Source organism: Eulemur rufifrons, chromosome 20, assembly GCF_041146395.1.
Source record: "Eulemur rufifrons isolate Redbay chromosome 20, OSU_ERuf_1, whole genome shotgun sequence".
In the NCBI taxonomy this organism is placed as follows: domain Eukaryota; kingdom Metazoa; phylum Chordata; class Mammalia; order Primates; family Lemuridae; genus Eulemur; species Eulemur rufifrons.
This window is the reverse complement of record NC_091002.1, coordinates 27,462,530-27,527,931: the sequence shown is the minus strand read 5'-3', so window position 1 is coordinate 27,527,931 and position 65,402 is coordinate 27,462,530. Positions and strand designations below refer to the sequence as shown.

Genomic DNA, 65,402 nt, shown 5'->3' with positions numbered 1-65,402 from the left:
GACCTCAGTAACTAAGTCTCAGCTCCCTCCTTTGTAAAATGTGAATAGTATTAATATCATTACTTTCCTCAAAGAATTGTTAGGATTAAATGAATTCCTATAAAAGGATTAGAATGTGACTAGCAGATTGTATACTCTCAATGAATGTTAGATATTACAGTTTTTTTTTAGTCATTCCAATCAGTCACTTCACCCATTCATTCATCCTCAATCTCATTCACTTCTTCAGCTATTTTATGAATATCTATGGATGCTTAATCTACACCAGACACTATGTTAGTGTGGAGAATGTAGTGCTAAAGAAAACGTGGTTTGTGCCCATGACAAGTACATAGTCTAGGAGGGGGGAGGGTAGACACACGCCAGATGACTTTAAGCCAAAGTGGTCTAAAAAGACGTGCACAGTGAAGGGAAGCATAGAGAAAAAAGGGACCATGTGTGCTTGGGTGCAGCAAGGTGGGAGGGATGTAGGGAAAGTTTCCCAGAAGAGGGTACATTTATTTGAGCTGGGTGCTGGAGTGAATAAATGTTTTCATGGAGATGGACGATAATAATAAATAATATTTTTTGCTGCATAACAAACCTGAGAACAGTGACAAAACAACAGCTGGTTCTGTGGCTGGCAATTTGGGTTAGGCTCAGCTGGATGGTTTTCTACTGGTCTCCACTCCAAATTCAATTTCTTCCATAAATATAGGGATATTCTGAATATCTATCTCTTCCTGAATGAGTTTTGGTAGTTTGTGTTTTTGAAGTAATTTGTCCTTTTCATCTAAGTTGTAAAATTTATTTTCTCATAATAAGTTTGTTCATAATATTCTTTTGTTATTCTTCAAATAGCTATAGGGTCTCTTATTCCCAATTTTAGTAATTTGTGTCTTTTTTATTTTTTTCTGGTCAGTGTGGCTAGAGATTTATCAATGTTCTTCATCTTCTCAAAGAATCCAGTTTAGTTTCATTGATTTACTATTTTTTTCTGTTTTATTGATTTATGCTCTTTGCTATTTCCTTTCCTCTTATTTTAGATTGAATTTCTTTTTCTTTTTTCAGTTTTCTAAGGTGGAAGCTGAGTTGACTGATTTCTTTCTTTGTTTCTAACTTAGGGATTTTAATGCTGTAAAGTTCCCTCTAACTACTGCTTTAGCTGTATCCTACACATTTTGGTATGCTGTGTTTTTAGTTTAAAATGCTTTATAACGCCTTTTAAAATTTCTTCTTTGATCCATGGGTTATTAAGAAGGCTTGTCTTTAGTTTACAAATATTTGGGGACTTTCCAGACATATTTGTGTTACTGTCTTCTAATTTAATTTCATTGTGGCCAAAGAACATTGAGACCGTTTATAATTTTTATTTTTATTGATGAATTGATCCTTTTATCGTTATAAAATATTCCTCTTTTTCTCTAGTAACAAGTTTTGTGTATTTTGTTTGATATTTATGTAGCTGCTCCAGCTTTTTTTGGTTACTATTTGTGTAGCATATCATTTTCCATCCTTTTAGATTTAACCCATTTTACCTCTATACTTGAAGTTAATTTTTTGTGGCAGCATATAGCTGGGTCTTGCTTTTTCCAAACTGGCAATAGTTGCCTTTTAATTGGGTATTTAGGCCATATGCATTTAATGTAATTACTAATATGGTTGAGTTTAAATCTACTAGATTGCTACTTATTTTTTCTCTGTCTCATCTTTTCTTTATCCCATTTTCCCTCTGTTTTTGCCTTTTTTCTATTAATTGAGTATTCTTTACTGTTACATTGTATTTACCTTGTTGGTTTATTAATCATAACTCTGGGTTTTTTGGTTTTGTTTTGTTTTAATGGTTGCTTTAGGTTTATAGGATATATCTTTAACTTACAGTCTTTCTTCAAATAATATTTCATCATTTCTATGTTATATAAGAAATTTACATCAATATATTTTAATTTTCTCCTTCCTGGCCACTGTGCTATTATTTTCATACATTTTACTTCTACAGTGTTGTTATTATTTTTGATTTAAATGTAGAGGATGCTACCATTAAATTTCTTAGTAATGTTGATGTCTCTTTCACCAGCTCATTCCTGATGGCCTTGATGAGTGGTGAGTGTGTCCTCGGTGCCCTCTGTTGGAACATAAGCCTTTGGGCAGCTTGTCTCCTGACCCCACGTACCATGACAATTCATCCGTTTCAACTATACTCAGCATAAGCCATGACTTTTTCCAGACATTTGGAACCACTATGCCATAAGTTTGCACCAGCTCCCAGGGTGCTTGCCAGGGTATTAAATCCCATAAAAGAATGGCCCCAAGTCAATAAATTCTTTCTTGTTCAGACTAAAGTTCTAGTTTTCTTGATTAAATGCCCTCAAATCCACTCTCAGAATACTTCCCTGATCCTACCATCACATGATGGCTATTATTTTTCAGCTCCTTTGGACTACAGTCCCCTTACTCCCTTATCAGATATGACACATCCCAGCTGAGTTATGCTACAAGTTAACATTGTTTATCAGCCTGGAGGCCAAGAGAAGAGGCAGAAACAGATTTTGAGTAGGGCTCCTGTGGCCTTGCAGGGGAAGAGGCTTCTTCGGTATCTTCCCACAAGGGCAGGGAGTAGTTACCAGATCTCAACAGGAAGGGAGTCAGCCACCTCTGTAAGCTCTGAGGGTCCAGAGGAGTCTGGGATCCAGAATCTTTGTGGGCATCCACCTGAAGTACCCATTCCATGTCACCTGGGATGATATGGGATGAAGATGGGGTTCTCACTGGCAGCTGGGTGGTGAGTGATTCAATCCCAAAGCCCTAAATTACTGGCTGCTTTCTTACGCCACTGCTGGTACCGACTGTCATGTTGAATCTTCCAGGAAATAGACACCGAGATGTAGTTAGGAGTTTAAGAGGTTTATTGGGGGATAATGCCTTTGAAAGATAAAAAGGGGGAGAAAGCAAGTTTGGGCTAAGGAGAGCGTCAGACTGCAATGCAGATCTGACAAAGTCTCAGCTAACCCAACAGGGAGCTCAAGAGCAAAATTTGCCCACTAGAGGAACCCAATGTTGGACAGAAATCACCAGGCCCTGGTTCCCCTGCTGGCTCAGTAATTGCCTGGGGCTGCCCAGGAAGAGCATGGCCTAGCCTCAGAGCTAAGATGGAGCCTGAAGCTGCTAACAGCTGGAAGCCATCAGCTAATTGAAGCTGAACAAGTTCTTTCACGAGGTGACAAATGAGTGACAGAATAGACCAGGCTTCTTCACTTAGCAATATGGGGGCAGTGCTCCAGGAGGGTGAGAACAGAAGCACATAAGGCCTCTTGAGGCTTAGTCCTTGGAATTCACACAACCTCTCTTGTACCATGTTCTATTGACCAAAGCAGGTCAAGGGGCCAGCTCTGATCTGAGAAGTAGGAAACAGATTCTACCTCTCAATGGTAAGGAATGGTAGTTTCAATAAAAGGGCCATGCTTACAGGGATGGGAGAAATTATTGTGGCCATCTTTGCAAACACTCTGCCACCAGTGATATTTATTGTGCCTCTACTATACACCAGGTGTATTAAATCTTTATGAGATAGGTTCTGTTATTACTCTCATTTTACAAAACAGAAAAACCAAGGAAAGAGAGGTTAAATAGTACGACCAAGCTCATACACCTAGGAAGTGACGGAGCCAGGCTTTGAGTGGAGGCAGCTGGAACAGGAGTTCAGTAACGGGCCTGCTCCTTCTCTGAACGTAGCGCTCCCTGGCCAGGGGGCTGGGACTCCTTCATCTCTGTACGCCCCAGTAACGGCAATACAGCTAAATCAGAGAGCTGTAAGTACAATATGCCCAGCCAAAAGTGACTTAAACAATACGAATATGTATTTTCTCACTTAATAGCGGGTCTGGAATTTGGTGGTTTTAGGGTTGGCTAATTCAATGTCTCATCAATGTCAGAGCTCTGAGTCATTTTTTTCTATTCTTTTTGTCTTCTTCTTATGCTCACAGAATGATTGCCACAGCTCCAGACATCCTCCTTTTAGGATTCTATTTAAAATAAAAATGGGCAGGGCTTAGTTTATTTTTTATTTTTTTTGAGACAGGGTCTTGCTCTGTTGCCTGGGCTAGAGTGCAGTGGCGTCATCATAGCTCACTACAGCTTTAAACTCCTGGGCTTGAGTGATCCTCTTGCCTCAGCCTCCTGTAGCTGGGACTACAGGCGTGTGCCACCACGCCCAGCTAATTTTTTATTTTTTGTAGAGATGATTGTCTCACTATTGCCCAAGCTGGACCAAGTTTCTGTTTTTTATTTGGAGGGGAAATCTTTCCCCAAGGCCTAGCATAAAACTTCCCTTATGTCCCATTGGCCAGATGAGGTCACATGTCCACCTCCAAAGCAATCACTGCAAAAGGGAAAAGGATTGTCATGATGGGATGAGACCAATTAGAATTTATCTTCTGAGGCTGGTCACATTGATTTTGGACCCCATACAAAAAAACAGGGTCCAATTAGTAAGAAAGAAGGAGAAATGACTGTGGGCCACCAAAAGTGTCCAACACATTAGCATAGTGGCTTTGGCTCTGAAGGTAGATAGAGGGTTTGACCCCCAATTTCTCCACTTCATGGCTCTGTGATCTTGAACAAATAACTCAACGTCTCTGAGCCTTAGTTTCCTCCATGGTAACATGGGGGATAGTAGCATCTGTCCCATAGGAGTGTTGGGAGGATTAAATGAGATACTACATATAAAGCACTTGGTGCAGAGCCTGGCACTTCATAAGCATTCTCCAGAGGCAGTGACTAATTTATACTGAGTGGCATTCTATCTTCAAATGTGTAAGGGTGGCACTTAAGAAGACTGACAACTAAAGCCCGCTGTTGGGTGGGGCAAGGTATGAACTTCCTGTGGCTAGTGGACCTCACGAAAGGGAACTGAGCCACCATGAAAGTGCCACTCCCTCCAGGCCAGCTAGAGGTAGCGGAGTGGACCTCCAGGGGCGGAAGCTGAGGGCCATGTTGCCTGTGTCAGGCAACACGCAGTACAGAAAGCTTGCATTTAAACGTCAGCGGCGCAGAGGGTGTTGTTGGCCACGTTACATCAGCATCAGGGAAACACACGATTGTCAGTTTCCTTCTAATTCTCTCTCTCCCTGCTCCGACTTTGAAGGATCGGGCAACGGGAAGGGAGGAAGCGAAGGTGGAGGAGAAACCGACAGTGCCTCCTTTGCAAGCACAGGCAAAGCCTGAGCTGAGCACAGGGGAGAAGCTTTGAGCTGGATGTGAGGTTAAGGTTTCTACCTGGCCTGGATGGGTCCCTTAAATTCAGAGAGTCATGCAGAATTGTCAAAATGGGATCAGACAACACAAGTGACTGGAAAGCTGATGGGATCTGCTTGGGGTTATTTTAAGGGACAAAGGCAGAAGAACCTTCAGAGTGTGTATGAAGGCAGAGAAGGTTCTGGTTGAGTTAACAGTGCTGTGGCCACCACTAGCAGCCTGCCCTGCCGGAGGGTTCCAGCAAAGACTCTAAAGTCACTTCTTACACTGAATCATGTAGAACAGCCCTAAAGAGATTGCCTGGCCACACAGAGAATGAAGCCTACCGGGACAAGGAGCTGTCTCCCAAGGTGGCCTCATCTATTTTTGGACGTCATACTAGAAAGTTTTCCTAAATTGACTTGAAATGTCTTCCTATTTTTGCACCTGGAGCCATGCAGAACAAGCCTACTCCCCTTAGACACTGGAACACAGGGAACAAGGCCCCCCAAGTTCATCCCATCTCTGGAAGGGGTGACCCCAGCTCCCCTCTCTCGTCACCGCCTTAGGGGAAACAGCAGTCTGGCAGAGTCGGTGCCACGTGGCTGCACTGTTTAATATTTATTTTGAGTGTAAGGGTGTGGATGCCGTGGCAGGTGACTAAGCACCCCCTGGAATGCCCCAACTGCAGGCTGGGGATCAGCAAACGGTCCACGCCAGCTTCTGCCCCGTATGCATCCAGAGAGTCCCTGAGTCTGGGGCTGGTCTGTCCTGCAGCGTGAAGGGCGCCAGGGATGAGCAGGGCCATGGGGCTCCCAGAGCAGGTCCTCGGGAGAAGCAGCCAGGGAACGTGCAAAAGTGACCAAGTCATGGGCCAGGGTAGACCCAGCCAACTTGGGGACAGGGGAGGGGGCATGTGCTGGAGACTGGAGGTCCACTTCCGGCAGTCTTGGGGGACAGAGTGGGTTTCCCAGGCTGGACAGCATGGGCAGGGGTCTCACTCCACAGATGAGCCCTCCCGGCTCTGTGTTACCCAAGTTTGTACGGGGGGCCCCTGGGGCCCTTCACTCGGCCACGTCGATGGACAGCATGGCCTTGATTGCAGGGAACTTGTTGCAGGAGAAGTCGGCGAGCAGCTGCTTGGTGCCACTCCGGGTGGGCAGGATCTCAAAACGGACCCGAGACCGCTCCTTGGGGCGCAGGGTCGGCACGCTGATGGGGAGGCCACGGGTCAGTGTTGATGCGAGATGCACACACCTTGGACTAGATCGGCCTCCGTGGCCTCCTGTCCTGCTCTGGTGGGGGCTGGGCTGCTTTAGCTCCCTCTAGCTGCCTCCCTGGGTCACCAGGCCCCTCTAGCCCTGGGACACTTCAGCAGGGGAATGGGGAGGGGGGTGTCCCATGATCTCCCAAATATTCTAAACCCTGAGGGCCAGCTCTTACCTCTGGTGACCTGGACTTCCCAGGAGTTCAAGTTTGGTAAACCAAATGCAAAGGCAGAGTCTCGAGTTCCAAGACCCCCAAAACAGTAGAGAACCCAAGGCCAAAGAGAGCTCTGTCTGCCTTGCCCGGGGGCCCCACAGGCCCCTGCCACCCCCTGCCACTGTCCCCACACAGCCACTCGGGCCTGGGACTCACTCGATCTTGAGGTTGCCCCGCAGTAGGCCGCTGCCCTCCACCATCAGCACGCAGTTCTTCACGGGCTCGTCCAGGGGGTTGGAGAAGAGCATCTGCACGTTCATGGGCTTCCGCACGTGAGCCTCGTCCAGCACCTGCCGAGAGAGGGGCGCCGAGTCAGGACCCCGCCGCTCAGCCCCTGCCTGCCACTCGGTGGGGCTGGGCAGGGGTGCCTGAAGGGGAGGCTGTCACTGAGGACCAAGGAAGGGAGGGCCACGTGTTTAGTCCTGTAGGGGCCAGGCACACTGTGTCAGCAGCCTCCTGGTGTCCACGCAGGGGGTTCCTAGGACATTGCCATCATCCATGCTGTGGACGGGGAACCCAGGCTCGGAGGGAGACAGGGCACAGTGCAGTGGCCGAGAGCACTATGACTTCCCTGCCCGACTCAGGCTTATCCAGGGCAGGGAGCCCTTGCGTCCCCGGACAGCCTGGTTCCACCGTGGGCTCTCTGAGGGCTAGGAACATTTTCGTGTTGAATTTAACAACATCACTTTCCCTAAACTTCCTGCTCACGGTCCTGTTTCTTCCCTTAAAGCCTCAAACCTCCCCCCAGGAAAGTCACCCCCCACCCCATCCCCGGCTCTCACACCATAGCCGCACTGTCCTTGATCAGGGGTCAGAGAAGGTGAAGCCTGGGTTTGGGGTCAAAAAAGCAACCAGGACTGTGTCCTCAGACACAAAGACGGAAGCTGCTGCACTTTGCCAAGAAGCAGCTGCGACTCTGGGCAGACAGTCACCTCTCTGGGCCTCAACGTCCTCATCTGATAAAGAAGAGCAGGCACCCTCCCTGCTAGAAGGGACCAAATGAGATCCCACAGGACAGGGAAGAATGCATATGGGAGATGGAAATTAAAATTTCTATTTGGCTAATGGATTTCTTTTCTTCGTGTGAGGATGGCTGGAGGCTGCTGTTTGGTGTTAGGTTGGTTTTTGTCTCTCTTGCCACTAATCCCAGAGCAGCCATTTTCCAGGGACAAAGCCGATGTTCAGACAGACTCAACAACTTGGAAACTTCGCACATTAGGAAACAGCAGGGCCCAGCTGGTTCCAAAGCTCTCGCTTTTTTTTTTTTTTTTGATAGGCTCTGCAACACCTACAAATAATTTGTGAATAATTGAAGCATTTTGGAGACCATGATCTGTGCTATAATTTTTCCCGTAGAACTCATTTAAGTGTGAGGCATAATTTGAAGAGTGAACATAATTTTCTGCTGTTGGGATCTAACAAAGCTACAGAAATGGGGCCATATTTTCCACATTGATATTTGAGGTTGCCTTAAATTTGTTTTTCTTTCTTCATTTCTGCTTAGCACCCTCTCCTATCTGTAAATGCACCCACAGGAGAGGACTGGGGGCCGTAAAAACCTGTGTTTGACAGCCACAGGTCACGGGTTAATTTGAAGGACATGACCCTTTGGAATAACGTTCACATTTTATGGTCTGAGTCTATGGTCTAAGGTCCTCAATGCTAACTGCCCATCAGTGCCAGATGACATAACGGGGTTTTGCCCAATATTATCTTTTCATGCAGATCACCTTCCCGAGTTTAAAACCCTGTGCCCTGCTTGGAGTGAGATATGCACAATCAGGACAAGAATGTCTTAATTCTGGGTGGGCTTAAGTAGAGGGGAGAAGGAAGAGTCTTTTTAAAAGATTAAATAAGAGAGCTCACGACGGCACATTTCTGGCCTGTATGTATTCTGATTTCCTTTCTAAACATATTATAGTGTCTTTACAGATAAATTAGACTTGCTATGGAAATCCAAAAGATGCCGAGCCAAAGTGCTGAATAAAAGATAACTCTGTAAGAACGTTTGAGGATATTGGAAAAGGGAATATAATGGGGAAAACACTAACTTCATTTAAACACTGATCATTTTCATGCAGAATGTTTCCATAACTGAACTGGCCGCTACCCAGCGTCATTTTCTGGCCTCGGGAGTTGGGATGGGCACTCGGCCGGCTGTTTACGTTAACAGAGATGGGGAGTGTTTCTTGCAAGTGCCTTGTGGAGCAGGAGAGGCTTTCCACGCAGGGGACGAGCGTGGACTGACAGCTCTCCTCTGGGCAGGGAAGATTGCAAGCCCAGAGGCAAGAAGCTCTGTTCCAATCTTGCCCCGAGGAGGGGGCTGTTTCTCTTTTACAAATATTGATTATCTACTGAGATACTGTGCCAAGGGGACGGTGATAAATCCAGAACAGAGGTAGAACCTGCGGTGGAGTTTATAGCTGGGTAGGGAACCACAACCATTTCATTGCATAAAGAAAGATATTCTTTCAGCTGGGACAGATGCTGTGAAGGAGGAGGACAGAAGGTTCTGAGGGTGTATAACTGGGACCAGGCCTTACGGTGGGGGACGGGGGGGGGATCAGGAAAGGTGTCCCTGAGGATGTGTGCAAGGGAAGTACTTTGCTGTCCCTATGACAGAGCTGGAGCAACTGAGACTCAGATTAAGGGACCTGCCCAGTGTCACTGCTGATACATGGAGGGGCTCAGGTACAACGCCAGGCCCATTTGGTTACACGGACCAAGGTCTGATCTCCTGCCTCTCTCTGCTGCCCCCAAACTGGCTCCCTAACCTCCACGGCGGGGACCAGCTCTCCCACTCTGAAGCACACTCCAGACTAACCAGGACAGTGACAGGTGAAATCGTAGGCAGCTGCATGGAGAACTGGACCCCACATCAGAGCTGACGCCCGGGGTCCCCCTGCTCTCTGTCTGAGGTCGGGAACCCCTGCAGCTAGGCTGCGGCTTAGGGGCAGGCGGGGCCAGGGCAGGGCAGCCATGACTTTTCTGGCTCCTCTAGTGATCGGGGGCTTGGGAAGCTGGTGGCATTGTGATTGGACAGGAAAAGCTGTCAAGACAGCTGGGGCAGACGGTGGATACAGCAGACAAGAGAGGAGCCCGATGCATGAGGTTGGAGCCCAGGGGAAGACCCATCTTCTCCACCCATCTGTCTGCCTGTCCTTGTCCGCCCTCTTAGCCCTCAGATCTGTGCTGCCCGGCTCAGTGCCATCCCCCCTGGGCTGGGGGCTTTGGGCCCAGGGGCTGCAAGGCGAGCACAGGTATTCCCGCTGGGTGCCGCGGAAGGGACAGAGTTGCACCAGGGGCCTCCCACAGGCCTGCAAGCCCCACACGCCTGCAAACAAAAGCAAGCCCTAAACTGGAAAAAGAGGAGTCCTTGTTCTCAAGCACTTTGGAGATGCTGTCGCTGGCTACTGAGGTCCCAGGATCCTTGGAAAGGGCATGGGCTGGGAGTCCCAGGCCCGAGGGCTAGCGTGAGCTCTGGCAGTAACTGGCTGTCCCCTTCTCTCTGGGCCTCAGTTTACTCATGTTGAAACAACAGGGTACAGGACATTGGACTAGCCTCCTAGGAGTCCACAATTCTGTCACCCTAGGGTGACAGAGATGCATGTGGGTCAGCCTGTCTCCGATCTGGCCTGTGAACAGGGGCTGTGCTATGGCCCTGGAAGGACACATGGGCTTGCCGTGGGCAGCGCCCACACCTGGGCCTCTCCGTGATTCCCGAGCCTGGCAGGGCCCAGCACACAGCAGACGCTCAGTAGCTGAGTGGGTGGTGAATGAGCTCCCTGCAGCCCCTCCTCGGCTGACATCCCCAGGGGGTCTGGAACTAGGACCAAAGAAGCTGCCAGGCAAATGTTTCCGTTTATCTCACCAGATAGGGGGCAAGAACCCTGGCCTGAGCGGGGGTTCTTGGCTGGTCCACTTGGCAGACGCTGGAGCCAAGCTGGGCCCAGCTCTCCGCTCCTCCCAGTAGGAAAGAACCTTCCTTTGTGGTTTGGGAAAGCGGAGGCTCAGGGGGGACTGGTAGGGCTTGCGGGGGCTGGGCTGGCTGGGGGAGGACCCTGTCCCACCCCGTTACCTCCAGGGTCAGGGTGGGGTTGTCCAGGATGACGTCCCTCTCCACCACCACCTCCGCCTCGCCAGGGACCTTGCACACGGCTGTGATCCGGATCATGTTGTCCGCCTTCAGGTAGTTCTCATACTGAGCGTATGAGATCTTCACAGGCTGCTGCGCTTCTGGAAGGGGGAGCGAGGCAGCAGAGTGAGAGGGAGTGGGGATGGCTTCGGAACCTTCTCCAGAACTGACACCAAGCCTGGGCGAGTGGGAGGGAGACCGGGACACTGGCTGGCTGGGCAGATTCCCAGGAGGATGGGTTGCTTCCTCCCAAGCCTGGGAAATGTCAGCAGGCAAATGTCCTTCTAAGGTGCAGGGCAAGAACACAAACGCTACCTGTGACAACAGCAATCCCGATGATAACACAAGAATAGGCAGGAAGGGAAGCCAGGGTATCGGCTAAATAAATGCTTCTGGTCCTCCCCGCCGTCTAATAACCTGCCCTTCTATTGCAACAGCATCCGGAATCACACCCCCCTCGGGTCTCTCCTGCTTCCAAACCATCCCCACGCCAGCCAGAGAAAGCTTTAGAAGACTGGGTTTGTTTTTTTCTAAATCATGTCACTTCAAAAATCATCCACGGCTCCTTGCTGCCTTAGGGATGACGTTCAGACCCCTCACCTGGCCCTGCACCATCTGAGCCCGCCCCACCTCTCCCCTAAGGGAACCCTCGGTGCCTCTTGCCATTCCTCAGGCAAAACATGGGCCTGGGTGCTGCCCTTCCTCAGGCTGTCATGCTGGGTGGCCCGGGGTGCCAACGGTGTCACATGCTCTTTTAGGCAAAACCGTGAGGAGGTTTTAGCACTGGAGGAATTGGCCACGACTGCCCCGAAGGTGGACAGGTCAGGCCCTTGCGTCAGCTGCCCAGAGCTTGGGCTCAAGGACCACTGAGGCTCAGAAAGGGAGGGAGATTTAGCCAGGGTCACCTAGCAAGTATGCACTGGCCACAGCATCCTAGGGCACTTCCCCTGCCTCTGTCCCCATCCCCTTCCGAGTCCACTCTGTTGTTTCTTGCAAAAGGATGTTTTTCCCTTTTTTAACCATTTCCCTCTCGTGAATTGTTTTGACCTTCAAAAATAGCTTTTTCTTTTTTTTTTTTTTTTTTGAGCTTCCAAGGTAAATCAGAGCAGGCAATTGTTTCTGACTTTGACAAGATTTCTGCTAAAATTCTGCCAGAAGACAGATTGCCATGGGGATGCTGTCTTCTGCCAGGTGTGACACCTCTCAGCTTCTTGCAGACAGAATTCTTTCAAGATGGGCTGTATAATTAATCAGTTTCTATTAGTTCCTTATGTGAAGCAAATAACCACCCCACCCTTGTTAATCTGCTTTGTAAGTCCAAACTTTTCATAACAGCTGGAAGGATTTTGTCAATGTAGGCACACCTGCCTCTTAATCCCTGCATGGCACCAACCTTTCTCTGCTCCACCTTGTTCCCGTCCCATCCCTGCTACCCAGGGGCAAGAAGTCACTGTCTCTCCCAAATGCTCAGACCTCTAACTCCACCCACCCCCAGCAGCTGTGGGGGACCCGGGGCAAGTGTTCAGGGCCCTGCGGTTATTGCCACTCACACTTCCAGGACCAGACCTGAGAAGTGACTTGTTGTGGGGTGGCAGCAATACGACATAGCACACGGGGTGGCGCTGGATTAGCATGAGGAGGCCTGGGACCAAGACCCGGCATTGCCACTTACTAGCAAGGATACTTAATCTCTTAAGCAAGTCATAAATCTGTCTAAGCCTCAGTTTTCTGCCTCTATAAAATGAATACTACCAGGCTGAGCAAGAGCAAGACCCCGTCTCTACTTAAAAACAGAAAGAAATGATCTGGACAGCTAAAAATATATATAGAAAAAAATTAGCCAGGCATGGTGGTGCATGTCTGTAGTCCCAGCTACTCAGGAGGCTGAGGCAGAAGGATCACTTGAGCCCAGGAGTTTGAGGTTGCTGTGAGCTGGGCTGACGTCATGGCACTCATTCTAGCCCAGGCAACAGAGCGAGACTCTGTCTCAAAAAAAAATAAATAAAATAAAATAAAATAAAATGGATACTAAAATCTATTCTTTTTTTAGAAGGCCAAATGAGGTAATATGTAAGGATGTGCTCTGCAAACCCTGCAAGGTGGTATACACCTGTAAGGGATATCATGCCATGACGATGACCTGCCAAAGCCTCCCTCCTTTCTCCCCCAGGGCGTAAAAGGATTTTAGTTGGCACCACCCTGGATTGCGCTGTTTGTAGAGACAGCAACTTCCAAAGCATCGGAGCCCAAGGCTTAACCCTGGGGCCTCTCATTGGCCCATCCTCAGCCGGCTGACTAACCGGAAGCCCGGCAGAAACCCTCCAGCCCCAACAGACTATCAGCTACCTTGGATTCGTGCATCCCCACCAAGCTACAGGATGAGTTACCTTCTTCGGGGCCCAGGGACATTGTGACCGAGTCCTTCCACACCTCGTGCACAAGCGTGCCGTTGTAGACTATGGTCCAGGCTGTCATGTTCACTGTCACCGTCTTCTCTTCGCTGGTCAGGTTTTTGAGCAGCAGGACTAGGCTGACTTCTTTGCCCACTGCCAGAATGCCAGCGACCTTGAACTTCCCAGAGATGCTGGGCTCCTGGTCCTCTGCTTCCAAACGCCCTGCAGATGTCGGGCCAAATGATGCATTGGGTTTAAGTTGCCCCAGAGCCTTTTCGAACACTTGTCTTTCCTGGTTGGAACCTGTGTGGTGGGAAAAGACAGAAGCAGCTCAGGGATGTGGTGGCCACCTGAGCACAGGAGAGCGTCCCGCGACCCAGGGTGCAAACCAGCTGGCCGCTGGTGCTTTTCCAATCAGTTCCAAACGCCTGAGAGTCCGTAGAGGAAGCTGCATCAGCACCTGCCCAAAATGACCACTTGGCTTGACTGTTTGCTTATGTTCATTAAGTTAGATTTCTTTCTTTGATCAAAGTTCTGATGAAACTTAAAGAACAAACATCATTTTTAAATAAATAACAAAAACTGAGCTGAAAAGGATTAGAATAAATTCATAAGCAAAAACAAAGGTTATGATTTAGAAATGTTTAAAACATTTCACCACATTGTTCCGCCTTGTTTCTAAAGGTGCTATAAGAGTCAAAGAGTGACACTTGGGTCTCTGCCGGTCGGCAAGGACATCCCACAGCTGGTGTGGTTCCAAGTTATGACTAGTTTAAATTGTCGAGACATTCCAGGTTTCCACAGTGCAGGGGCTGGATGAAAGAATGAGGTTTCTGACTGGCTCAGGCTACGGGTGCTGCTGAAGGTGATGGTGTAAGTGACCCGCAGAGGGTGAGGTGATGTCCCCTAAGATGGCACTTGGGGCACTACGTGCTGAGTAACCACCTGCGAGCCTCTGAGCCAGGCTGACTAAGCAGGTCGCACAGGACCTTCTGCCTCGGCCTGAAGATGGATCTGCTACAAAGGAGAAGGTATTGCCCCTCCAGGAACACAGACAGAGGTGCACAAAGAAGAATTGTCACATTTGTATCTGCAGAACAACCATATCTATGGTCCTCTACCTTCCCCAACCAACCTGTGAAATTTTTAAGGCACCAGATGACTTATAAGCACTTTGCAACTCAGCTAGCCCTTTCCTGTAAGTTACGTGTAACAACTGGCAGAGACTTCAGAGCTAAACTCATCCAAATCCATCGTGCTAGAGTTAAGGCCCTAAGAGGAGGAGCAACCGGCCCAAACCATTCTGAGGATTAGAGACAGAGACAGATAGGGGTGTCTGGATCCCTGGTCTAAGGTTCCTCCCATTTTGAACCCTACTAGAGAGGAGGCGGCCGCCAGATTACCTATGCCCATAGCTCCTGGTGGGCTGGGTTCCTTTTGGTGCCTTCCCATCCTCTGATGGAGTTGAAAGTCCACACCCAGAGCCGAAGGCTGTAGGGGACCTGAGCCTTCGTGCCTGGGACCTCGAAGCAGGTGTGTTTGCACAATGAGGCTCAGAGCCTCGATGCCTATATAGGTCACCTGCTGGGCTTACTCAAGACTAAGCTTCCTGCTGCTGTTTTCTCCCTTTGGTGTTGCTGTTGCGTCAATGCGTAGCAACCCATTTTATGAGCTTTTCCTCCCTGGGGCCCTCAAAGACAAGCTAGTATCATTGGGTAAGAAGAGCTGGGCAACACCAGGCAGGTGATCTGTCCTGCTGTCACGTAGGGGCTAGGGTGTTGCCACAAGTCCTGCAGGGATCCCCCCAACCTGGCCACACCTGGCTCCTCTCCATTGTTTAGGAGGGTTAGCTGGGACAGCCAGAGGCCCCAAGAAGCAGGATTAAGGTATGAGAGTAAGGTAAGGAACCCCACGGGATCATACCTCCATGTCAGCAGTGCCTGCAAAATAGTCACCTTGGGAGGTCACTGTTTCAGTGAGGCTGTCGATGTTCAAATTGATAAAGATTACCACTGCGATTTCTCACGTCCTTACTACACATCAGCATTGCACTTGGCACTCTGCGTGCATTAGCTCATTTAAGTCTCACTGGAGGCAGGCATTGCTGCTCTCATTTTACAGGTAAGGAAACCAGGGATCAGAGGTCCTAGGGAACACGCTTGAGGTCACAGTCATGAGTAGTAGGACTGGGGTTCACCTTCCGCCTTGGGATTTGCGTCCCTGGCCCCCTACGCCGGTTTCTACCTCATGACATGGTTGAAAATACTTGTCCTACATCTGCCCTCCCGACTTCACCCTCCTGGCCTCACCTGCGGTGTTCTCTGCTGCACCCCCAGGGCCCAGCATGCCCCAGGCTGTCAGGAGGGCCCAGACTGAGAACAGCCAGTTGACTGGGAGAAGGTGCATCTGACCTCGGCCTTGGAAATGGCCCACAGAGGCAGACTGCACCCATCTCATTACCCTAGGGTGGTGCCTCAAAACGTCCACAAACACCAGTCCCCGGAAGAGTCACCCATCTGGACTTGGAGTCAGACCCGTCTCCTGTGCTCAGCCTTCCTCTTTTGTAAATTCCAGCCAACACCAACAGCCAGTAGTTGCTCAGAGATTTGGGGCTCAGTTTAGAGGGTACTGTAGGTGCCTTCACGAGAGTACTTTTCTTGACCCCTCAAAGCAGACTGTGAGGATCAATGGAATCAACTATTTTGAAGCATTTTAGAAAGAGTGAAATGTTGAGCTCATTAAGGACTGACTGTGTCCTGCTAGAGAAAGCACTAAAAATGTATCTAAAAGTGAACTTCACACTCAAATGCAGAACTGTTGTCACCATTGAGAATCCTCAAAGAGATAAATGCTGCTGGTTCCAAAAGCAACTTCTAAGAAACAAACGCAATTTGAGTAAAGGCAGCCCCATACCAACTGGCCTTCCAAGGTGACTTTGGGGGACCCAGCACTTGGGTGGACACCTGTGATTTCGGGGACTAGGGTGTTCACTCTACCATGTAATCACACCTCATCTGGCTTCTTGGGAGGCTGCTGAGTGCACATAGCACAACCCCAGTCTCTGGGTCTCTTTGTCCATTTCTTTGTTCAGATGGTGTTTTCCGCCCGTTTCTCGGAGGCCAGGGGAGCAGAGTGATAGAGAAATCTCCCCCCAGGCCCTTGAGGGCCTTCCACAGGGCCCGTGTCTCTCCAGGTGATGTTCAGCCATGGTGCTGTCACCCCAGTTGTACAATTGAGAAAGGGACCCAGCTGGAGATGAACTGAGCTGTCAGCCACCTGTGCCCCGCAGCAAACTTCCACCTGCACTGCGGCCGGCCATGGCAGCTCAGTCCCCACTGGAAACAGTCCTGGGAGTGGGTGTTGGATTTGAGGGGGCAACCCTACCATTCAGGCGGGACTGGCTGGGAATGTGCGGGAGGATGAGGCCTTCTCTCCTCTCCACCCTCAAAGCTGTCCTCCCACCGTGGAGGACACACCGCGTCCTCACACCGCAGAGCACCGCCCCTTCAGTGCCCCTCCTACCTTCTGGGTACTTGTACTTCTCCGTGACGTCCATGCGGGAGTAGCTGCCCACGGCCTTGGTGCTGATGTACCTGCCGACCGAGCGAGTGTCCACAGAATTCTTCTTCGGTGTGCTGTTGGCGCTATCTTGGATCCAGTTGGTGCGGTCAGCATTAACCTCCGCGAAGACGAAGGGTGTGTCGAATTGCAGTTTCACGTCACCCTCTCGCACAGCGTGGACTGAAGCAGGGCCACACTGGAACACCCCTGGTGGCCAGCATGCAGAGGTTGGATGTACGCCAAGGCCAGGCCCACCCACAAGAGCCCACCCAGGGCCCGCTCCTCTGAGGGCCTTCCATAGCTCCCCACTCTACCCCATCCCACCTGCTGCCTCTCCCCTGCCAAGCTCCTTCAGCCCTGACTGGCTGCCCCGCTCATTTGGCATTCAGCAGAGACCCTCCCGTGCTATTGTTCTTTCTGCAATGTCACCCTGGTCAAACTCCCCGTCTCCATAATACTGGCTCAATCCTGCGTTCTGTGGGTACCTAATCTGTGCTGAACCACTGTCCTTGGTCTGTTTCCTAAAGTCTTGCTGTCTTGTGCTCAGGGTGGCTGCTTCTTTTTTACCTCTACAAATCATTCTGCCCTAGAAGGTTGTTGTCCTCCTGTTCCTGGAAGAATTCCCTGAACTCCCAGCCCACAGGGTCTCCTGCTCCTCTGAGCTCCCAAGCCTGACCATTACCTCCCTCCTCTCAGCACTCAGCATAGGTAGCTAAGGTAGATGAATAGATGGATAGATGGACAGATAGACAGATGGATGGATGGATGGATGGGTGGATAGATGGATGGATGGATGGATAGTTAGATGAAGAGATAGATGGATACATGAATAGATAGATGAATAGATGGACAGATAGATGGGTAGATGAATAGGTAGATAGACAAATGGATGGATGGATGGATAGATTATATAGATAGATAGATAGATAGACTGATTTATCAGAAACTTTCAATTTTTTTTTTTACCATGACCCCTAGAAAGAAATACATTTGATGTCTTGGCACATGTTTGATACTGAAACAAAAGTTTCACAGGACAATAGTCCTTAGTCTTGCTGTATCTAATGAGCCATGCTATTTTATTTTCCTTTTTTCTCCCATTCCATTTCATTTTCATTTCTTAAAATGATGGTCACAATCCACTAACTTGATTTTATTACCACCAAGGGATTGCAATGAAAAGTTTGAACAATCGTGGCCTTGAACATATCTGCAAGGTGACTCCCCAATCCCCAAATCTGGTAACACCCATCAATTCTGATGGAAGGGCTAGGGATTGGGGATGGGATAGGACAATTTTCATTGAAGTCCTTTTAGAACAGTTTGAATTTGTTTCAACTATGTGCACATATTACTTCATAAATGATTTTTTTTTTTTATGTTTGAAAGAAACGACTGGAAATGAAGGTAAACACACAAGGCATGCACTGGAGAGCAGAGAAGGGAAGAGGAAAAATTCCTGGAGAGTGTGGGATCCAACTCCTCATGGGAGGGAAGTGGGAGAGAGGCCAGAACAGGAGCACAGGCCTGGGACAGGGGCGTGGCAGAGGCAGCTGCTCTGGGCTGTGATCAAGGAGGCCCAGAGCTGGTGGGGAATGTGGACCGACCCCAAGGGCAATGGGGAACGGCAAGGTTCTGCACTGGGAGAGACAGGCTGCTAGAGGCGGTGCAGGGAAATCATTACTGGCAGAGGAAGGCTTCTTTCCCTTGTCACCTGGCCCGTGCCAGGGTCTCGGTGGCAGGAATAGCAGCCAGTGTAAGTACAGGGAAGGCACTCATTTAAATAGCAGCCCGAGCCAAACAAAATTAGAAGGGGAAATCTATTTTTAAAATGTTTTTGTTTTAATCCCATTGTGCGTTCCAGAGATGAGGAGGGCTTTGGGGTTGCTTCCCTGTGCTGCTGTCCACTGCTGTAAATAATTGAGAGGCTCATGACTTAGAGCCATGCCCAGAGAAGGGCTGGTGGGGGGTTACCTTGGCTCCTCTCCTGGGGGGTGGCGTCTAACACCTGCCATCCATTGAACGAGGGGCCCAGGTCAGGCCGGGTAAACCAAGCTTCATTCCAGACGTGGAAATTCCTGCAGACAGAACCAGGGACTGCAGAGCTTGCCTAAGGCCACACAGCAGGTGACTGGCAAAACATCACATCTTTGCCCTGATAGACATCAAGTGAGTTTACCCTGGGACAGCTATTGTGCTAAGCCTTGGTGAGCATTGTCTCATGGAAATCCTCCCAGCACTGTGAAATGGGTACTATTTTGATGCCCATTTCATAAAAGGGGAAATTGAAGCTCAAGGAAGTTAAGCAGCTAACAATGGCAAGGTCAAAGTTTGGACTTATGTATGCCTAACTCCAAAGCCAAAGCCTTGACCACCACGCTCCACTGCCCCTCTGAGGAGCAGAACACATCTAGGTTGGAGCCAGCCACCCAGCCAGCAAATCACACAGCTTTGTCTCTGTGCCCTGTTGGGGCACACGTCTGTATTTGGTGCGGCTGAAAACAAATGGTGCTGCCACTGGAGTGACAAGTCTGGCTGAGAGCCACGCCACCTCTTGGCTGGGGTCTACACTGGAGAAGGAAGTAGACCAGTCCTCAAATGCTCTCTGCCTGTGTCTCAGTCTGTATGTTTCGGTCACTGCTCACCCTGCACCAGACCCAGCCAGCTCGCCAAGGTCAGTCTTATTCATTTGGTCCCTGGCCTCTGCCCTCTTCTCCCCTCCTCTCCACTCCCACAGAAATTACAGTAACACTGGCCTTGACAGTTTTCAGTTCAACTTGGAGAAAATATAAGTCCAACATAAATCCAAGTTCCAGCCAACATGAAAGAAACACTTTTTAATACTCATAAGGTGGAAAAGATAGTTCTAAGCAGATCACCCATTTCAGAAGCCATAAAAGACTATCTAAAAATACATTTGACTATCTAAAAATATTCAAGTTGCATATAAACAAACAAAAGTTTTGTAGTTCTGTTTCTGGGGTGGGGGATATGCTCATAACAGATGAACCCTTTTGCATATAATGATGCACTCTGAAAAAAAAAAAAAACTAGAAAAGACAAATGTCTGAGAGTGAACCAAGGAGGAAGATTTTGAAAGGGAGTCAAAACTTGAAGGAAGCCACCAGCGTGGGGTGAGCTGTACTTTCTGTGGCTTTGTCCTAAGGACAGGGCACTGTTGGGGGTACAGCACAGGGCAGTGACAACTCTGCAGCTTCCTGACATGAGGAACCAGGAAACAGGGCCCAGGCCAACTTGGATTGCTGGAGAGTGAGGGGGGAGTTCTGGAAAGAGGGAGTCAAGGAAACTGCCCAAACCTCTGGGTGACCCCTGAACTTCACATGCACAAGGCAGATGACCAGCAGTTCAGCTAAAGATAAAAGAACTGAATGGATGTGGGAGCTGCTGCCCACGGCAGGCGAGACTGCTTGCAGTTGGAGTCTGTCCAAGGTGGGCTGCTAGAACAAAAGACAAAATGGCAGTATCCAGGGTCCAATCCAAACTTGCTCAACATACAAAGAACCAGGAAAATGTGATTTATCCTCACGGGAAAAAAATAATCAACAGAGATCAACTCTAAAATAAGCCAGATGTTGAAATTGTTGGGCAAAGTCTTTAAAGCAGCTACTGTAACTATGCTTGATGAAATAAAAGGGAATATGCTCATAATGAATGAAAAGAGAGGAATTCTTGGTAGAGAAATAGAAAATATAAAAAAAGAACCAATTGGCAATATCCAACTGGAAAAAGGACCAATATGTGAAATTAAATAATTCTATGGATGAACTTATTCACAGAATAGAGATGACAGAGAAAAGAGTCAATAAACTTGAAATAAATGAGTAGAAATTATCCACTCTGAAGATGAGAGAGAAAAATGATTGAGAAAAATCAATACAGAAAATATGTGCAACGTATACACTCGATAGAGATTTGCTATATTAATATTATAAAGTACTTATAAATCAATAAGAAAAAGACACAGAAGAAAAGCATACCAGTTCAGGGCAATGAGCAAGCAGTTGTGATAAGAAATGCAAATGATCACTGAACATAGGAAAATAGTTTTAACCTCACTACTATCAAAAGAAAATTAAAATGACAAAGAGATACCATTACAGAGATGCAGAGATTACACCTATTGACTGGCAGAGATTAAAGCATAGGATGATACTCACTGCTATACTCATTCCCAGGTGGGATAACAAGCACTGTCATACCCTGTCGGTGGGAGTTTAAATTGGTATGACCTTTGCGGGTAGCTATTTGGCAATGAATATAAAAAACCATTAAAAATCTACATACCCACTGAGCCAGTAAGTCCATGTCTAGGAATTTCTCCTATAGAAGAACTCACATGAGTGCACATATAAATATGTCCATTGCAGCATTGTTTGGAACAGCAAAAATGTTAGAGGAAAAGTTCTTCAATAAGGGAGTGGTCAGATAATTGTGGCACAGCCATGCAATGGAATATTAAACAGCTGTCAAAAAGAACAAGTAAACTCAATCTAGTACTTACATGGAGAGATGTCTCAAATATATCATGAAGTGAGAAAATCAAGTTATAGAATAGTGTATGTGTTATTGCTTATATATATGATAAATTCATTTGAATTAAAAAATTGGGGAAAGTTAGTCTCCAATAATTCTATTGTCTTAGATAACCACCATTAACAATTTGATGGATGTACTATGTGCATATGAACTAAGTTTTACATTGTTTCTGTAATGTTTTCATTTTCTCTAATGAGAATTACTCACTACTTATATAATTAGAAAATAAATGAATATTTTAAAATATGTGTATCATATAAATAATAGCCAAAACAGTGTTAACATAGAAAGTTAAGTGTTTTAACTTTCTTACATATATTAACTCATTTAATCCTCACAACATCTATAAAATTGAAATAATTATTATTCCCATTCAACAACTCTGGAAACTGAGGCACAGGGAAGTTAAGTGACTTGTCCAAGTTCTAACAACAAGTAAATGGGCAGAGTGGGCTTTGAATCCAGGCAAAACAGTTAAAAAAGGGAGATAGATGTCACAGTAACAATAGGGGGATAATAGCTCAACTATATAATGGAATATGATGCATTTTAAAAGATCTTATTTTTGAAGCCTATTTAATGACGTGGTGGAAATGCTCATAATGTTTAGTCAAAAACACATGATCGAAACTGTGATCAAGGTGTGGGAAAAAGTAGGACGTATCTATTATATGTTCTGTCTTGTACCCATGCCTTGTAAAATGTATAATCCCAGCTCCATAAATAACAACGAACACAGAGAAGATTAAATAGAACATTATCAAATGTTAGAAACATGTGAGCAATAAGATCATAGATGATTTTTACTTTTTTATATATTTTGACATTTCCTATAATCGTTCAGGAAAAAAAAAATGATCTCCTGGACCCACAAAATGTCTTTTTGAATGGTGCTTTAGGATTGGCTAGAATTCACCAAGGAGGAGGCAAGGGGAGAAGGACGGGAGGAGATTCCAGGTGGGTGAAAGGGGCAAGGGAGGGATGAAAAGCAGTGAGAACATGCGTTTCACATTCATTTTGTTCCTGGCAGACAACCCTAGGGGAAAGGTAGGTTGATTAAAAAAAGAAAAAAAAAAAAGTGGTAAATTGTTGTGTTTTAATACTTATTTGAAAAGCCGGAATTAAAGACAGAGCAGATAACAGACACATAAATACATCCTGGCTCCTCCTTCATGCGGACGCTGGAAGCCAGCTACTGCAGTTACACGTATTTGGGATAGGCACCTTTCAAATGCCCGTGGGCGCCATCGTGGAAATTCTGGTTTGAGTTTTTGGTTGTGTGCCACACTCGCTCTCACCCCCCAAACTTGGACTTTGTCCCTGTCCTGAGGGTCTCAGAGGCAGGAGCTCAGGATGAGGACAGGTTGCAGGCATCAGAACTACCTGAGGCATTTATTAAAATATGCAGGTTCCTGCCCCTCTAATCTCCCCCACCCAAATTAACCTGATGTAATCTTTGAAGTTTATAAACCACTGCTCTAGAGCCAGCAACTGAGCTACGCTTGCCTTTGAATTCACAGAGTTAGGAGACCCTGCCTAGAAAGTGGCCCCAACCCCCTACTCCTTCTGTAGGTAAACTCCTATTCGTCCTCCCAAATGCTGATCAGATACTGATACCGCCTGCGCCAAAAAATCTTTCCTGATATACTGAGAGTGGCAACCATATCTCTATGCTATCTCTGCATCTTGCACATGTTCAGTGATTTCACTTCTGCTCCATAATCGTCCATCTTTATACGTGGCTATAAACTCCTCTAGCACGGTGCCTGCATCTTACTCCGCTTGGAGCCCCGAGTCCAGTGCACACATGCACTGAATCACATTGTTCTCGAGCTAAGACCGCTTTCCTTGGTTTCCTCACTGCAGATCTGGGGGAGGCGCTCTGGGTACCCTGGGAGCTGGCTGAGTGCTGCTACAGGCAGGTGTTCAGAGGCAGAGGCCGTGGAAAGACTGCATAAGGAGCCGGGGACTCAGCCAGGTGTGGGTGCCCACAGCTCTTCTTGGGAAGCGCTGCCCGGCTGCACCTCCCCGACAGGGCCGGGGCGATCCCCACGTGCCTTGTACCTCCCAGCCCTACCAAGTCTACAAGAAAAGTCAGCTCTGCGACTCTAGAGACTGGCACATCAAGTCAAATGAATTTAAAAAACGCGCCAGAAATGTCAAGCTAACCTTAGTGAAACTGTTCCAACTCATTTGGCTGCTTGCTGCTCAGGGGCTGAGCAGGCTCCAGAGACTTCTTCAGAGTGGCCCAGAGGGGACCCATATCCAAGAAGCATCCTGAACTAAGCTCCCCACAAAAGTGTCCTGACTCTGAAGAAAGTGACTACTCCACAGCTTGTGCCAGCCAAACCGTGGGCATGTGCAGAATGGCTTAGAAAAAAATTACCCAGCTGGATGCTGTGAATGTGAGTAAAAGAAAGATCTGGAAGAAATCTCTGAGGTCCTTTGGCCCTTCATTTACAGGTGAGAAACTTCTGTAATGTTATACACTTAGAGTGCCTACGTGTCTCCAGCTGTTTTAGACACGTTACTTCTCTCTGGGCCTCTGTTTTCTCATGTACAAAATGAGCAGGTCCTTCTTTAAGTCCCTTGCAGTCCTAATGTTCTTGACTTGGTAGAGTCCTGTTCGAGGACGCCTGTGTTCCAGTCCCAGCTTGGACACCAATTCACAATGCGACTTTGGGCAAGTCATTTCTCTTTACCGAGCCCCTGAGACAACTTTTAATCTTACGAAGAAGTAACATTTGCTGCCGAAGCATGAACCAAAGGACCCAGCTTCTCCACCTGCGTGGGTGGGACAGCCCCCAACCTAACCAGAGCCCCCACGGGCGTCTAGCCAACCTCCTCTGGAAAAATCTCAAGGTAAGAGCTGTCAGATTTCTCAAACATCAGTCAGGAATAATAGTAACAACATTCTCTGGCATCTCTCTGACACTGTATGCTTTACGAAGCTGCCTGAGTTCAAATCCCATGTCCACCACCTTCTAAGGATGTCCCTTGGGTAAATTATGTAATCTCTCCATGCCTCAGTCTGCTCACCTACAAAATGGGCACAGGGCCTACCTCGTCATTTGTGAAGGATAAATGTAAGCATGTAGAAAAGTGCCCGGCACATGACGATTGCTCAACACATCATTAGCTGCTACTGTTAGGACTACTCAGCCCCTCTGATGCTTTGCCTCACTCGATCCTCACATTCTGTTACATTAGGCAAATCTGGACAAGGTTCCAGAGCTTCCAGCATTTATGACACACAAAGATTCAGACCAAAGGTTTTCTGTCTAAACCCAAGCTGTCCTTATAATAATAGCTTGGCAGTTTCACTCCAGGCAGAGGAGTGGTTTAGCTTTCCCCTGCACGGGATTCCATGGACAAGGGGCAGTATGGCTCTCCTGGGGACGGCTGGCTCTCCTAAAAAAAGTGAGATGGGCTGAAGCTGCAGAGTATAAAAAAATTCAAGCTGGGGAGAGACTTCAGTGATCTTCTAGTCCTAGGCCAATCCTTGTATTTCACTGATGAAGAAACTTGGGACCAGAAGGATGAGATGTCTTGCACAAGTCTCGAAGCAAGACGGTAGTAGGGTCGAAAGCAGTGCCTGGAACTCCCTGTCTTCATACCGTCTGGGACTGGTTCCTCACCCACGGCTGGTGGGGAATGGGGTAGGGAGGGACCACCGACTCTCTCTGTTTCTGAGAAGGTTCAAATGAGGGGAGGGAGAGGGATGGGGACAGGACCCTTAGGAACAATCAGAGCTTCTGGACCTGAGACCTCCCCCAGTGAGGCCACAGAAATGGCAGTGGAGCCACCCTGGGATGTCCCCCCCAGCCCATACTTGCCCTAAAGGTGACTGTATTCAGAATGAATTGATAAGCTGATGTGGAGTAGCAGTGTGAATCAGTAACTAAGACACCCGGGTTCCAATACCAAATTCAGCTGAAAAGCCGGTTTTCCTGCTTCTAGAAAGTCTTCTTTAAGGGTTCCCTCCCTGCATTCCCAGAATCTCTCACCTGCACATCACACACCGTGCTGTGTCACTAATTCACCTCTGCTCATGGCTTCCCCACACCCTGTGCCCTAACAGCACAATAAATCCTTTTAGTAGAGGAACTGAGTCTTAAGCTTTCCCTCTCCCTGCAGTTCCTAGGGTGCAGGATAATCACAGGAGGGTTATACCAAAGGGGACCCCAGATCAGTTATCCTGTTAGACCAATCATCTCCTTTTTGAGAGGAAACTAAGGCTAGGAATGGCATTACCCCGACAGTCGGAACTGGCTGTGGTAGGATTTCAGACACAATGACAGAAGAAAAAGCCAGCAAAAAGAAAAGACATTCATTTATGAGACACTAAAAAACAAAACCTTGCCATAAGTAGCAACGTCATTAGAGAGAAAGTTGTGTGCAGATCAAGAAAGAAAATTCTAAAATAAGCTTTCTCTCCCCTAAGAAAACCCGGGAATCTGTGTGACCCACGGTGAATTACATAAGCTTTGCTCTCCTGCAGAGAGAGGGATGCTTTTTATTTTTTTTTTAGACATGAGGTCTTGCTATGTTGCCCAGGCTGGTCTCGAACTTCTGGCCTCAAGGTATCCTCCTGCTTCATCCTCCCAAGTAGCTGGGACTACAAGCATGAGCCACCACAATCAGCTCAGAGAGGATGATTTCATTACTTAGTTTAGTTGTTTGCATTGAGTTATTTATTTGTTTTAGCAGCTTTTCCCATTAATTTCTTTTTTCCTTTCACTTTATCCATTAGTTACATTAAGCACATTTCAGATAAGTCGGGTCGACTTATTCTGGGAATAATAAGTAATAGAGATATTTTAAATAGACTATCTCAAATTTAAACATCTGAAAACAAGATGGCATCTGCTATAAGTTTATCTAGCCATTTATATGCATGTGAGCAATTATATGTGTGTATGTAGCCTTTGAAATGGATTAAAACATTAGATTAATGACAAATGTGTACGGTACTTTATATATAGAGACACACAGATATCTATGTGTATGTGCAGATATACACCTTATTTTCAATTGCTATCTGATAATAACTTGGCATGTGGTGTAATCTTAAATAACCATCAATATCTATTTTCATGTGAATAGATACTGTTCTAGGTAGTTATATGTCTATAAGTTTTATAGAACCTATTTCTATATTTAAATCTACTATTAAATCACACATATGTATACATACATAATATACTGATGATGTGCACATGGCATATTTATGGTTAGAAATATAAATGCCCAAATACAGATAAAACTTCTTATTTTCATCTGGAATCCAGAATAAACGTCTAATTTTTCATTCTGTCAACTAAGATACCTTAGTAGTATCTATATTTTAAGAAAAAAAATGTGTTGCTTTTCTTTCTCTCTTTAAGAAAGTCCATAAGTCATATGGTTTGCCTGAAATGAAATAAATTTATATTTCTTACTGAAAAATCAATAGTTTCAAGTTTTATCTTGTAAAGCAGTATAGGGTCCAAGGGATCCTGTAAATTCAGGGCGGTTTCACAAAGCTCAGGAGCTGTGTCTTTCAGGGGTCTCAGACCCTTCATCGAATGGCAGCAAGATAGAACAGACCGTCAGACTTTGCAGGGCACCGAGGAGAGGTGTCTTGGGTCCTGCTAGGTGTGTAATTAGCATCGTCAGCATTTCCATTCTAAACCATGTACTGACATGTTACTTGCCTGGCAACTCCGGTTTGGAGCTGGGTCCCAGGGCCATGGTGAGAGCAAGAAGCTGCTCAGATTGGTGCTCGAGGTTCAGGGACAAGGTCAGGTACTTACCATACGCTATCACTGCCCTTGTCCAGGGGGTTTCCCATGGGGTCGTAGTACACATCCACGCTGAGGTTTCGGTCTGTGTCATGGGCTGAGCTGAAGTTGGTGATCACCCGGGAGGGAATCCCCAAAGACCGCAGCACTGCAAGCCAAGGTGGGTGTGAGGACGCCGGTTGGGGCGGAGATGCTACCTTGGTGTCCCCCACTGCTGCCCACCGACCCAGTGAAGGCACATCACACCCCAGGTACCTGTGTTGAGGGTCCCAGCAAAGACCCAGCACTGGCCGTATCGGACAGGCCTGAAGCCAGATTTTTTCCACTCCTTGAGGATCTCCACGCTGCCGTTCCAGTTCCTCGGGTCCCGGCCACCCGTGTAATTGCCGCTCCAATTCCCAGCAAGCACACCATTGTCATCGTTGCTATTGACCTAGACAGAAAGCCCACACACACACACAGACACACACAGACACACACAGACACACACACAAATGAATCAGCACCATGCTTCTATGGGGAGTGACATGCAGAATTCAGAGGACAAGGTGGGGAGATGAGGAAGGCAGCCAGGGACCACGGAGTGAACTTTTCTTTGTCTTTCTAGGTGACTTGGGGATGATAATTGTCATAATTATTCCTTAGGGGCATTGAGTGGTTTATGAGTTTAGAGGTGCCTTGCCAAACAGGCCGTGTTGGATTGCCCTCGATCCCTACGTTAATCCTATGCTGCCAGCTGCCATGGGAAACAGACACGGCTTGTCCGCAGCAAGGCAGGCTCGGAGACCCAGCTTGCAGAGCACCGCTCATGAGAAAGAACTCACAGACCCCTCTCTGCTCGGGGTCCACGGTTTGAAACTCTTTTTTGGTCTACTGGTCTTCTAAAAAGATCACTTGGGAACTTAAGCAACTATCTTCTTCTTGGAAAGAATAAAGATGGAATATTGTTTTTCTTTCATTCCTTCAGCCCTTTGTCTGTTCATTCATTCAGTGTAAGGTCCGGTCTTCATGTAACATAACCATGATGCGGCCTGAAAGGAGCCCTGGACGAAGAATCAAGAGCCACGCGTTCCGTTGCCTTTGAGAGACATGCACTGAGACATTTCCAGGCGAAATGATATTAAATGCTGTGATGTCTTGGATTTATCAAATAATCAGCGGAGGGGGTCAGAGTCACTGCCGAAGCTGGTAATGGGTACCTAGGAGATCATCATACTTTTCTGCCTACTTTTGTGTAGGTCTGAACTTTCCCATAATAAAAAGTTAAAAGAGAAAGAGAGAAGGAGAAACTGAGGCTACAAGCCCCATCTCGCCACTTGACAGCTCGGTGATCGTGCAAGTCAAGTCACCTTTCTGGGCCTTCATTGTTTCACCTACCGACACAGGGAAAGTTAGAACAAAGGTGCTCTGAGGTGTCTTCCAGCAGCCAAGTTTCAGAGCCTGTGACAATTTGTCGTCCCTCCCAGCTGTGCAATGAGAGGCTGAACCGGGATCTCCCCGGGTGCCCCCAGCCTGTGAGTCCCACTCCCTCTCTTTGGAGCGTCTATAAATGGCAAGGCCTATGGGAATGGACAGTCTGGAAACACAAGGATCCTTGCCCTGGACAGGCCTAGCCCAGAGTTCTGCACTTCTTCCGGGAGGGCCTGGGTTGTCACCACAGATCCAGCAAGACAGGGCCTCCTCCAAGCTGGGAGGTTGTGCGGCCTCTCCTGTCTCCTGAGTCACTATGCTCCAGCCACCAAAGTGGTAATCAGCAGGTCATCTCTGGCTGAAAGCTGAGCAGTTCAAAGCCCTGCACAGGCCATAATTAGCTCGTGGCCCAGCCCAGCTGGGAGGTCTGGAGGGAGCATCGGGGAGGTGCAGCTAAAGAAATTGGCTCCAAGATAAAGTGATTGGGCCCCAGGTGGGAGTGAGTCAGCAGCTGCAGGAGCCGGCTGGCCTCACCCACTCCCTCTCCCGGCCAAGTAGGCTCACCTTGCTAAGTGGCCCTGACCTCTGGCTTCACTTGACCTCTGCCTTGGCTTTAATTCTACCTCTTCCAGGCCATTTGCTTTCAAGGTTCAGCTCCAAGCCCACAAGGTTCAGGACCAAAGCAGCCCAAGAAGGGGACCAAGAAGGTGTGGGGACTTCTTTGTCCCCTTCTTGGGCTGCTTTGGTCCTCATCCATCTCCTCAGGGCCCCAAGTTCTCTGGACCTACCCAACTCTTCTCCTCTGAGGCCCAGTTTAAGACTCAGCTCTTTGAAAAAGCCCTCCCTGATTAACCCCAGATATTTACCATGCAGCTGAAAGGTTGTCCAAATGTTTCACCAAGCAACTAGCTCACTATCGCGGATGTTATCCAGCTCAAAAGTAAAGAGACCAAGAAATGCCCAAACCATGAATAACAGCACAACAAAACCCCCAAAGGTTAATACATTTCTAGGTTAAAGTAGAAGAACTCGCTTTCACTGTTAGCTTTTTTAACTTGTAGCTTTTGAGCAGGCGGATCTTATATTTGGATGCTTTTGGATGGAGGTATTCTCTCCACAGAGTGCAGATATGCCTCCCCGGGGATCTAGCTTGCCTGTGTGTGTGTGTGTGTGTGTGTGTGCATGCATGTGTATTGTAAGGGGACAAGTCTTTCATGTGGCGGGATGGGGAGGGTGGAAGGAGCCCTTGGGCAGGCAGCCTGAGGCCTTGCTTGGGTAGGACCCACAGGCTGTGCACCTTGAGCAAGCTGCTCCTGAAGCCTGTTCCCCACCTACATCACCGGTAATCTGACATTCACACTCCGGGCTGTGGAGGAGAGGGATTAAAGCAAAGGAGGGTACCACTTCCGGCTCACTTAGGGGCCTTCCTTCCTTTCCCAGGAGGCCCCGCAATGGCTCAGAGGCCTAGCTTTGCATCCTCCCATCCCTGGTGTGCACCCAGAGGCCAAGGTCCCTTCTCTGAGAAAGGGCTTTGGAGCCAGCCAGACCTGGTCCAGTGCTGCCTCTGCCACACACTCCCCGTGTGTATCAGGGTTCCACTTAGAGGAACCTCCAGTTGGCAACATGCGGACGGTTCTAGCCACCAGCTGCATTTGAGGAGGCTTCAGTGAGATGACATACGTCAAGAGTGTGCATGCCAAACCCGTAGTTGGTGCTCAATCTATGGTAACAATCAGTCATTATTGCCTTCCTGTTACTCACCATGGCACTCAGCACCCGGCCAACATATTTGGGGTCATTTCTGTGGGCCATGTCAGTAGCAGGGTCACGGCGGAAATTCAGACTCTTATCCAAGATTGAGAGGCAAATGCTCAGAATGTCTTCTTCATACTGTTCAAAATGGGACCATATGTTACAATCAAAGAAATGACAAGTAGCATCTGCTGATAAAGGGTATGGGAATGGCCACTCTGGTGAGAACCACAGAACTATTAGGTCCTTTCACTCTGTGGCCTCCAGAGCTGAGAGTATTTAGGACACCTACCACACCCAGCCTTTAACCTTGCAAACCCATCTGGAGTTCTTGCTACCTGTCAGAGCCTGTACGACTCTCCTGAATTGAACCTGAGGGAGCCTGATCTAACCGACCCCCTCACTGCCACAGACCCAAAGGCAAGTCACTTAGCTTGTCTGGCCTTGATTTCTCCATCTGTATAATGGGGCATCAGGTCAAGCTCATCTCAAAGTTTCCTTCAAGCTCTGACTATGATGTTGGGCATATTATTTAGACTCCTGGGGAACTAGTTATAAAGATGAGCTATCTTGCTAAAAATATCTATCTGAAGCTATTTTCACAAAATAAGATTTAAGTCATTGCTTCTCAAACTGAAAGGGCCAAGCTCCTCTTGCGTTGGGGCTTTGCACTTGCTTTGCCTTCAGCCTAGAAAGCTCTTTCCCGAGACCTCTGCCTGGCTCCCTGGCCTCCTCCGATCCTTGATCAAAGGCTTCTTCCTAAGAGAGTCCTTCCCAGACTAAGCCATCAAAGACAGCCTCTCTTCCACTCCTAGGAGCCCTCTACGCCTGTACCTTTTTTTTTTTTTTAAAACTCCTTCCAATAAAATTTGACATAGAAACCCAACATATAAAAGCAACAGCAGATTTGCTCGGGTTGACTACAGAACCAGGGGTCCGTAATGCGCCCAGCATGCACCCTGCCCGAGGCACTCCATTCTGATGTCTCTGTCTGCTGGGTAGAAGAAACGGTGGAGGGCACCGTGCAGAGCTGAGCCCACTGGGGATCTCTGTGGATTCAGATGAGAATCTCAGTAATAAATGACCAAGAGGCTGCGGATTTGAAAGGCTGAGTGTTCACACCAAGGAAGTGTCATCACATTTTCACACGGGATGAAAAACAGAAGCTACATGACTGTCCCCCATGTCTCTAATGGGCCTTATGCTTATTCCTACATCATGGCACCATGATACTTAATACTTCATAGCATTGAGTTGTGTGTGCGTGTGTGTGTGTGTGTGTGTGTGTACATCTTACTGCCCAGGGCCTGGCACAATAAATGTCTTCTGAATGAATGAATGAATAGAAGGGCAGGTAGACAGAATTGGGAAATTTTGGGGCTTTTGGGGCAATAGGGCCATTACTTTCAGCCTCCTGGGGACCCTTTTACCTGTCCAAAGTTCCAGCCAATCATGTTAATTCGATTTGTGCTTCCCACATAGATGATGCCGGAGTCTTCCTGGACATACTCTTGTCTCTCAGCCTGGTTACTCAGAAAGACACTATCCACTGTTTGACACAAAAAGCAGACACCAGAGACTAGAATCCTACAGAGGATATAAAGGTCAGTCCTCCTCCCACTCCGAGACCGGCCTGGGGTTGGAGCAAGCGCCACCTTGAGCCCTTCCCTGACCCATGGGCTGGAATGCTTCCAGCTCTAATTGTGGGGACTGTGAGCTAGAAGGAGAAGCTGGGATGATCTGAGGGTCAGAAAATGAGACCCCAGGGCTGAGACACCTGCTCCTTCTTGGGGGAAGCTGTCTCCATGCTGCAGAAGTGTACGGTAGGCATTGTCCCTTAAAATTAAGTGTACTATGCAATTTGTAAAAGCTCCATGTGATCTCCACAATAGTTGCAGAGGAAACAGCAGGATGTCCATTGAGTGGAGAGGAATCTGAGGCTCAGAGGGACAGAGTGGCTGCCCGGGCTCAGACAGCTGATTAAGTGGCAGAGCTTCTGTGCTCTTTCCACAACCCACACACTTTCCCTAATCAAAGCCGGGCCTGGGAAGATCATCCACCCCCTCCTTTCCTGGGTCGTTGCTTGGGTCAGGGTTGGGAGTGTGGGTGGTTAGACACCTACCGTTCACCCAGGGATTAAAGAGCAGAATGAAGTCCCCCAGTTTCACAGAGGCGCTGCCGGCCTGGGAGGAGATCTGGACGCTCATTGCGTAGCGTCCGATGGGTGCGCTGGCAGGACTGGAGACGGCGATGGTCAGGTTATTGCTGCTGCTGTCCTTGAGCACTGCGCTCCAGCCGCCACTGCTCCCATTGGAGAGTGGAAACACGGCCTTCGTCATGGCCGACTGTGAGGGTTGCGGCCCTGGCAAGGAAGACAGAGGGTGAAGGTCACACTGTGCGGAGAGATCAGGTTCCAGCAACCCTCCCCCCACCCGGGGACATCATCCGAAGAAGCACCACATTGTAGCACTGGAAGTAACAGGAGTGACCATGAAGACTAAGTCTCGGGCTCAGAGACGGGCAGCAACTTGCCCAAGGTCACACGGAATCAATGACAGAGCCATGATTCCAGGATGGTCACCATCACCTCCGGAATGCACAGCCCCGAGGCCTGCTCAGGCATATGTGTGTGCTTGGGGGTCGGGGGTGTGGAGCAGGTACCTGTGGAGACCGTGAACTCCAGTCTGTCTCTAGAGCTCAGACTTCCGCTCATGGTCAGTAGGATCTCGAAGGTCTGACCTCTCCGCACGATGAGCTCCTGGCTGGAGAACTGGTCTGTGTGATGTGCCCGCCGGTTGGAGCTTAGCTGCCAGTTGATATTCTGGACTTGTAAACCTGTGAGACAGAAAGGAGAACCTCAAGTCCCGGGATGCAAGGAACGATGGGTGGGGAAGGGGCGTGGGTAAGGCGGGTCAGGGCAGAGACAAACTTCTAGGAGGAGTCGCATTAAAATCCAAAGACCCTGATCCCGCAGAGCAAGAACGTCACAACCTGTTCCCATTCAATGTTTCAGACTCAGATGCGCCAGCTCACACGATGTGAGATCACAGACAGCCGGACCCCTCCCCATGCTGTTCCCGCTGCCAAGAGTGTCCTTCCCCCTCCCCCTGGTGAATGTCACTCAGCCTTTAAGGAACAGGCCAAATGCTCAGTGAAGCTTCACCCAGCCAGCCAGGAGAACGGTGTCACCAGAGCACCTATGTTGTCCACATGTAGCATCTCTCATTGCCTTGCGGGTGGGGGCTCCAACCGAAGTCGGGGGGAGGAGGACACTTCTAACCCCACTGGCCTGGTTTGGCTTGTTTTCTTGTCCCCTTGGGTCTCCCCAGGCACTAAGAGCCTTTCAGCTTTCCAGCGTCCAGCGAACACTTAATTATGTGTCCTTTACCTCCTCTGTGTTTGCGGCACCTTGGCGTTGGCCTGGGCCACTGGTGCTGGGCAGGGTAGCTGTGACTCTGAGCTGCATTTCTAGGCCCAGAGATCAGGAAATCCCTGGCCCAGAGGGGACTTGCAAATCCTCACTGACAAGAGCTGTATATAGGAGCTGGTCGAAGGCCGTGGAATCACTGGATCAGACCGTAAGGACAACCGTCTCAAAATCCACCCTCCGCAACTGCTTCTCACATGATGGTGGAGGTGACGGAAGCTAAACTGGGAAGGGTTTATGAGAGATGCCATACTCCATGTATGAGGAGTGCCCATATCAACCTTTTGGGAAATCTTCCTCTGAGTTTTGTCTGAGAGTTTGCATTCCCCATTCCTCTGCAGACCAAACTGGTCTCAACCATGATGAGAGCGTGATGGAACATCCCAGTGCCAGACACGACTCTTTTTTATCCACGTCTGTCTCTCTTCATCAGAACTTGCCTTCTTGATCTTTCTATTCCAATGCCTAGCACACTGCACGAGTGGATTAGGATAGAGAAATGAAGGAAGGAAGAAATAAATGAACAAAGAAAGAAAGAAAGACGAATGTCAGGGGATGACCATAATGACTACAGCTCAAAGGTTAGTCCATCAGGCAAGGCGACTGAGGCGTTCATCCAGTACCCTTCTGCAGAGTACCTAGCATTGTGGGACACTGTGTGAAATGTACTTGTAACTCCCAAAGAGCTTCCGCACTGGGTAAGACGAGGATAAGTGGTCGTGAATGATGGAACGGGGCAAAGCCAGTCTCCCCCAAGGAAAAGTGCATGGCGGATGCAGGCAGGAAAAAAATCACGTTCGGTTGCAGAGATCAGAAAAAGCTTCATTGGCAACGCTGGGCCTTGAAAGGAGAGAGAATTTTGTCTGCAGTTTAGACAATGGGAAGAGAGAGGCCGGGGGCACAGGAGAGTGAGGTATGTTATTCAGCATGAGAAGAGAGAAAGGTGAGACAGGAGCGAGGCAGGGCAGGACTCGGTAGGGGGCTTCCAGCCAAGCAGCGCTGGAGACTGGGCAGAGGGTCCCTGGAAGTGCTCTCTTGGGTAAAATACAGGCCGTCTGGGTGGTGAGCCCAACCTGCGACTGGAGAGAGGGGCTCAGGAGGTGAGCTTGCCACCAGCTCAGGGTACCAAAAGTCCACTCATTCATACATTCACTCATTCATTCATTCAACAAATATTTATTGAAAGAGTAATTAACATGTTTTAGTACAAATTCAGGGAAACGAAAACATTCATGCAATCAACAAGAATCTGTTGAATGGAGGGAAGAGAAAAGGGAGGGATGGACAGAGGGAGAGGGGGACGGAAAGTGTTTCTGTGCATAAATATCCAGTGGAGACAGCCCGGATCTCAGACACTCTGGCAGTATTGAGCCCTGATAGCTGTGTACGGCTGGGTTGCTAGATGCCAGCTCACTCTATGGCCCCGGCTTTTGACCCCTGCCTCCTGCCAGCCTTGTCCACTACCTTCTGGGCATCCCAGCCAGTTGTGATTCAGTAGAGCTTTACTCTCTCATTGTAGGAAAAAAATAAGGGCTCCATGGAACACACGAGCCTCCCCAGAGATTCTCCACCCCTCTCACACACCCCCCGAAATCGGATGTGTGTCCTTCTCCAGGTGAGGCTCACTATTCTAGACCACGAGCTCTTTATGTGCAGAAAGCTTGCCCCCAGATGGCCCTTTGCCCAGCACAGGGGTAAGGAGAGATGTGGGATTCGGCATCTCTAGCTGGCACCTGCCTCCCCTCAACGGGCCCACACACTTCTGTGCTCCAGCACTGTGTATTGCGGCTGTGCCAATAGCGTCTCCCAGCCACCCCAGAGACCAACAGCTTGTCCTTAGGGAGAATGACAAAGGAAAGACTGAGCTCCATGGTGCCCAGGCTGTAGAGACACTGTCCCTCCCACTAGGGACACCTGCAGAAAGGAGAAGAGCACTTTCCATGCTCCCGGTCGGACGGTGGTGACGATCATATCAGTAGCTAAAGTCCACTGGCATCTGTGTGACAGTTGGCATGCAGTGTTTGCATGCTTTAGTCCGTTAACCCCGTGATGCTGGCACTGGGTCATGGTCACCACACTCCCAAGTGGAGGACTGCCGGCTCCAGAGCCCACACTCACCAGCTCTGCCTCTCCTGGCACCAAGCATGAACCTGGAGTGACAAGGAGCCCTGCTCCCCATTAAGGTGGCTGCGGGATACGCAAGGCTGCTGTGAGCTGGGGGGGAGGAAGAGTGGGACTCACATCTGGCATCAGCCTGCCTTATGTCAACTGCTATGGACAGTATACAGAACACTTTGTGTATGTCGTCAATGCATTCTTTCAACAGGAAACTGAGGCTCAGAGAGACAAAGTACCTTATCTGAGGTCATATACCCAGTAATTGGCAGAGCCGGGATTCCGAAGCCAGGTGTGACATAATAAACCATATATATTTTGTCTCTGCTTTTCACTGACAGGCAGCTCCTAAAGCCCTTGGAATCTTCAAGATGATGAGTGTCTTTCTGTATGCTAATGAGATGACTGGTACTGGAGGCTCCTGGATCACTTCTGGATGTGGTTGCCAGGGGAACCAACCACAGGATTAGGGGTTTGGAACTTTCAGACCCATCCCTCCTCCCCACCTCTGGACTTGGAGATTGACTTAACTACCAGTGACTGCTGATCGGTCAATCTCGCCTATGTTATGAGGCCTCCATAAAAACCCAAAAGGACGGGTTTGAAGAGCTGGGAGGATGGAGAACAAGGGGAGGGCATGGAGGCTCTGCGCCCCTCCCCCATGCCTTGTCACATGCTTCTCTTCCATCCGGCTGCTCCTGAATTGTATCCTTTTCTAACCAACGAGTAATCTGTTTTCCTGAGTTCTGTGAGCTGCTGTAGCAAATCTTCAAACCTGAGGAGGGGTGGTGGGAACGCCCGATGTATATTGGGTTGGTCAGAAGCACAGGTGACAACCCGGATGTGTGATTGCTGTCTGAAGTTGGGGGCAGTCTTGTGGGACTGGGGGGTGTGCTAACTCCGAACAGTTAGTGTCAGAATTGAGTTGAAACTTGTAGGACACTCAGTGAGTGTCCACCGAGAATTGCAGAATTGCAGAATTGCTTGGTGTGGGACAAATCCCACACCTTTGTGGCTACAGTATTGAGAGCGGACTGGAAGAAAAAACAGTGTCCTTTTCACCGGGCCTTGCTGATGCTACCCTGTCACCGCGGTCTTCAGTCTCCCCCCCTGGAAGGAGGTTCCATGCAGGGGGTATCCTAGGTGGTGAGGGGCCCTCCTGATGCAACCCTGCCCCCCGGCAGAGAGCAGAGAGTGAGCCCCTGGAGGGCAAAGAGGTGCCTCCCAAAGGGGAGATCTCAGGGGAGGTGGAAACATGGGGGCGGCCTGCCTTTGCACCCCCAAGTGCAGGGTGAGTGCATGCCCGTAAAGCTTCTGATGCGCTTTCAAAACCTTTCTCCTTCCACCTGCTGCCTCCCTCAATCACTGCTGCACCCCTAAAGCCTAGGCTTGGCTCTGCCAGCCCCCAAATCAAGGATCTGGTGATCCCGTCTGTGGATTAGCTGGTGCACTTTGCCCCCTCCGCCCCCTGCCCTTGGCATGGCCCTGGTCACAGCCCACTCGGTCAGGGTGTGCAGGGAGGGCGAGGGGAGAAGGCACCGTTTACAGCTTCCTGTATATTTATGAGCCTCGGGGCTGTTTTCTCACCAGCCCACGTGAAGGGAGGAGGTGAAGGGCGAGTGGCACGATTCCTACAGTTGACTCATCGATTTAGACACTTCGAAAACATCAGAGCGAGAAGAAACCTCCGAGACAAACCGCGTGCTCCTAACCCTCAGTCCAGATGTGCGCGGACGCAGCCCCGAGAGGCGATGCACCCACGGTGGGACGTCTCTGGACTCTCACTCCAGTGCTCATCTCACGAATCCCTGCCACCTCCCTGAGTCCCTGCTTAGCTTCAGTGTCAGGCCCGCGGCAATTTCTCAGATGTTTTTCCTGACAACGTCAGTGCCACCAGCGATCCCAGTGTGGCCGACTGCTACGTAAATGTCCATCCCCGTGTTCACACCCTTCTGTCCTGGTCACGACTTCCCCATATTAACACGCACCACTTTCCCAGGCTCCTGCAGCCAGATGGTCACATGAGGAAGTTCTGGCCAATGGCTTGTAGGCAGAAGTTATCTATTAATACGTATTAACTTTCAGGAAATTGCTCTCTTTTTTAAAATTAAGGTAATAGTCACACAACAGAAAACTCACCATTTTAACCATTTTAAACTGTACAATTCTGTGGCATTGAGTATACTCATGATGTTGTGCAACCATCACCAGTGTCTGGTCCCAGAACTTTCTCATCACCCCCAAAAGAATCCCCCAAACATTAGCAGTCCTTCCCCACGCCCTGGCAACCACTCTACTTGCTGTCTCTGTGGATTTGCCGATTCTAGACGTTTCGTGTGAATGGGATCACACGACATGTGGCCTTTGGGTCCGACGTCTACCGCTTAGCATAGTTTTCAAGGTTCATTCATGCTGGAGGATGTATCACAGTTCATTCTTTCTCATGGCTGAATACTATTCCATCATCTGGATACACCATGTTTTGTTATGTGTTCATCAGCTGATGGACGCTGGGGTTGTTTCCGTCTTTTGGCTATTGCGAATAGTGCTGCTATGAACACTTATATCCAAGTAAGTGTTTGAATACCTGTTTTCACTTCTTTTGAGGAAAATTCATTTTAAGAACAGCTGGCAAATGCCCTTTGCCTGTTTTCCTCCCTCTTCACCCATCCTGCTGTCTGGAGTGTGGGTACGACCTGGAGAAAGCTCTGCTGGGCACCTCAGACTGGCAGGGTCATGCCCCAGGGTGGCAGAGTGGGGGACTGGACAGAGCTGGACCCTGACAAATGCCTTCCTTGCCCACGACTGCCTCATCCAGACCTCTTGCATAAGGAAGAAATAAACTTCTGTCTTGTTTGTTTTTCTAAGCCATTGTTTTTGGGGGTTCATTGCCAATCACAGCCAAACCTAATCATGTACCCCTGTTAACCCCTGCCCACTTATTCTGTGGCCCCCCTTTGGCAGGGCTCGCATGAGAAGCACAGAGAAGACTCCAGACTATGAGAGGGAAGTTGCCAGTCGGCCGTCTCAGTCCTTGCTCTGGGATCGAAGCACCTGCAGCCCACAGGTGAGAATGACTCGGTTGTTGGGTGTGAGACTGCGGCTCTCACCTCCTAGTCCAGGGAGGACCACATCATAGAGGAGACGGCAGGTGGCTCAACATCGCACGGCTGGTACCCCAGTGGCTGGGACTCCCCCAAGCCCTGGCCCACACTCTACTCCCCACATCTCTTCTCTGGACAAAGATGCATTTTTATCTTACAGGCGTCTAGAGTTAATTAGGGCTGATAGAAATACTAAAAGTCATCTAGCTGAGTAGAGTTTGAGCTTTTTTGATGGAGACCACATTAAAAAATCCATTTTAACTGGCACAAAGTTTCATAAAGCCATACTGACGGCTACTATGTATAGTGTACTCTGATATTTTCTCTTCTGCTTCTTTTTGTTTTAATTGCTGATCACAATCCACTAAATCGATTTCACAACCTGCTAATGGGTGACAACTGGCAGCTTGGAAAACAGTGATGTAATCCCATATCCCCACATTACAGATCAGAAAACTGAGGCCCTGCAAGGGGAAGCCATCGGCAGAGATCACAGAGTCGTTTAGAAGCTGATCTTGGCCCAGAAGCCAGGTCTAAGATCCTAGTCACCGAAGGGCTGTGAGTCCTTTTCAATGCCACCCTCCAGCTCCTGCCCCTGGACACAGGGAACATCTGCAGTTCCCGGCTGGCCCCACCTCTGGCTCCAAGGACACAGGTGCTTTCCTGCTCAGCTCTCACCCCCCTTTCCTTTCTTTCTAGGCTGTGCCATCCCTTTTAGCTGCCCCCGCATATTCAGACATTGTCAACCCCTGTGCAGCACAGGTGGCCCAATTTCTTGGCACCCAGGCATGACAGGGGGGCAATGTCTCTGAATTATACTTTCATCGCCAGCAGAAAGGAGATAGTGAGACCTGAACATCCTCCCTCTTAGGTGTATTGTTGGGATCCAAGATACACTCATTGCCAGCACTGAGGCCCCCAGACATTGCCGGGAACAAATGCCTTGGGATCTCACATATAATGGCAAAACCAACACAAGAGTAGAGTTGAGCATTTTATAGGCTGCTATGGAGGACCTCTTATGGGCTAGACACTATGCTAGCATTTCACCTGCATTGTGTCTTTTAATAGTCACAAAAACCCTATGATGTTGCTATACCCATTTCACAGATGAGGGATTGGGAAGTCCAGTCATGTGAAGTCACTTGCCCAAAATCACACACTCAGGCAGAGTCCAGACTGGAAGCCAATTTTGCCTGACCAGATATGACTCCAAGCTGTCGCCCTGCAGCCAACCGAGCTGGTTGTGGGGCAACGACTTGGGCACAGTGCCCGGAAGCTGCCAGAGAGAAAGGACCACCCACAACCTCCTCCCACCTGGACATCCTGTGGTCAGGCAGAGAAGAGAGGAAGGAAGGCCTCCTCGGCCTGCTTCCCTTCCAAAAAGAGAGTTTAAAGTCTCTGAGACCGGCCGGGCGCGGTGGCTCACGCCTGTAATCCTAGCACTCTGGGAGGCCGAGGCGGGCGGATCGTTTGAGCTCAGGAGTTCGAGACCAGCCTGAGCAAGAGTGAGACCCCCGTCTCTACTAAAAATAGAAAGAAATTATATGGACAGCTAAAAATATATATAGAAAAAAAATTAGCCAGGCATGGAGGCACATGCCTGTAATCCCAGCTACTCGAGAGGCTGAGGCAGGAGGATCACTTGAGCCCAGGAGTTTGAGGTTGCTGTGAGCTAGGCTGATGCCAGGGCACTCTAGTCCGGGCAACAGAGTGAGACTCTGTCTCAAAAAAATAAAAAATAAATAAAAAATAAACTCTCTGAGACCAGAGGCTCTCAACCCTCCCTGCACAGAAGTGTCACCTGGGGAGTGGGCCTGAGCCCCATTCCAGACCGATTAAATGAGAATCTCTGGGTTGGGGACAGCGTTGGTAATTTTCTAAAGCTGTCCTGGTGATCTGAATGTGCAGCTGGGACTGAGACTCACTACCTTAGGCCCAGATATCATTTACACTTATCAAAGCTCTTCCGCATTAATTATCTCACCTGAGCCGCCCAGCAGCTCCGGGAAGGAGGCAGGGAGGAGTCTCTGTGCTCTTTTCACAAATGAGGGAAATAAGGCTTAGAGAGGGGACTCCTTCTGAACCCATCTCTCAGCTCCTACCAAAGACCCTGGGGCCTCGTTCCCTCCACGCCTAAGCGATAGGAAAGGAATTTCCTCACTCTGCACACACCCAGCCTGGCATGCGGGCCCTGGGGAGGAGGATGGCTGCCAGATCCGCAGAGCGCTGCGGCCCTGAAGGGTGGAGGCGGCGCAGGAAGTTATTTGAGGTGAACAAGAGCAGCACTGAGGCACAAGAACTGGGGACTTGGGGAATGTGCGAAGAGGGCTGAGGGTGGACTTGTGCCAGGGAGGCTCTTCATGGAGAGGTGCCCCTGGGAGCCTGACCCCAGTGATTAGCAAATGAATTCATCTCATGGGGTTTTGTTTGCTCTTTTGGAAGAGGACACTTGGGTGGACAGAAGACAGATAGGTGTGTGACAACGTCAAGGCAGTCTGCAGGAGGGGCCGCCTCGCCCTGCCATGAGGATGCTGGTGGCAGTTTGCACAGAGCTTTAAGTGTTGGGGCTCCGGAGTCAAGCGGACCCCTGCTCCAAACGTGCCTGTTATTGTCTTTAGGACATTTAAAAAGAACAGGTAACATCTGTTGCCCAACGTCTATGGGCCAGGCATTCTGAGCATGCTTCATCTCATTTAATCCTCACCGTGACTGTTTGAGTCGAGTGTTCTTATTGTCCTCACATTATAGATGACGAAACTGAACTGTAGAGAAGTTAAGTAATCTGTCAAGGCCACACAACTTTGTAAGTGGTAGAGCTGTGATTCATACCCAGGTCTGACTCCAAAGTCTATGCTTTTAGCCAAGTAACTATTGAGTATATGGGGAAACAAAGTCAGAAAGTCAGATTTGAGAACAAGTCTAGTTATTCTCACCAGACACCAACACCAATTGTTCTTCCTGACAGGCAATAAAATAATCATTTAAGAGCCCAGACTCAGGTCAGAAGCCAGGCTTTCTGGGTTCAAATTCTGACTTTGATAATTACAGGCTGTGTGACCTTGAGCAAGTTACTCAGCCTCTCTGTGCCTCAGTTTTATCCTCTGTAAAATGGAGGCAATAATAGAACCTACTTCGTTGGGTTGCTCTAGGAATAAGATACTATCTCTGCAGCACCTAGGACAATGCACGGTATAGAGTTGGCACTATGTAAATTTTGACCGTCATTAGTCCTGCACCCTTTCTAAGTTTAAGTTCAGGAAGTTGAAAGAAGAAAGACAAAATCCTGGGAGGAAAGTTGTATGCCAGGGGATATTACAAAACCTCATAATTCACCCTCCAATCAGCAGGTCCCTTCCTGTCCCCAAGCTATTAATGCATGACGCAATGCTCTGTTGAAAGAGCAACAGCTTTGGAGTCAGAAAGGCTTGAGTTCAAGTTCTTGCTTCAACATCTATTGTGTGGCCTGGGCACGTTCTTGACCTCTTTGAGCCTGTTTGTAACACAGACAAAATCGCGTCCATGGAGGGATCGTTGGGAGAAGTGAGGAAGATAGTTATGTAATATATGTGTATGGGAGCATCTCCACTGTGCACAGAGGCAAAATCAAGGTTGTTTATTCTACCAAAGTCTTACTCAGGAAGAAAAGTCAGACCTTTGGTACTAAGTTGGTCAGATGTTAATTAAGGGCAGCTTCTTTTGCTGGATCTGTACCAAATGGCACTGTATTTGGTAGCAAAATCTCTTTGCATTCTGGCTTATTAAGTCATAAAGCAAAAACCCAACTAAATTTCAGTCATTTTCAGGGCCCTTCCTGTGGTGAACTGAAGTTTTTAAAATATTGCAGGTAAACGAGAATTACAGTTGAGGCTCAAAGCAAACACTGACCTTGGGGGCAGACCTGGGTTCCCTTGTGTGACTGTGGGCAAGTGACCTAACTTTTCTGGACCTCCATTGCATCACCCGCAAATTAGGAGAAACAATATCCACTCCCAGAGAGTTTTGTAAGGGATTAAATGACATAATACACAACCTACATTCACCCTTTCCTGCTCTTCTCCTATTAAAATGGACTAGACACCTCTCCTTTCCTCTAAGGTTAATCCTGCCTCCTGCCTTCCAAGAGATGCACCCCACGAGTCATCTTCTCTCTTCTATATTGTCTTTCCATTGCTCTCTTTGCCATGTCATTCCGCTCATCCCCATTAATGTTTATATAGGTCTAAGTTTCTCCCATTAGAAAAAAGCAGCCTCTCAAATACACATCCTTCAAATTTCTTGGAAGAACTGACCTTCCCTGCTATCTCCATTTTCTCACCTCCTCTTCCTCAACTCTTTCTATCTGTGTTATGTTCACACCCCTTCTTTGAAAATGCTTTCACCCAAGCTACCAAAAAGTCTCCTCTAGTAGACAATGTTTAGACCTTAATTTATTTGACTGTTCTGCAGGATTCACTCTTGTTGGCCATTTTCTCTTTTAAAACATTCTTCCCTGGGTTCCCTAAGGTCTCATCTTCTGACTTCCTTCCTGCCTCTCGGGCTTATTCTTATTCTCCCTTCATAGGGTTTTTCTTCAGAGGCCGAGGCAAGGAGAAATCAGGCTCATGGAAGATATTCCCAAGTAATAATAAGCTATGTTGACTGAGCACCTCTAAGGTGGATACCACAATAACCCCATTTCAGAGATGAGGAAACTGAGACACACGAGTTAAGCAACCTGCCCGAGACCTCTCAGCTCGTGACAGGTGTAACCCAGAGAGCACCTCTGGACTTGCACTCTTAACCCTCCCAGCTCCCAGGAGCACCGTTTGTGGCAGACCCACAGGCCCAGAATGCTACAGGCCCTCTGGGGACTGGGAAATGAGGCCAGAGAAGGTAAGTCCCTGAGGCCAAAGCCAGGGCTCTGCCCAGCAAAGCAGTTGGCAAGAAAGCCCATTGCCCCAGTGGGATAGATTTGTTAGCCTCCCAAACGGAGGTTCTGTTTTTTTGCAGGGAGAGGGCTGGGGTTCAGGTTTGCACATGAGGATTCTGCCTCCAATCCTGAGCCTCTGAGTGGCTTTGGGGATCAGTGTTCTCAATCTGCACCCTTCCATGTGCTTGGTGCAGAAAGTGCTGGGCTTTCCTCCCCCACACCACCTTCCCTGCCACCCACAGCCCAGGCTGCCCCCCCTACCAAGAGGCAGAGTCACTGAACCCCTCCGAGTCCAACAAGAACCTGAAATTAAGACCTGGACACAGACCTCTTAAGCCACACACCTGTGTCCCTCATAGTCCTCTGGGTCACACCGGCCCACACCCACATTTATTTTCCTGTTCCCTCTGCCCAGAACACTCCTCACCCCACAAAACCACTGCAGACCAAATCCAACTCATCATCCATGACCACGTGCCATGTATTTCTCAGAGTCTTCTCCGTCCCGAATCCCAGGCAAGGTTAATCCCCTCCATCCTGTTGGTCCCCACAGCACTTGGTTTGTATTTGTCATGCAGCCTAGTGATAGTCTAACCAGCATGCCGCTTCCCTAGGAGCTGGTGCTACCAAGCAGTATCAGACTGAAAGCTCACCGGGGCAGCAACTGCATCCCATTCATCTCTGTCTCCCACTGCGCCTAGCACAGCCCCTTTCCTTGGTGCCCAATCAGTAAATTCATCCATCCAAGAGACAGTCACAGGGCACCTCTTGGCTGAGTGACTTGGAGCTGAGCTAGGAACTGCATGTGCGACAAATTTAAAGAACTGAATATGTTCACCTGTCTCTCCTCCACCTTTTTAAAAATTGACTTTCTCCCAGCCAGCCATTGTCCTCATTCTGTTGTGACCTTAGAACATTTCTGGTTGTTCAGGGAGGCACAAAGAACATGCCTCCGCGGATCACGGGCACCCAACACACTGGCCTCAGTCGTGTCAAGTGGGGCCGGCTCACGGTGGCAGGGTATTCATATGGGACCATGTAGGTCCTGGACAGGGATAGGGGTGCACACCCTCCCAGGGCTGGCCCCATGCTGGGACCCATCCTCCCGCTGCCCCTGGTTTCCTGTTGTGGAGACAGAGAAGTCAGTCCTGGGCAGAGCCTCAAAAATCCATCTATTTCAAGCCCATCATCTTGCAAACCTGAGGCTCAGGAGTGGCAGGGAACACATGAGTGGTTGGTGACAAAGCTCAGATGAGAAACCAGGTTCAGGGTTGCTCTCCTATGTCTCAGATGTCACCTGCACACCTGTGTGAGCTCGGCTCTGGCTGCAGGGCGCAGAGGGGAGGGCACTGAGACCTAGGAGGTCTCTGCCACGGACTTGCTGTGGGACCTCGGTAAGGCTCTAACCCCTCCCCAGGGAGAGGGAGGTGGGCTAGATGACAGCTAACATCCACTCTTGCTCAGGTCTGCAGGATCCACAGCTGCTCGTCTTAGCATCCCAGCCGTGCTGTGCGTTCACAGGGGGAAATGGAAGACGGTGGGGGATGGGGCGGGGGAGTTTTTGCAGTCACCTGTCCTGTTCTTTGTGATTTTCGAAGCAGCCAGCATTCGCCTTTCACATCTGGCTCGGTGCTATCTTTGGCAAACCTTCCCGCAGCCCTAACCACCATTCACAATATTTTACAGGTTTAACTCAGGTCTTGTTTGGGTTTGGCGTCCCTGTCAACCCACTAGGTTGACAGGCTCACACACGTGACAGACAGTAATTAGCATGCTGCTTAGCAGGGATGCTGATTAACTCAGCCTAAATCCTCGACAGTAACCGCAGAGATAAAGAACCTGCACTTCCTGTTGTCTGCCAGCCCCTTCCCTGGTGCTGCTCACGGGGACCGGGGAAGGGACATCTCGTGGCACACCTGCTCCTGCTACCAGGGAGGTTTCAACTCATCAGTCACTCACAAAGAGTGTGGTTTACTCAGGAGCACTCCAGCCGTGACGATGGTTTCTTTTAAAGCAACTTAAACACTGTCACTCTCTCCCTCCCTTTTAGCTCTTGGATGTGCTTTTCTTTGTCCACACTCCCGATGGGGCAGAGGCACCCTGAGAAACACGAGAACAAGTGGGTGGCGGCCAATGTGCAAAAGAAACACCCAGGCAAAGCCTGTCCTCTGTCTAAGGGGACTTGCTTTACCTCCGGCTGCATGGAACACCCTGCCCATTACTCAGAGCTACATTCCAGCCATGTGCCACCCCCGGGAATGGACCAGACAGCCACAGACAATGAGCAGCCTCTGAACAGAACCTGAAATAGTAAGTGCAGCCTTCAGAGCCCCCAGGGCAGGCAGCCATCCCAGCTGGGCACCGTGGCTGGTCCAGGGGAAGCACAGACTTCGGACAAGAACCTGGCGCAGCGGATGCCACACACTCACCTGCCATGTCTCGCCTTCCTCTGCCTCCTCTCAGGCTCCTCTGGGAATGGCACAGACAGCGTTGAGAGACGAGAGACGGGGATCGCCTTACCATTTATAGAAGCCTCTCCTACACACCCCAATTAGGATTCTAATGAGGTAGGCGAGGCACCAGGTCATTCCTGTAGTGCCTGTAAACGTTTCACTTACGACATACGCTTGTCACCCAATAGAAGGTCATCACGCTTGTGCAAGACCAGCTTGGGGAGAAGGAGGAAGATAAGAAGAAAACTCGAATAGTTCACTTTTATGATTTCTTAAAAGGATGAACAACTTCCTGGACCACACGGTTTAGGGAATGAGGTCATACTTTTCTTGAAGTATCTTGGACAGAGCTGAGACCGGAACATTCTCTCTGGGTCAAAGTAGCATCTCAGAAGAACCCAGAGGCAGAAAACTGTGAAGCCCTTTCTCACTACACACATATATTAGCAGTTTCCATCTGTGTAGGGACGCCAGACACATCACAGTCTGTTTCTGCTGGACGGTGCTGTGGTTCAGCAGAAAGAGCGTTTGATTTAGAGTTAGAAGTCGCTGGTCCTGTTGGTGGGTGTGCCCTGGGCTATCTCTAACCTTGAAGTCTGGAAGCCTTGTTTGTGATTGGGGATAATCACGCCCACCCCTCTCAACTCACAGCATTGTAGGCAAAATCACACAAGATAATGCAACTAGAAAGAGCATGTATGTATACCCTAATGGATTAAACCCAGAGAGCACCTGGAATTGAATGTCAGTTTGATTCCAGATTGGGGGGATAGTTGTTCTTTTTTTTTTTTTTTTTTCCTTATTTTTGAGGCAGGGTCTCACTCTATTGCCCTGGCTGGAATACAGTGGCAGGATCACAGCTCACTGCAGCCACAACCTGCTGGGCTCAAGCGGTCCTCCCGCCTCAGCCTCCCGAGTAGCTGGGACTACAGGTACATGCTACCACACCCAGCTAATTTTTTAAAATTTTTTTGTAGAGCGGGATCTTGCTAGTTGCCCAGGCTGGTTTTGAACTCCTGATCTCAAGCGATCCTCTCACCTCGGCCTCCCAAAGTGCTGGGATTACAGGCGTGAGCCACCATGCCCAGCCAAAACTATTCTTCTTAATGGGGCAGGGGGCCCAGCCCCTGACCCTCTGATTCTGCCACGTGCTCTTTCTTGGACTGCAGGGCAAGTTACTGACGCTCTCTGGGCCCAGCTCCCACATCAGTTAAAAGGAAGGACATGGGAGCGGGGAGAAGCTCTGACATTTTACACTTCTTTGTTTGCTTTTTTGTTTTTAAGGGGATATGTTTTTCCAAAGATCCTGTTAGGGATATTTACAAGTATCAAGGGTTCCTGTGATAGACAAAGGAGCTAATATTTTTAAAAAGTAATGCTTCAAGGACTCACGACAGAATAACACTTCCCAAGGCTTCTGCCAGCCTTGGAGTGGGGAAGGAAGAGCAAGTATCATCACGACAAGGCTGGGTCTTTAGGGAGAAGGTGGGGACGCTGGGTCTTGAGAAGGGGAAGACTGAATGGCTAGATGGCTTGGGAAATTAGAAAAGAGGAATGAACATCCTTTCTCCATCCTCTGGGCTTCCGTAACAGGACTCTGTTACCACGCGTGTCCACTGCGCTGCAAGTATCTGTTTGTGTTTGTCCCCATCCCTAGACTGAGCTCCTCGAAGGTACAGGTTGCTTAGTATTCTCAGGACCTGCCACAGGACTTGACACATGGCAGGAACACACACATTTCTGACTAAGTGACTCAATCGGTCACTGTGAGGATGGGGATGACCACTGTCGTGGATTCAGTGCTTACTGTGGGCAGGCACTGGCACACACTTCACACGTACTACCTTTTCTCACCTTCCTGGCCACACAGGTGCTGTTATTATTGCTATCTCATAGGGGGGCAAACAGATTAATCTGAGTGTGTCCAACCAGGACATTCATACCCACATGTAAGTGGCTCTGTTTGCTTAACCTCTGAGGTCAGCCGCCTGCATGACGCGGGAACTCGGCTCCAAGAGCAGTGGCTCCGCACCCGTGCCAGGCGGAATGGGACCCACTTTGGATCTGGCAGATGACCCAGAAGACAGTAGAGGGCAGAGAGGTGTATGCAAAGAGCACTGGACCCAATTAGAAGGTTCAAGTGTGGTCTTGGCCCCTGCCGTGGCATTAGCTGTGACTCTGGGCAAAGCCCTTATTATTATGCCGAGTCCTGCCAGAAACCTCGAGAGCTGCTAGGTGAGTTGAACGGACGTGAAAATGCTCTGCATGCTCTGAAGCGTGGTGTAAAGAAAGGAGGGGTTTTGCTTATTATTATCGTTGTTGCTGTTGGCCTGGGAGCCAAGAAAAATCAGGTCCTTTCAATGACCCGACAAAGAAACCCACAGAGGTGACAGGCAGGCAGGTGGTGGTGCCCTTAGAAAGGAACCTGAGGACACACAGACTTGGTCCAAACGCCGGCTCTGCCAAGTCACCTCACCTGTCGGAGCCTCTGCTTCCTCATCGGCAAAGCTGCGGCGGAATCGCTGCGAGGATTAAGGAGATGAGGAGGACTGCGAAGTGCTTAGCGCAGCATCTGACACTGCCCAGTGTGACAAGTCAGTATTGATGACATCAGCATCATCATCCTTCCGGGTGCCAGGTGGCACAGATTTTTCAAGGGGCCCCACAGGTTTGGACTGTGGTGCATGACCACTGACCGCTTGGTCTTTCCTTGGAAGGGTCTTTAGCTGATCAATCTTGACCTTGTGTGGTAGAAAAATACCCCAAGTTGGATTCAGAAGACCTGGATGCAAAGCCAAGCTCTGTAGCTTGCCTGCTACATGACCTTGGCTGAGTCGTTTTCCTTCTTTGGCTCTCTGCCTCCTTCTCAGCCTGACCCACACACCTTCCGGGGCTGTAGGGAGGCTCAAAACCGCAGTGAAGTCGCAGGTGCAATGCTCCTCGGTAGGCAGGCTGGGGGCCCAGATGTCGGGGGCCAGCTTCCCTCCTCCCCTCCGTGGCCCCTCTAGCCAGGCTCGCTTGCAGCCTGCAAACCCACCAGCAGCAGGGCCCCCGCGGGAGTTGACTTCATGTTAGCCACTGGGGGATTGCGCCACGGCCGCAGCCACAGCCCCAGCCTCCCTGCAGGCGGACTATAATTTGTGCGCTGTGTCACAATTCCAGCTAAATGATTTTCAATTCATAGGTGGAGTCACCTGGCTACACAGGATGAAATTCCTGCTTGGCCACGCTCTGCACCGCAGACTCCAGTGAAGATGGAGCCTGCGAGTGTGGGCTTTTAAAAAGAGAAGCTAATTGATCACTTGCCTTTTTTTCTCCCTCTAATTAAGGGATTTAGGGAAGATTTCACAACATGTGCAGAGGCACAGAATCTCAGGAGAAGTTATCCGGCCCAGACGGTTTTGTAGCAAAAGAATCCTCTTTCCTGACACATTTCTCTTGACAGCTCCAGTGATGAGGATTGGACCTCTCAGAGCAGCCTGAACTTGAACTTGAACTATAGCTCTGGCTATAACATTAATTTCTAGGGTGGTTCTGTTTAAAGCCTGACTTCCCCCATTTCCTATGAGCTCCAGGAAGCCAGGGGCTTTGTCCATACAATTGCCTCCCCAGTGCTTAGCTCTGTGTCCAGGGCATGCAGTGAGCTCTCAAGATAATTGGGTTAAAATGCATTGGAGGGAACAGAAAGTTCTTCCTTTTTTTTTTTTTTTTTTTTGAGACAGAGTCTCACTCTGTTGTCTGGGCTAGAGTGCCATGGCATCGGCCCAGCTCACAGCAACCTCAAACTCGGGGCTCAACCAATCCTACTGCCTCAGCCTCCCGAGTAGCTGGGACTACAGGTATGTGCCACCATACCCGGCTAACTTTTTCTGTATATTTTTAGTTGTCCAGTTAATTTCTTTCTATTTTTTAGTAGAGACGGGGTCTCGCTCTGACTCAGGCTGGTCTCAAACTCCTGACCTCGAGCAATCCTCCCGCCTTGGCCTCCCAGAGTGCTAGGATTACAGGCATGAGCCACCGCGCCTGGCCCAGAAAGTTCTTCCTTATTTGAACTGAAAATTTGTCTCCCTAGAGCTTCTACCCATTGACCCTCACTGCTCCCCCCACACCCCCTCATTGGAACCCCATAAACCCCTTCATCCCAAAATGACCATGTTCTCCCCCAAGTCTGGCAAACACTATCTCTCTCCCAAAAGTCTTCTCTTTTCTAGGCTAAACACCAGTTTCTTCAACCATTGAAGAAACTGACAAGTCATGATTTGGAAGCTTCTTTGAAAGCTTTAATGACTCCTCATGGGTTCATACAGCCCAAATTCCTTAGTTTGTCAGTCAAAGCCTTCCAGAATATATTCAATCTTAATTGCATTATTTTCTGCTACTCTTACATGAACTCTCCTACTCAGCAAACTGTGTCTAATCATTTTTCCTAGAGCCCAACATGATTGTTCCTGCTTGTCTGTAGAACGTGCCTGCCTGGCACACCCACCTTACTCCTTAGGTATCTATGTCTCAACACCACCGAGTCCCAGAGCAAGTCTCTGCTCCTCCTGAGCACTCAGTGTGGTGTTGTGGAAAGAGGATTTGTACCGAAATGAGCAAACCTAGGTCTAAGCCCCAGGGGCACATTCTAATCACATGAGCCACCTTGGGCAAATCACTTAAGCTCTCTGAGCCTAAAGTTTCTCCTCTGAAAAATGATGATCCCTGTACCCTGAAGAGTGTCGTGTGGCATTATGAGAAGACATGTGTAAAGGCCCCTTGTAAATAACAAAATGCACTGACTTCCCACCTCTCAGCCTTTCGAACATGCCCTGTGCCATTCATCGGGTGCCCGACAGTACCTGGTCTAGCTCCGTTGGTGCCGTTTCTGTGAACACCCTGGGGGTGCAGCACGCCAGGAGGGGAGCGTGCATGTCCGTGTGGCTGGCCACCATTCCTGATGCTAAGCTCTGCGCTGAGTTCCAGTCCTCCCTGGGAGACAGGTGTTACCTTTCCATTTTATAGATAACAAACCAGAGGCTTAGAGAGGCTAAGTAACTCGGCAAGGTGACACGGCTAACAAGCGGCGACAACTGGACCTGAACCCAGGTCTGTCTGACAGCAGAGACCCTGGTCACGACCGCTGTGCCTCACTGTCTCTGGTGAGTCCTCAGGGAGGCTCACAACTGGGTCTTTTTTGGGGTGGGGGGGAACTGTTCTTACTGATTCTAGTGATGATGGTGTTACTAATTCAGGGCTAATCAGGAAGGCAGGGCCCCTCGGGGACTAATATCAGAGCCTCAACTTAATGGATTTATGCCCAAATTTTCCACTTCTGCCCAAAAACCAAAATGGCTGCTTGTATGAAGCTCTGTGTGCACGAAGAGTCACCCAGCCCTCAAGGGACAAGCAGCAAGGGAGCTTGAAAGACAAACTGCAAACAATGAAAAAGAGGTGCATACCACTCACAGAAAGATTTCAGGGGAGTGACTGGTGCCAATTACAGAGACAGGGAAGGGCTGTTCATTGAGGAGGAGCATTTCAGGTAAACTCTGAAGGGAAAGACCGTAATGGAGGCGAGCAGGCAGGAGGAAGGGGGAGGGAGGCACAGGAAGCCCAGCCCCGGGAAAGACTGCCCATGAGTTTATCTGGAGAACTCAGTTTCTGGGGACCGTGGGAAAGGACTAGACATGTCTGGCTCCACCCTTACCCCTGATGGCGGCACTTGGTCCTCAGGCATCCGGAAGGTAGAGCAGCCCCAGCCCACCGCGTGTCCAAGGTCTCTTGATGGGAGGATGGGTTTATCTGCCAAGTTGTCAAACCGGCCATTTGTGAGCATGCAGCAGAGAAACCAAACATAGAGGGGGAAAAAAAAAACCACAGTCCACCATCTGTGGTCTCTGAGGCCACAACCTGGAAGGCCAAGGTGTGGCTTGCATAAGAGCACACCAGGGAACGGCACTGACAAAGGGCAGGTCACTGGGACCAGGGAGGTCATCCAGCCCAACCTCTGCGCATGTGTGATACGGAAACAGAGCCTTGCAGACAAATGACTTGCCTACGATCACAGAATAACCTGAGTCCCGGAGCCGGAAGACAATTTAGGTGTCATTTTGTCCAACTTCCTCGTTTTCCTGATGCGAACACTGATGTCCAAATCACCTGGAACTAGAATGCAGCTTTCTAGGTCTCAGAACCCTGCTCTTTCCGCTATACCCTTTTAGTCATTTCCTTCTCTCAGTTGAAAAACACATCTTAGAAAGGCCTATGGGGCCAGGTGTGCACGGTTAGAGAAATATGTTTTGATGGTATTGATAGCAGCAAATGTGATTATCAACATCGTTAAGCATTTGTACAGTAATCACAAAGCTTGCTTTTATAGTCACCGTCTCACCTGCTTTTTGCGAGGCCCCAAGGAAGCAGATATTACTTAATAGTAGACCTGTTATTCTACAGGGGAGAAAATCAATGCCAAGATAGGTTGTCAACTCTTTAAAGGGTGTAAGACCCTATTTTATTAATGTTTTTTAGGAAAAAGAAAACTTACTTTTCTGCTTTTCTTTCTTGTTACATACTTTATGCATATTCATTATAGACACTAGAAAATACAGCCAAACAAAACCAGAGAATACAAACCATTTGTGTTTTGTTAGATGACATTCTAGGCCTTTCAAGTTCCCAGACTGAGATCTAAAACTTTGGATTTCAATTTCATGTTCCTTGTCCTCCACCTCATGTTAGGGATAAATAATAAAAGAGTTTCAGGGGAAAAAAAAGTTCAAAATCACAGGTGTGCTGCCTGCTTTATAGTAACTTGTACATACAGTGCTTTGCTTAATTTTGCCATCTGGCAGTATCATCTATTAAGAAACTTAAAGGTTTGGGAAGGGGTGAAGGGCTGTCTAGGAGAGTGTGATAAATGGGGAAGGCATGGGCTGGCCCGGGAGTCCGATGCCTCTGAGAGCCCTCTCTGACCCACACCTCGTGGTTCACCCACAGTTAGATTTGGAACAAGTTACTTCCTCTCCGAGCCATTTTTTCAGTTTACCTTAGTGGTAAGAGAATCGAGATGGTTGGTTTACACTACCCTATCTCCAATGGCTCCCCTCCCATGGTGGCTGAAGAATAAACAGATTTTCCAGTGATGTCTTCAAGAAAAAAGACTTGAGAGAAGGGAAAAGAATTTCTTCTGGATTTCATTCATCCATGCACCCAACATTTATTATGTCTTTATGAGCAAGGCTCTTTTAGACAATTTGGGAAATTAAAAACTGAACACATTGTATGGAGGGCAATCTGTATGAAAACCTGTGAAAGTGCATCCACGCATATACTAGGATAATCCCTAAAATTTGTTAAAGAAGTATTTTGGAAAAATGTAAATGCTCAATAACAAGAAATGTATTACATTGTGACAAAGCCACACGTAATCTATGCAGATATTAAAAACTATGATATAAATATCTTAATTATGTGACACTGAAAGATGTTTATGATAAAGAAAAAGAAATTGCATGTATCAATGAACGTATTTAAATAAATATATATGAATGTGATACATATATGCACACTTGCTCTCACAGAAAACAATGTAAAAAGCTATGTACTAGAATAAGAACAGTAGTCTATGCGGTGTGATTAAAATATAATTTTTATTTTATTCTGTATGTAATTCTACATTTCTTCTCAATTTTTTATGATAAGCACATATCTTTATAATCAGAAAAAATTTTCCATTTAAAAATAACCATATTAACACATGAAATGTTATATATTATAATTAAAAATAGGTTTAAAAACTTTATGTATAGTATGATCCAATTTTGATATATCTTTATAGCAAATATAGGAATTTTAAAAGTCTAGAATGTCATACAACAAAATACAAATGGTTTGTATTCCCTGGTTTGTTTTTGTTTTTGTTTTGTTTTGTTTGGGGGCGGGGGACAATTTGGTAATATTTACTAGGAGCACACCTTACGACCAGCAATACTACTTCAAGATACATACTCAAGAGAAATATTCATCAAATAACACAAAAAAAATGTTTATAGCAGCGTTATCGATTGTAGTTATAAACTGGACTGATTTTTTTTTTGCTGCATTTTCTTGTGGTTTATAATGAATATACATATATGATGTAACAAGAAAGAAAACTTTCTTTTCCTAAAAAAGTATTAATAAAATACTTTTCATTTACTTATGTTTCAACAAATAAATAAATAAATAAAATATAAAATAAAATCAATTAGGGTCTTGCCTTTTAAGAGTTGAAAACCTAAAAGAGGAGATGAGAGCAAGAATGCACGTATTCAGGAGGGCTCAGAAGTTTCACCTACTGAATTGAGAAAAGATTCATGGAAGAGACAACATCTGGGCCATGCCTTAAAAGACAGATATGAATAAACAAAAATTGGAAGAAAGGACAGGAAGCAGCAAAGTGTAGGTATGTCCAGGAAACAGCACATCTAAGGGGGACTGGTGGCAGGTGAGCAAGTCCCCGGATTAGCCACCTGCTACTCCATATCTTCTCAAAGCCCTCCCATATCTTCTCAAATAAGGCAGCTATACACAGGCGCAGAGTGTGCATCTTCCATTCTGATTTGACCTTATCACACATTGAATGAGGTAAATGAAAATGGATTCAGCACTAGAGGACTTTAGGGGATTATTTTAAAGTTTGGAAATTAATTGGCTATTGGTCGGATTTGATTGGGAATGTTGGTCTTAACCAAGAGGATCGAGCGGTGAAGCTTCTTTCATGCTCAAGGACAAAGTAGGAGTTTCCCACATAGATTTAGATTTCAGTTTCGTGCATCTATAAAGAGAGCTATAAATTTCAGAGGGCTAAGGCTTGTCCTGGCATAGCATGGGCCTTCACGGCAAGGAAGTTAATAACTAAACTGGAAGAGTGACTTGCACATGACATTCTACTGGGAGATGGTATGGGCGACAGGAAGCGAGAGGCGTTCTGGGAAATGCCCCTGGTCACGTAATGCCCCTGGAACATAAAAGTCTGGAAAGTCCAAACAAGGCTTGCTCTTAGAGCGGTGGCGATATTTATAGGACTTGTGCATGGGAAACATGAGAGGAAATGGAATTATTCATTCAAGTTAATTATAACATGAGACCAAATAAAGAAGTTCCCAGCTACTGTGTGTGACCAACAGGCCCCAAACACTTGGTTTCTCTCTCTCTCTTTTTTTTTTTCTTCTTGAGACAGAGTCTTGCTCTGTTTCCTGGGCTAGAGTGCAGTGGCATCATCATAGCTCACAGCAACCTCAAACTCTTGGGCTCAAGCGATCCTCCTGCCTCAGCCTCCTGTAGCTGGGACTACAGGTGCGCACCACCATGCCTGGCTAATTTTCAAAATTTTTTGTTCTCGCTACATTGCTCAGGTGGCTCTTGAACTCCTGGCCTCAAGCCATCCTCCCACCTCGGCCTCCCCAAATGCTGGGACCTTCTCTTGACCTTCTGCCCTGCAACAAAGTGGCTGGGAGGATTTCCTCTGGCTCAGAGTCTCTACCCTCAGCAATTACATCTGGGTGAAATTGGAGCTCTAAATTAGATACCTGGGGGCCCAGGGTCTAGTTCTGGCTTTGTCACGAACTCCCCTGGAAACCTTGGGAAAGGAGTTTGGTTTGCATCAGTAAGTCATAGCCTTTTCTTTATGTTCTACACACGCTCACCACAAACACCTCTCACTAGCCACAGTCATCGTCAATGAGCACGAGCATCTCTGCCCATTTCTCGATCCTTACTGAGAATCTCTGAACAAGATGGTCTCAATGTGTTGCACACATCCTTCCCTCAACTCGTAAGTTGTAAGATTCTAGATTTAAATTATCATCAAAAGAGCTTTGAAAAAAATAGGCTTCTACACAACTATGCTTTTATATATTAATACTTAGACAATATCTGGAGAGATATAAAAGAAGGCCAGTGCATTGGCTCATACCTGTAATCCCAACACTTTGGGAGGCCAAAGTGGGAGGATTGCTTGAGCCAGGAGTTCAAGCCCAGCCTGAGCAACATAGCAAGACCCTCTCTCTGTAAAAAATAAGGAAAATGAGCTGGGCATGGTGGTGCACACTTGTAGTCCCAGCTACTCAGGAGGCTGAGGTGGGAGGACTGCTTGAGGCCAGAGGTTGCAGTGAGCTATGATCATAGGCCATTTGATCACAGCCTGGGTGACAGAGCAGAACCCTGTCTGTAAGAAAAAAAAAAGGAAGGTTTAAAAGAAGATGCTAACACTAGTTTTCTCTGAAAAAGGGACCTAGGAGCCTGATGGTTAAGGAAACAAAGAGACTGACTTTTCACTGTATGCCCATTTTTTTTCTTTTTCTTTTTTTTACTGAAGACATATTAGGTTAGGAATTTCATTTGATTGTGTGTCACAAAGACCTGAGGGATGGTGACTTAAGCATGTGAGGGGTTTTATTTTTCTTGCTAAAGGAAAAGTCTGGGCAGGCTGTGCAGAGCTGGTACAACATTATGAGGGGCCCAGGCTCCTCCCAGCCCTCTGCTCCACCTCCTGAGATTGTGGCCTGTCTCTGGCCTCAAGCCCCCACACAGCTGCTCTGCCTCCAGGTGGGACCCCTGTGTTTCAGGCAAGAAGGCAGGAGGGCAAAGAGCACTGCCAGCTGATTACGGCCCCTTGAAGGAGCTTTCCTGGGAGCCCATGTCAGTGACTTTTGCTTACGTCACAGCTCTGCTCAGAACTGGGTGGTGCTGCTCCCTCTAGCTGCAAGGAAGGCGGGGAAGTAGAGTTTTCTTACTGGGCATATTGCCGTCCCTTGTGAAATTGGGATGGCTTCTGTTAGTAAGAATGGAGGGAATGGATTTGGACTTGATAATCTGCAGTGTCTGTTATACATGTATTGTCTTTTAAATGGATATATCGCAATAAAAAAAACCCTTGGAAAAAAGTCACAACAGGAGAGCTGACTGTGTGGGTGGTGGAGTGGGGAACTTAAGGGACTCCCCCCAGAAAAACAACCATTTAGCTGCTGAGAACTATAAAAATAACCATTTAAAGGCTTTGGAAATTGTTCAAAGGCCATACTGCAAATGGAAAAACATTTATCTGCTAAATCTCAATGGGGACAACGAGAGCTGGTGACGTTTGAGTTACCCCCAGCTCTGGTCGTGAAATCTCCTCTCCAACACTCATTCCTCTGTGTCATGTAAGGGCTGGATCCTGACCCAACAGGGTCTGGATTTTAGAGATATTTAGCCCCATGGCTTTTGGTTTTGTTTCATTTTATTTTTAACAGCTGAACTTGTTTTAAAACTGCTTTGGTTCTCCCAGGGCGATAAAGCTCACACTCCCCCATGACGACAGAAAACAACGAATGGAACTAAGAGTTGAGATTTCCAGGCTTGGGTATTCACTGTTTTCTCGGGCAAGCCACTTCTCCTCTCTGCATTTGCACTTCCCCAAGGGAAAAAAGGAAAGCCCACTCAGGAAACAAAAGGACACATTAGGACTGTCCCAAAGACTCAAGGGTCATGATCTGACTCTATCGTCCCCATTCCCTTTGTCTCCGGTCCTTGTCTTCTCTCCTCCCATAAGTGATTCTCATTCTCGTTCTCTCTCACTCATGAAAATGTTCATCTCCTGAACAGCTCTGGAAGAGGTATTGGAGTGTGTTGGAGACGAGGATTTGGTCTAGGCGGTTAGAGCTTCCGATACCCGCATTAGATCAGCAGACTGAAGGCGAGAAGAAGCTAAGAGCTCTCTGGGCAGACGCAGAGGTAGTGAGGAGGCATTCGTGCAGAAAGGGAGCCTTTGGAGCAAGAAGAGTGGGGCCGAAGCAGACGTGCAGGTCAAGCAGGTAGACAAGTGGTAGATCTATTTCCTCCCTCATTCCCTCCCTCCGTTTCCCAGCCTCCCTCCCTGCTTGGGAATGGAAGGAAAAGAGGGAGAAATGACCTTCAATGGCTGCCACGTGCCTGCCACAAGCCCGATCAGTATTAATTCAGGGTTTCCCATGCTTCCGTCCCTCACATAGCACCTTCATGACTTGTCATATTTGCACACTAGCTATACCATTATTTACTTAATATTTTTCTTTAAATCAACTTTCTTTTCTTTTTCTTCTTTAACTTACATAACTACCTTCAGCCCATCGACATCCATAAAACAATTTGGCATGTTAATGATTGTTCTAGTGTGTATAAAAATAAACATTTAACTATTACAATTAAAAAAATGTTTGTCCCCATGTCAGGGATACATGTGCCACACTTTGGAAATGCATCAACAATGACTCATTTGGTTTTCGCAACTACCGTACGAGATAGGGATTATTGTCCTTATCCTACACATGAGGGAACTAAGCTTCAGAGAGGTTAAGTAACCTGCCCAAGGTCACAAAACTAGCAAAGGTAGAATAAGACTCGAAACCACTTTTGTCTCCAAGGCCTGTGCTGTGTCTTCTAGTATTGCCCCACAGTGGGGAGGGAGAAGGGAAAGAGGATACAAAAATGAGATGGATCCACAGAGACGCGATGCATTTGAATCTCTTGTTTGGTCCCTACAAACAGCCGAGCCCCAGCATCCATTCTTGCCTCCCTGGCAGACTCTAGATTTCTTCCACCACAATCAAGTCATGTCTGGCACGAACCTGGGGCTTGATGTCTATTTGCCAAGTGGTGGCTTTGCTCCAAGGGCAGATCCCACCGTGCCTGTCCTGGTGCCAAGGCTCCTAGAAGAAGCCTTTCTAAGCCCTGCCCTTTCAGATGCCCAACCTAGCCCTTTCACGTGCCATGCTTTAGATCCTGCCTTTGTGTTAGCTTCTTGCCCAGGCTTTGCCCGCAAGTTGGGGCTTGAGCTGGTTTTGCTATTTTAAGTAATAGATTTATGAAAGTGGGCATTCACCCTGGAACAGTCTGAACGCCTTCTTTTATCTTCTCTTTTCACCAACAGCACCTAGTTGCCAAGCACAGAGAAGACACACTTGCTTGGCAAAGAAAGGCAGGATTCTCCACCACCTCCCCCCTGCCCTTTCACCTTGGTCTCCCTACCAAAGGCCCTGCAGGGGTGTGGTCCTCTGTGGTCTTGGGGGAACATAGTTAGGGCTTTGAGAGGACTTGGACTCAGTCTTCCTCTCTGCTACGCTCTCTGCCCTACCATGGCTGGCTCTGGGCTTGGGGGTTAGGGGTAGGGGTGTGGGAAGTAGAGTGTTAGGAATAATGAGGCGAAGGAACTCATATTTATCATGGGCCTACTATGTGTCAAACACTGTACTAGATACTTCATATCTGTTCTCTCATTTAATACTTTCAGAGAACAGAGGCTCTTACCTGTAATCCCAGCATCTTGGGAGGCCAAGGTGGGAGGATTTCTTGAGGCCAGGAGTTTGAGACAAGCCTAGGCGACACAGCAAGGCCCCAAATCTACTAAAAAAAAAAAAAAAAAAAAAAAAAAAAATTGGCTGTGCTTTGTGGTGCATGCCTGTAGTCTTAACTTCTCGGGAGGCTGAGGCAGGAAGATAGCCTGAGCTCAGGAGTTTGAGGCTGCAGTGAGCTAAGATCACACCACTGTACTCCAGCCTGGGTGGCAGAGTGAAACCTTGTCTCTAGATAAATAGATAACTGAAAAGATAAATAAATAAAATACTCCCAACAACTTACAACCATAACAAACCAAATAGTTATCATTAGGCTTATCTTACAGATGAGGAAATCCAAGTCTGGAAAGTTAAACAGTTTGCTTAAGGCCACACAGCTACTAAAAGGCAGAGCCAAAATTTGAACTCAGTTCTTTCTGACTCTAAAGTCCAGACTCTTCCCCCTACCAAGCTACTTCATCTCTAGATGAGATATAGTTACAAGGGGACTTAGAAATTATCTAGTTCAGTATTTCCCAGGTTGCATGCTTCAAAAAACCAGTTCCTCAGACACAAGCAGGAAGAGGCCAAAAATGTTTAGAGAAAGTTGGTGTAAATGAAATTAAATAGATATCTTTACTGCAGGACTTCTCAGAGCCTTTAATCTTCTAATGTGCCTGTGAATCTCCAAGAGGGAGCTGCAGTGTGTCCCATCAGCCAAATTACCCAGGAGACTGCTATTTATTTTTCCTGTAAAATATCCAAGAAACCAAGACTGTTTCCAGCAACAGTTTGGAAAATACTTATCTATGCTTCCCTTATTTTAATATATGAAAAGGGAGATGGGAGACTTGCCCAAGTAATATGACAAGCTGAAGCAACGTATTTCCAAACACACCACAACCTCACTCCTGTCTTAGTAGAGAGGCGCTGCTCATTTATTTTATCAGTTATTAAGAAGGAGGTAAATACCTACCAGGTGCCAGGCCTGGGGATAAAAGAGACATTGTAATAAGGCACCGTGGAGAGGCAACCATCCAGCAGTGTGGTGTGGAGTCTATGTCCTGATGAGCCTCTGGTGCCACATGGGCCTGGCCCTGAAGCAGGCTTAGGGGACTGGGTAAGCCTTCCTGGGGGACTGCACAGATCAAAGGACCCCCCCTGGTCCCGCAAGATGCCAGCACCTCTCCTGAGAATCTGCAGCCTCTGTGCCCTTCCCCACACATCCATTCTAAACAGCTGGGCTGTCTTCAGACTCCACCTCCGGTCCCATCCTCAAAACTCTTCTTTCTCTTGTGACAGTAAAAGAAGCAATCAGCGTAGATAGATTTCCTTTTGAATTCTGCTATAGTTGGGTGAAATCCCCTGCAGTGTAGGCTACAGTGATTCCTGGCAGGCCTGATCACAGAATGATCACAGAATGTCAGGGCGGAAAGAAATCTTGGTGACCAGCTAACCCAAACCATGTTCCAAATGGGGGAAGTGAAGCTGGGAGGCGAGCACTAAAAACAAGACTGGCTGCCCCAGATTCCGGGAGGTGGGTACTGTCTGGCCTCTGCGTCTGTGCCACTGTGTCCTTGGATGGGGCACTGCCCCTCCCTGGGCCTGTTTATTTGTCTACAAGGAGGAAGTTGGGTTTGGGATGTTCCCTTTAGCTGTAAAGTTCTGCAGATGCTCCACAGGAGGGAGCTTGAAAGGTCAAAGCACTGCTGACATCGATGGCCTCTCAACGCCCTTGCTCTGCTATCTCATCCTGTTACTCCCTGGCCACTTACTGGGCATATTTTCTCTCTGGAGGTTATAGAACCTGTGTTCAAGAGACTCAAGGCCCAGATGGGCGGGCCTTGCTGCTGGCAGTGTGTAAATCACAACTAACGTGCTGGGGCAAGAGTGGGCCTGGTGGCTGCTCCCAGGCCTGCAGGGAGGGAGTGGCAGCCTGCCCCTGAGAGACTCTGCAGACTGCGGCCCCTCACCCACTGCTGGGCCACAGCTGCGAGCATGGGCCAGGCCAGCCCCGGCAGCTACAGTGTGGGGGTGCGGAAATGGGGCTGCCAGTCGTCAGGACAACGCAGCCCAGGTCCAGGCCCCGGGTCCTTGCAGTCCTCAAGCGTCCAGCCCGGAGAGCAGCGACCATCCTTCCATCCTTCCAGCCTGCGCTCCCTCCCTACTAAGTGGGCATTTTTCTGAGGGCAGAGGTAGGTGTTAAGCAACCATCCTCCAGGGAGCGCCCTCTGCAATTCAGGCTGTCTCTGGGGTCCAGCCTCCAGTCCTGAAACTTGGCCGGAAGGATGGCTCTGATGACAATGATTCTGGAAACCCCAATTCTTTTTGGAATGTTGGAAGTGACTCCCCTCTGACTGGAGACATTTAACTGCACGGGATGGAAGCATCAGGATTATGGTCTTCAGTAGTTGATGACATGTCACACAGAAGAGGGATTAGCTTTGTTTGGAATGGGCTCCGAGGTAGAAGTACCTGAGTGGCAGGTTTGGGCTCAACATAGGACAACGCTTCCCAGAACTCGGGGAAAGGAAAACAGTACTTCAAGGGATAGCAGATGTGTCTGCCACGGAAGGACTAATAGAGTCTCAATGACAGTGACAGAAATGTTTTAGAGACATGTGGCAGATTGGTCAGGGTTACACCAGATGGTCAGTTAAGGTTCCCTTCAATCTGGAGTCTTGAATTCTGGAAAATGCCTGATAAGAAGATGCTGCTACATGATGGGTGCAATGCGCACGACCTGGGGAACAGACACGTCTGGAGCTCTGGCTTGGGGGGAAAGGCGGAACAGGAGCAACGTATGTAACCTGAAATTCTGTATCCCCCATAACAAGATGAAATAAAAAAAATAATAATAATAAAATAAAAAAAAAAAAAAAAAAAAAGAAGATGCTGCTTTTCTTGGCAGAGGTTGTCCAATAGTGCTGAATCCTTCCTGAAAGAAAAGAATTTGTATACTTGTCCAAAAGCCTCTGGATTTATAAAATCACATCCTCTCCCTTACCACCAGCTTTGTCGTTACTCCTTTGGGTGTTAGTAATAAACACCTTTGAAGCCATTTCTTGGGATTCTGATTTCTCTCTCCAATCTTGAAATTCCTGGAGAAAAATAAGCTCTATTCTGTGTTGCGATTTCTGGCCCATAGACTGGGATTTCAATACCAGGTGCTCCTGGAGGGATTTTTAGTATATATATTTTCCACTTTCTTTGCCAAGTTGGCATTATTTTATACTTGTAATTGGTGGCTCATGGATTAATCCTTCTGCTTTGATCTCTTGATGAGAAAATGAGAAATTTGGCTACTGTTTACTGCCATCTTCACTTTGCCTTGGGCTGTTAGGGAAGCAGAATGCTAATTTGGTGTTTTTCCAGCTCTTCCAGAGAGAGTGAATAATGATTTAATTTATAGTAATATAAGTGATTAGGAATGACTGGAAAGACCTGAAATATCCCTAAATCCCTGCTTAATGGAAAACTGTGCTGGGTAAGTGTAACTATTTAGTAGTAGTCCGTGGTGCATGTCCAAAAACCAGATCTTAATGGAGAAGTTATGTGGGAACATGATTAGACTTGAACTCATAAAATAATGGGTTTCAATCATGCTTCCTTCACTGGGACAAACCACTCAACCTCTTTGGACCTCAGTGTTCTCATCTGTACAATGGAGATTGATCCATTCATTTACGTGACAAATATCTGACTGTCTACAATGCACAAAGCACCACATGCAAGACAGTTCTCTGCCTTGCAGAACTGTTGCATGAATTGATTTAAATATGTCTGTAAAAAAGTTTATAAATTATAAAGTGCACTGTGAGGAGAAATGGTTGTTATATATAAGATGGATCTAGAATACTTTTTCCTTTCTAATAAAGCCCATTATGTCCAGTTCTAGGGAAGTGTTTCTTAGCAATGATCCCACTTCTTTAGTGGTTGATAGCACTAGAAATACACTAGGTCCCTTCCTTGTACCCTGTCCACAGTGAAAAGTCTGTGCACTTATGAGAAGATGGAGGCCAATCTCCTTCTGTGCTTGAGTTCCTTGAGCAAATTAGTCTGCCAGGACCTCTCTAGACACACACTCCACACCTGTCCTCAGTTGGATAAGGCATCAGGGCCACTTTTCTGTTCTGGGGAAGCTTAGGAAGGCAGCAACGTGTGGTGTAATGATAAACAAAAGCAAAATACAAAAGTCTGTCACTCATACAGACATCTTTGCCATTTACTAGTCCCATAACCTTCACCTAGTTACTTAACTGATGAGCTACCATCTCCTTAGCTGTACAATGAGGATCATAACATACAGCCTACTTACCATGCAATGCTGCTTTGAAGCTCCAACGACACAGTGATGTGAAAGCACTTTATAAAGCTAAAAGACCCTGATGACAGGGGTAATTTTGGGTGCTCACCACCTGAACTTGGATTAGCAATTGCAATGTCTGCCTGTCCCTGTGCATTCCGATTACTAATGCCGGCTTGGGCTGCAATCGCAAGCTATGGTATCTGATTTTCTGATCATTATCTATTTAATAAGTTTCCAACACTTCTGTCCAAGCCATTCTCTCTCCTTCTAAATGCCTGTGTAGAATCATCTTCCCAGCACAGAAGCTGAAAACGAATTTCACCTGAAAGCCCAGTTGTGTGAAAAATGTCACCCAGTTCCTGGGAATGGTAACTCTGCTTCTTCTATTTAAGCTGTAGTCCTTCCTAAGTCATGGCCACCTACAAGTTGGTGAATATGACTTTATTTCCATGCTAATTCCTAGCATCACTCCTTGCAACACCTCCTAGACATCTTCCCACAGTCTACTGATAGACAGGAATGATAACTTATCATGTCTAAAGCACTTGGAATTTATGACTTGTTTTATTAGGTCTCCCTTAGACTCTCCCCTAAAAGGATGGCCAATAAGACATTGGTGAAGAAATCAGGTCTCGGGTGACAGCATGAGTATGACAAATCACTGTTTCCATGGATAAGACTTATGTGATCAATTCTTCCAGTAAAATCCTACAGAGTCGGGTGGTTTTTATATTAATAACAAAGGGATTGCAAGAGCTCCATCCATGAAATCAACGAAAGTAATCGGTGCTGATGGCCTTTCAAAACTCCATCAGAAGCTAATGATTTCCAAAGGCATTTTCCTCTAGCAGGAGCAATCATTTCTTTCCTTCCTAGATGGGTATCTTAATTTTCTACAAGGTGGAACAGAGAGTCTGAGGCCCTGAGAAGGGAAGTGGACTTGCTCAAAGCCACTGAGCTGGCTGTAGAGCAGAGACCACAGCACTTGGCACAAAGTAGGTGCTCAATAAATACTTGATGAATGAATGACTGAATGAACTTAGATCTGGAACTCACTTTTCTCCCTCCACTACACTCTCCCAGAAATGATTTCGTTTCCTGCCATGTTTTCTACTCCTCAGAGATGAAGTGGCTTTCCTCAACCCTTATGAAGTTCTAGTCCTGCACTGTTCAATACGGCAGCTGTGAGCCACATGTGGCCATGAAGGACTTGAAATGTGGCTGATCCCAATTGAAATGGGCCATAAGTCAATCTCAAATTTTGAAGGCTTGTGGTGAAAAAAAGTAAAATATCTCATTAGTACTTTTTATATTGATTGCATGCTGAAATGGTAATAGTTTAGATAAACTGGGTTAAATAAAATTTAATAATATCATTAAAATGAATTGTACCTTTTCCTTTTTACTTTTTTAATGTGGCTACTAGAAAATTACAAATTCCATTTACAGCTTGCTTCTGTGGCTTGCATTATAGTTCCATTGGAC

The 65,402-nt window shown here is 47.9% G+C and overlaps 1 protein-coding gene across 1 annotated transcript; it reads right to left on the bottom strand.

Annotated features, from left to right (window-relative positions):
• Positions 1-5,849: 5,849 nt before the first annotated feature.
• TGM3 (transglutaminase 3) lies at positions 5,850-51,229 on the bottom strand. Its single transcript, XM_069495766.1, has 14 exons — positions 51,137-51,229; positions 48,772-48,817; positions 32,946-33,140; positions 32,407-32,646; positions 31,715-31,833; positions 30,294-30,422; positions 27,378-27,555; positions 27,135-27,270; positions 18,757-18,860; positions 16,744-16,989; positions 13,216-13,524; positions 10,772-10,929; positions 6,850-6,983; positions 5,850-6,423 (listed from the first exon to the last, which is right to left on the bottom strand). The coding sequence occupies exons 1-14, from the start codon at positions 51,227-51,229 to the stop codon at positions 6,276-6,278; spliced, it is 2,235 nt and encodes a 744-aa protein (XP_069351867.1). The 3' UTR covers positions 5,850-6,275.
• Positions 51,230-65,402: the final 14,173 nt, after the last annotated feature.

Excerpts from the sequence above, each read along its gene's own strand:
- TGM3 (XM_069495766.1), bottom strand. The coding sequence starts at position 51,229 with ATGGTGGCCAGCCACACGGACATGCACGCTCCCCTCCTGGCGTGCTGC. Across the intron at positions 30,423-31,714 it reads TTGGCTGGAACTTTGGACAG|TATGAAGAAGACATTCTGAG; the intron begins GTAAAAGGGTCC and ends CATTTTGAACAG. Across the intron at positions 16,990-18,756 it reads CCCCCAGGAGAGGAGCCAAG|GGGTGTTCCAGTGTGGCCCT; the intron begins GTAACCCCCCAC and ends GCTGGCCACCAG.